Genomic DNA, 72089 nt, shown 5'->3' with positions numbered 1-72089 from the left:
ACGACATAAGGAATATATCTGATATCATCGGTGAAACGGATATTCCCTAACGGCCAACCAACTCGTGATGGCGTCCGTAAAATTTACGAATGGATGATTTCAACTTCACCATTTGAAACTCTTGGTTTAATTGCTTCCTTGTGAGCAGCAAACCTCTATCAAGAAAATCATGATAGGAAATACAAGCCCTGGAATGTTGCTATATAGAAATGGACAAATCACAACTGGGAAGCTAAACTAATCTCTTTGGTCGTAAAGTTTTGTTTTCAACCGACCCTCGTTGTCAATTTCTAGAAGATGGTCAAGATATGAGGCAGACTTAACTGTATCTGTTAACAAAACTCTGAATTGTTAGAATTCTAAGGCTGTTCTTTCTCAGGAATAGATTACCTTAGCTGCATTTGGCAAACTTTTAGGATTTGTTTTATGAGGACCATCAAACCTTGTATTAACTCTACCACTTGAGTAATAACTAACTTTTCAGTGGTCGCTATTTACTATTTATTTATGTTTGTCTTTTATGAAAGTTGATATATGAAAAAAAAAAAAACCTTTCTACTGTTGAAGACTGAATATTGACTTCCAAATGTTATTTAGTTTATTTTCTTTGCCTATCTCTTTGACGTTTACTACAAAATTGCCTGAATTCATACCAGAAATTATAACTATATAATTGATGTTTACTTTAAAATGAGTAAACAATAGTAAGACTTCTGAAACAAAAAATATGTATTTCTTCTTTCCCTATTGTAAAATGATAGATTACAAAGCACATTGTATCTCACTTTGTAAGTTAACATGGACAAGAAAGCCTCATGTGCAATTTTTATCCCCATTCTTTGCATTAGTAAAAAATCATTTTGCTTTCTTAAAAAAAGTCAATTAACTACCTTTAACCTAAAACTGAAATGTTCTGTACCATTTACAAATCCAATAAAAAGGAAGTTTGAATATTCTTTTAAACATTTATAATGATTGAGACAGCAGTTATGGTGGTTCCTAAAATAGAAAATAACCTGTAAGTTGTCACTCCACTACACAATTTGGGGAGTATATGACTCCCTGACATATGACCATGAATATAGGCATGCCCACAATGCCACACTGAGTCACTCCAATATCAATGTTGAATTCCTGACTGCAAAATGTTCCGTAGTAACTACATGTATATGTTACAGTTTATTGCTCTTTGTTATTCTACAGAGGTTGCTTGAACTTTATTTCAGTCTAATATATGTCACGATGTCATAACTTCAAATTTATCTTACAATAAGATATCAATTTCTCACTCAATGTGCATGATAGGACAACAATATTTGGTTTGATGGTTTAATGGGAGAAGCATTTTTCGATCGACAGATATCATATTGCCTTTACCTCATTTCTATGGGTCATTTAAGCATGTTTCTATTAAATTTAAAATACAATTAATGGGATCATGTCTCAGATTTTTAAAAGATTTTGCATACAACCTTGGTATGTTCAATAGTAATGTTTTTATTTTTTTGCAATTGGTGAAATATTGTTGAAGGATTGTTTTCAAAATCGATATACCTTTGCATAAAAGCATGTCAAATCTCTGAAAATGTTTAATATCTACGTTTCTAAAAACTGTCTGAAAATCATCAAATTTCTAAACAAAAACAAAGATTTAATAAAAATCTTATATATAAAGAAGAAGATGTTGTATGGGTATGAATGAGACAAATCCCCATCCAAGTCATCATGTGTAAAAGGTTTACAATTATAGGCCAAAGAACGGCCTTCGTTATTGAGCCTTTAGCAAGTCGGCTCACACCGAACAGCATATGTACATACTGCTACATTTATTTGTATTAGATATTCAATGTATGATCACTGACTCCGTTGTTAAAACATCTGTTTGAAGTATACCAATTCGGAATTGTTGCACTTATTTCGCAATGGTAATTTTTGTATGCTTCTTTTCCATTATTTTTTTCATGTACTTTTATCTTTGCAGTGTTTATATGCCATTTCTATACGACCACACATATATTTGATATTTGCAGTATTTTTATGATATGGAAGTTTCTGTGTCTGCATCTGAAGACAATAACTATTGCATTATTTAAATGAATCTTTATGAAATTTTAACACAAGGTTCCATATTATCAAATGAGGGCTTGGGTCGTTTTGGGGGCTATTTTACTTGCGGTTTTGTAATAAAGGGCCAAATGGAAAAATATATTGGTTCCGCAGACTAAACTTTAGTGTAAGTGTATGGATGTGTAAGAAATTTGAGTGCAAGATTTCATTGTACAGAAGGAGTGTTGGGATTGATTTCGAGGGTTATTGTCTACGCAGCTGTTTTGTAATTAGGTGGCAGAAAGGGTTCAAAAATCTTTTTGTCTGGTTTTCAGACAATTACTTGAGTAGAAAAGATATTTTTTGGTCAAATTTAAGCACAATGTTCCACATCACAATAGAAAGCTAAGGATTTAAAGGTGGGGGTTATTGTCATATCTGTAATGGAATTTATGGGTCAAAAAGGGTCTAGGAGAAACATTTATTTGTTTGGTTCACAGACTATAGCTTGTATATAAGTGTATGGGTCTCTATTGAATTTTAGCATAAGGTTCCATACCACAATAGGAAGATTAAAAAGGGAAGGGTTATTGGCGTAGCTGTTTAGGAATAAGGGACAAAAAATGGACAAAAAGAAGCATTTTTCATGTTTCATGACCCTTATTTGTGTATCAAATTATAAATTTCTATAAAATTTTACCACAAGGTTCCATACTTCAAAAGAATAATTTAGAATGATTTTTGAGGGTCATGGCTCTTATCGTTTAATAATTAGGGATCGAATAGGGACACAAAACAACTATTTTTCTGATTTTTGATTTGAAGTGTATGGATGTTTATTAAATTCTTATCACAAGATTCCATAACACAGTAGAAAGGTTTAAATTTATTTTTTGGAGTTATTATAGCGGCTGTTTGGGAGTTTTTTTTTAACTCGACCAGTCTGAATTGTTCTGAATTTAACTTGACATTACTCTACCCCCAGTCTTAACCATACTCGAGTGCACCGATTTGTACTTTACCCTTATCTTTGCTATTGAAAATAGTCTGAACTATTCCTCGACCAGTCTGAAACAGTCTTAACCCATTCTCGACCTGTACTCGACCTATTTTTTTTTCAGTTTAAACCACTCTCGACCAAAGGGCTGTATATTACTCGACCAGTCTGAACCATACTTGACCAAATAACCTCTACCTTTTTTAAATTTTAACTGTTCAAATAAATTTCTTTTTAAAGCTAGGTTCACACTGCCGATCAGATCAACTCGATGATCCCGATTGTCCAAATTTCCACGACCAAGCTCAACCAAATTCTTGATCGGGCCTATTTACGACTTCTACCCGACCGCCGTCCGATTGTACACGACATTAACTCGACCATTCACGACTCCTTAATGACTCCATTACTACTCTATCCCGACAACAAAATGAATACTTATTTGATAAATCCGATCAATTCACGATCTTTACACGATCTTTACTCGACTAGCTAGACCAAATCAACTATTCACGATATCGACCTGATCTCGACCAGACCTGATCGTATATGGGTCGCAGGGATAATCGGGAATTGGTCGGGTATGCACATTTTTAGTATAAACACGTCCGATTTTTTTATTCCCTGCATCTTCAAGTTCGGAGTAGGCATTTCAAAAAGTGTTACCCTTGTCCGTCTGTATCCACTTACGTCCCAACATGACCCTTTATAATGTTATATATGCTAACTGGGGTATTATTGGTGTCCCATGGACACATTTTCCGTTTATTTAGTTATATTCAGTAGAAGGTCCGAGTAAAATCATACATTAAAAATATCTACATAGAAATAAAGCAGGATTTGTGGGCAAGGTGGTAAGAGCTCAGACAAGTTAATAGCTGTGACTGAGCTTTTGGAGTGCAAAGGAGACGAAGAAGATGGTGAAGACATCAACAGGCGCCGTGAAATCTAGGTTAGACAGTGGCGGACACGACGACCACTGTGTGGGCAGTTTGGGATACTTGCAATAACTCAATAAAAAGGAACCCAATGCTTTTAAAAACTTCCTCATAGTGGACACTGATATGTTATGGTAGTTTTATTGTTTTTTTTGGAAATGACATTACAAAATTATAGATTTGTCATTGGATTGGTACTTATGTTAGATAGCAATATACATTAACTTTACCATCCCCATTTCATTGCTTTCTTACAAATAAAAGCGTACTGTTTGTCAAATATATGTGCATAAGTTAGTAATCAATATTTTTCATAGATTTGATATTCAGTAGTTGAATGGTTAAATATATTTACATTCTTTTTGCTGTACGGCAACTACCTGTATGTATTTGCCAAACAACATAACAAACCGAGGGCAAAGATGTCACATATTCCCCTAAAATTTGACCCAAAGTAGAATTTCAATCCCCTGGAGTGATACCTTTTCTAAAACAGTTTACAACTTTACATTTATCTATCGAGAGATCAAGAGTGCATTTCTTTCTAACCAAAGTTTGGTAAACGTTGTGTGCCGTTTGTTATAGTTTGTTAGACGTAACAGAAGTAGAAACAAATGCATCGTTTGGTTAGAGGGAATTGAAATTTTGAGTAATTTTAGACAATGTTTTGAGCAAGAACACGTTTATAGGCATAGATTACCTTAGCCGTATTTGGAATTTTGGATCCTCAATGCTCTTCAACTTTGTACTTGTTTGGCTTTATAAATATTTTGATATGAGCGTCACTGATGAGTCTTATGTAGATGAAACGCGCGTCTTGCGTACTAAATTATAATCCTGGTACCTTTGCTAACTATTATATAAATGATTTAATGTTAAGTTAGAAAGAAATGCATCGTTTGAACTAACAAACTACGAACGACAAACTGTAGACGCATTTGCAGCGAGTGTATAGTTTGCAAAGTTTATGCAAACTTGCAAAAGTATGTTAGAAACAAATGATCAAAACTTGTGCTCGCTGAACAGTTTGTATCGTTACTGTTAGAAAAAATTACGCAACAAATAAAAAATATTTGTCTTTCGTCTCATTTTGGTGTGAAAAATTTCGAATGAAAAACAAATTGACTGTAAGGTGACCTATAGTTGTTATTGATAATGTCTGTGTCATTTGGTGTTCTGTGAAGAGCTGTCTCATTGGCAATTGTACCACATCTTCTTTTTTTATGCTAAACACATTTCTGGACAAACGGAAAATACAGTCATACAAAACAGAAAATAGCCCATAAAACAGGTACAATATAATCTTGATGTTCTAATAAACCAACTTTGAAAGATAACTTAGTCATCAGCAGTCTAACAATGAATATTATTGCACAATCTATACTATTAAACGAGAAGACCTCATTTTTGGTGTCGCTTCTCTTCTTTCCACAATAAATTAATCAACACGCCTCTGTGTCCTATAGGTACAGTGCATAGTCGCATTTGTCATCCATTCATATGATTATTCAGATTGAGTTATTTTAGGAGAAAAACGAGAAAAAAGGCATCCGGGTATTGTCCCGTCATTGTACGAAATTTTAAGTCAGATTAGACTTCCGGTTTGCGTGTTTCTGTATACTTTGAACATACATATACTATGAATAAAGTGTATTTTCAGAATTTTATCTGCTATCATTTTCAAGTTTACTATCCACGGCAGTCACAGAGTTTATTAAATAGAGAGGGTCTGTATACTATATCAATGATCACCATGGATCGATTAGTAAACTTAGAATTGAAAGTAAATACGCTTTATTTATATAGTAATGAATCGGTTCATAATATACAGATAAGCGCTAAAATTATTCATGTGAATTTTTGATACTTTTTCTGAAATTCTCCAGTCTTTAAATCTTTTACAAAATTCATTGATTACAAAAAAAAAAAAAAGAAGATGTGGTATGATTGCCATGTTGAGACAACTCTCCACAAGAGACCAAAATGACACAGAAATTAACAATTATAGGTTACCGTACGGCCTTCAACAAAGAGCAAAGCCCATACCGCATACTCAGCTTCAAAAGGCCCCGAAATGACAATGTAAAACAATGCAAACGAGAAAACTAGCGGCCTTATTTATGTACAAAAAATGAACGAAAAACAAATATGTAACACATAAACAAACGACAACCACTGAATTACAGGCTCCTTACTTAAATAAATGTTCATAACATACTAAATGTATGTTCATATTGAAATTGATAGAAAACCAAAAATTGGGAACTTTGGAAATAAAGGTGGAGGGTAAAAAAAAATATTTTCCTGTCCCCAATAACCTATGACTTATGATACTTTTGCTGAAATTCTCCAGTCATTCTGTATTTAACAAAATTCTTCCAACAACACTTTACATACTGATACTTTAAACTACGCTCTGAATGCCCGCGATTTCGCGGGTGTGTTCTAGTTACTTTAATATTTGAAAAATCCGCCAGTGTCAAAATTGCAGAATTTTCTTCCCTTCCGGAACATCTGAGATCATCCTAAGTTTTGTTGGGTTACGTGTTGCTAAGTTTTAAGTTTTCTATGTTATGTGGACTGCTGTTTGTCTTCTCACCGGTTACCGTTTTTCGCAATGGCTGTGTCGGTTTGTTTTCGACCTCTGACTTTGATTGTTCATTTGGTGTCTTTTGTCTCTCTTTTAAAATGTTACCTCTCCTTGCAAAAGTAAAGACAGTACTATACATGGAGGAATTTTTGTACATTTAAAAACAATGTTGCCAATATATTTTTGCGTAAGCAGAGTTATGAGAGTTCACAGATCTGCACACACTTTTAGAGAATCGTGTAGCAGTAATGTGTTCTCGTGTATGGCCGAGTAGAGATCGTAGAGTGGGCGAAGGTATCGGGTATTGGTCGAGTTGGTCTGGGATAATATAAATATACAAGTCGCAGTGATCTGGAAGCGATCGGGCATTGGTCGAGTTTATTTGAAAATGATCGGACATTAGTCGAGCAATGGTCGAAATGATCGAGTACTGATTGGTAAAATTTTTGTATTCCGACAAAACTCGATCTCTACACGATCCTTTTCCGATCAATTCGACCGCTACTCGACGAATTCTCGATCTCTTCTCGAGTTACTTGCTTCTCGATCCTTACTCGAATGTTTTTGACATGTCTCTCGGGTAGAAAGTCAGATCGATGACGAGCAAGGTAGACTATCCCGAACATTCTTGTCCATTGAGTCAGACCAGTATCCCGAACACTTAATTTCTCTTCATCGGGCTTGATCGAGTTGATCTGATCCGCAGTGTGAACCTAGCTTTACTGACATGACAACAGCTCCATTAAAATAAAGATATACATAAAAATAGATTTTTACATCCTCACATGATTCTCAGATTTATCAAACAGAGATATTTAAATCCAATTACCTTATATAATAAATTAAATAAATTGATTTTAAAGTTTTAGAGTTTTGTTGAAATATAGGTTTTCTTTTACCTAAAAACCACACCTATACTGAGGGTAATTAAACCTAATTAAGGTGCGTTCGTGTTTTTCATGTGTTTTTCTTTTCCTAAATTCCTAAATAAAAACTACATAGGTTTCATGGTTACATACAATAGTTATATAATTATCTGTTTAATAAGGTAACAACAGCCAACGAAATCACTAAAATTGTTTAACCTTATATTAGAAATATATCTTTTATTATAATTTGGGATATATATATATATATATCTATAATACTAAAATAACGAGGTCCAATTGGCAACCGTTATGGGGTAAAAACGACAAATCAATCATTGTCACATTGTTCCTTTTTGTAATATTTAGGTCTTTCCACTTTTCTGTGGAAAGACCTATTGTATTTGTTCTGATTATTAGGTCTTTCCACTTTTCTTTGGAAAGACCTATTGTTTTTCTTCTGATTATTTTTTTTTTCTTCCGCCTAATTTTGTTCTTGCGATAAACATTTGTTTCGCAATATGTCGCTTTGGTATTTGGTATATGATATCGAATAGTATATGCGCTTTTGAAATTTACCCTGCGTAACTGAATACTTTTCTTTGTAGGAGTTATCTCCCCAAACACTGTTTTCCTTGTGCTCACAACTCCTTTGCAACCGTAAAAGATAACGACAAATTTATTTTACAAAATTGCTCGTTATATCCTTTGCATGATTTGTCCTATTTTGACCGAAGCAATATGACCGCTCCATATGAGAGATATTTCCCCTTATGCATCTGATATAAGTGATATGCATTTCTATCTTATAAACCATAAGTGATAGAGACCTAGGATCTTTTGATTTGAGGTCCTTGGTCCAAAAAAATGAAAATTAGGTCAAGGTCATATTCTAATATTTGAATTTGGCTTATTTTCACTTATATCCAAAAACCGTATAAGATATCAACAAATTATTTTTACTAAATTGTTAGTTGCGACATGTCGTAACACATAAATTTTTATTGCAAGGGCACGTTGAACGTAAAAGGGAGTTTTCTCCCCTCTTGTATTTAAAAATACGTGTTTGGTGATATAAGTCATTAACCAAATATAATTAAGACCTATGGTCTTTTGATTTGAGGTCCTTAGTTCATGACCTTGAAATTGATCTCAAGGTCATAGCTTAATTTGACGTTCTAGATTTTGACCTTTGCTTTTATTTTATATGTATACATGATAAAGCTATGAAACTTTTGGAAAAAGGTATCAAACCATTTAACCTTGAAAGAAACAACCGGAAGTGACCTTTTGTAAACCGGAAGTAGCTATTTTTTGTACTTTATTAATATAAAAGTATATAGAACCAGATATTTTTGGAATCAGTGTCAAGTAAATAATCAAATATAATCGTAAGTAACATTTTTCAAATCGGAAGTAACAAATTATATCCCTTATTTAAAAAAAATGTATGGAAACCAAAAAATTTTGGAATCAGCGTACTAGAAGCTATCATTTGACGATTGAAATGACATTTTAAACTTAGTTTCACAACTTTCATATCAAAATACATTGTTTTGATGGAAAGACCTTCAATTGTTCTCTGAACAATTGGTTTTTAATTATTATTATTTTTTTTTCTTCCGCCAAATTTTGTTCTTGCGCCAAATTTTGTTCTTGCGATAAATGTTTGTTTCGCAATATGTCCCTTAGATATTTCTCATATGGTATCGTATAATTAAGGCGCTTTTACATTTCACCCTTGCTAAGGCAAACCATTTTCTTTGTAAGAGTTATCTCCCCATTCACTGTTTACCATCAGAGTGCATCTCCTTCGCAACAAAAACAGATATCAAAATTCTTTTTACAAATTGTTCGTTACATTCTCATGAATTTTTGGCTAATTTGGATCAAAGTTATTGGATGAAATTTTATAGGAGTTATCTACCTTTACAAAATAAATTTGTCGGTATGTTTTTTAACTCATAAACCGTTAACCATATAACCCTGGAATGTTTTTATTTGAGTCCCCTGGGACCTAACTTAAAAAATTAGGTCAAGGTCAAAGGTCAAGGTCAAGTTCTTAATGTTGATTTTTCCTTTTTTCGGCATTTTCTCCAACACCTTTACAGATATGTATAAAAGAACAAGTGCAAAATGTTTGCTTAATTGTAATGTAGATTTGTTACATTTGGTCTGAAACAATCTTATGGCATCTTATACATTTTATAGGAGTTAGTGCCAATGAAATGTGTAATTATCATGTTTATTGATATTCACTTCAATTTGGTTCATTATATAGCCATATGACCTTTACCAAAATGTTAAGTGACATATGACCTTAAAAAATGTCAACCGGAAGTGACCTTGGAAAAACCGGAAGTAGCCATTTTTGCACATTTTTCATGAAAAAATACTCGGAATCCATATTTTTTTTCATATAGATACATAAACTGACTACTGAAGACTAAAAATGCCTTCCAACAAACCGGAAGTGGCCAATTATCTCCAATTCTACATACAAAAGTATATAGAAACTATATATTTTTGGAATCTATACTATTAAACGAGAAGACCTCATTTTTGGTGTCGCTTCTCTTCCTTCCAAAATAAATTAATCATCATGTCTTTGTGTCCTTTAGGTACAATATATTGTCGCATTTGTCATCCATTCTTTTGACTATTCAGTTTGGGTTATTTTGGGAGAAAAACGAAAAAAACTGCGTCCGGATATTTTTCCGTCATTGGACGAAATTTTAAGTCAGACTAGACATCCGGTTTGCGTTTTTCTGTACTTTGTACATACCAAAGACTATGAATAACGTGTATTTGCTATCTGCTATCATTTTCAAGTTAACTATCCAAGGCGGTCACTGAGTTTATTAAATAGAGAGGTTCTATATAATATGTCAATGGCCGCCGTGGATCGATTAGTAAATTGAGAGTTGATAGTAAAAAGCAAATAATACTTTATTTATAGTAAGGTATGTTCATAATATACAGATAAACGCTTACATTATTGAAATCAATAGAAAAGTAATTATAGGAGTTTCTGAGGAAAAAAATAGGAGCCGGGCTAGAAAAACAATTGTCATGTCCCAGAGTACCTAAATCATTTGATACCTTTCTGAAATTCTTCAGTCATAAAATCTCTTACAAAAATTCATCGGGTCACTATAAGTATATTAAATAGAGAGGGTCTATATAATATATCAATGACCAGTTAACTGAAAATTGATAGTTAAAAGCAAACACACTTTATTTATAGTAATGTATGCATGTTCATAACATACTAAACGTATGTTCATATTGAAATAAATAGAAAACCAAAAAAAATGGGAATTTGGGAAAAAGGAGGAAGGGGTTGAAAAACAATTGTCCTGTCCCCAAGTACCTATAACTTTTTATCAGCTTTCCTGAAATATTCTCCAGTCATTATTTTTTTTTACAAAAATTCTTCCTACAACACTTTACATACTTTCAACCAACCTTTGATGCCCGCGATTTCGCGGGTGTGTTCTAGCATTTATCATCCTTGCTTAAAGTATTTCAGTTTGGGTTTATATTGGGAGGAAAACGAAAATAAATACGACCATATATTGTTTCCATCATCGGACTGACTTTTTGAGAAATATAAAAGACTTCCGCTGCCCTTAGGCCTGTTTTGAAATTAAACATAATTTTGAATTAGTACTTGAGACAGAACAATTATTTTTTGCGTTTTTCTGTATATTATGATCATACATATACTATAGATACAGCGGTCACTGAAATATTTCTGTATCCTACATACACAGAGGCGGATATATGGGGGGGGGGCTAGGGGGAGCAGGGGTCCCGCCCCCTTTTTGAGAAAAATACTTGGTTGCTTATATAGGCAATCACTGAAGCGTGACTGGAGCGGCCCCCCTCTTAGGCAGTCAGTGGGCCTCCACTTATGACAATTTCTGGATCCGCCACTTATACATATATATTATGAATAAATTGTATAAATTTGCTATAATTTACTATAAATTCCAATAGTTTACTGGGGTGACTTAATATATCAGTGACCGTTTTATATAGTAACTATAGTATATATATATATGTATGTTTAAAGTATACAGAAAAACAGAAAGAACAAAAATCGGTATTTGGAAAAAAGGGGGAGGGCAAAAACAAATGTGCCCAGTCCCCAAGTACCTTTGACTTTTGATAGCTCTCCTGGAATTCTCCAGTTATAATTTTTTTTTACAGTTTTCATACGCTCTATTTCCCCGCGATTTTGCGGGTGTGTTCTAGTCAGTGTGAAAGAAGCTATCATATGAGACCTGAAGTGACATTCATTTCACCGGAAGTAGCATATTATCTCCCTTATATCACTCAAAAATACAATTAAACCATTATTTATTGCATCAGTATGAAGAAACTATCTTATCAAAGTTTCTTTGATGTGGAAAGACCTTCAATTGTTTTCTGAACAATTGGTTTTTAATTTAATCAGTATGACTGTCTAGGATGACAATACGAATACTAACAATCTGGAATTAAAATAGGTATAGTTTTCAATTTGTTAGCCGGAATGACGTAAAACAGAGAATCAAAGAATTCAACTTTATTTTTAACTCATATAGGACAATGCTGTCGATTAATAAATACTCCGTTTCAGGCCCTTTTGTTTTCCCAACAATTAATATTACCAATAATTGTTCCAGATCGACAGGTTCAAACAGAAAGATTTTGAAAGCAGAGAAAACTGTACATCTTATTATCGAATGACAATACTAATACTAAAATAAGGCTTACGCATAGTTATATACTTCCGTGTGGAAAGACCTATTGAATTTCTTCTGATTATTTTTAGGTCTTTACACTTTTCTGTGGAAAGACCTATTGTTTTTCTTCTGATTATTTGTTTTTTTCTTCCGCCAAATTTTTTTCTTGCGATAAACATTTGTTTCGCAATATGTCGCTTAGATATTTGGTATATGATTTGAACAGTTTATGCGCTTTTGAAATTTACCCTGCGTAACCGAATACTTTTCTTTGTAGGAGTTATCTCCCCAAACACTGTTTTCCTTGTGCTCACAACTCCTTCGCAACCGTAAAAGATTACGACAAATTTATTTTATAAAATTGCTCGTTATATCCTTCGCATGATTTGTTCAATTCGACCGAAGCAATATGAACACTCCATATGAGAGTTATTTCCCTTTTTGTATTTGAAATTTTAAAATGTATTTTAAACTGGAACACCATAAGTGATAGAGACCTAGGATCTTTTGATTTGAGGTCCTTGGTCCAAAAAAATGAAAATTAGGTCAAAGGTCAAGGTCATATTCTAATATTTGAATTTAGCTTATTTTCACTTATATCCAAAGACCGTATAAGATATCAACAAATTATTTTTACTAAATTGTTAGTTGCGACATGTCGTAACACATAAATTTTTATTGCAAGGGCACGTTGAACGTAAAAGGGAGTTTTCTCCCCTCTTGTATTTAAAAATACGCGTTTGGTGATATAAGTCATTAACCAAATATAATTAAGACCTATGGTCTTTTGATTTGAGGTCCTTAATTCATGACCTTGAAATTGATCTCAAGGTCATATCTTAATTTGACGTTCTAGATTTTGACCTTTGCTTTTATTTTATATGTATACATGATAAAGCTATGAAACTTTTGGAAAAAGGTATCAAACCATTTAACCTTGAAAGAAACAACCGGAAGTGACCTTTTGTAAACCGGAAGTAGCTATTTTTTGTACTTTATTAATATAAAAGTATATAGAACCAGATAATTTTGGAATCAGTGTCAAGTAAATATTCAAATATAATCGTAAGTAACATTTTTCAAACCGGAAGTAACAAATTATCTCCCTTATTTAAAAAAAAATGTATGGAAACCAAATATTTTTGGAATCAGCGTACTAGAAGCTATCATTTGACGATTGAAATGACATTTTAAACTTAGTTTCACAACTTTCATATCAAAATACATTGTTTTGATGGAAAGACCTTCAATTGTTCTCTGAACAATTGGTTTTTAATTTTTTCTTTTTTTCTTCCGCCTATTTTTTTTCTTACAGTGTAAAAATGTTTCAAAAGATGTCGCTTAGTTTTTTTGTATATGATATCATACAGTCTATACGCTTTTGAAACTGACCCTGTTTAACCGAACAACTTTCCTTGTAAGACTTACCTCCCTAAACACTGTTTTTCTTGTTATCAGATCTCCTCCGCAACCGTAAAAGAAGGCGACAAATTTATTTTTCCAAATTGCTCGTTATATCCTCAGGATGTTAGGTTTTATTTTGACCAAAGCTTTACGAAGACCACATATGAGAGTTATTTGCCCTTTTGTATTGAAATAAGTGAAATAAATTTGTAACTGGAAAACCATAAGTGAAAGAGGCCTAGGGTCTTTTGATTTGAGGTCCTTGGTCCAAAAAAATGAAAGTGAGGTCAATGTCAAAGGTCAAGTTCATGTTCAAAAGTTAGATTTTGGCTTGTTATACCTTATTTTTCAGAAATCATATAAGATATCGACAAAATATTTTCAAACAATTGTGAGTTGTGACATGTCGTAAAACGTAAATTTTAGTTAAAAGGGTATGTAAACATTTCATGCGAGTTTCCCCCCTTTTATATCTTATATTAGTTGTATGGTAACATTATTCATTAACAATATAAAGTAGAGGCCTATGGTCTTTTGATTTGAGGTCCTTGGTTGTTGACCTTGAAATTGAGCTCAAGGTCATAGGTAAAATTAATGTTCTAGATTTTGACCTTTGCTTTTACCTCAAATGTATACATAATAAAGACATGCGACTTTTTGCAATAGGTTGCAAGTAATGTGACCTTGAAAAAGCCAACCGGAAGTGACCTTTTGTTAACCGGAAGTAGCTATTTGTTTTAACTAAATTAATGTAAAAGTATATAAAACCATATATTTTTGGAATCAATGTCAATTAAACTATCAAAAATTACCGGGAGTAACATCTTTTAAACCGGAAGTAATAATTATCTCCCTTATATATACCTTTTTGTATAGAAACCATATATTTTTGGAATCAGCGTTTAAAAAGCTGTCATTTGACGCTAAAATTGACATTTTAAAACAAAATTTAATATTTTCATATAAAAAAAAATCTTTACTGGTGGAAAGACCATCAATAGTTCTCTGAACAATTTGTTTTTAATATTGTTATAACAATTCTTCTGGAAAAAAATTGACAATATTCTTGTGTCCACTACTGTAATAAAAATACATGTTCAATCAATCCAAAACTTTGCAGCCACCAGGGTATACATGTATTTCATCTTATTATTACAACGTTGTGCAGCTAACTCCCAAGAATTTTGGTAGAGAAAAGAAATTTCAATGCCGTGAAAATCGCTTGCTAAGTCCGTAAATCTCAGTGAAATCCTACAATAACATGTCTGTTCCTAAATAAAAATACAAATCTATGTTTCTATGTTACTAGCTGCTGCTGTAAAATGTACATTGTATGAAAATAATCGATAAACGTGTTTTAAAGATACACCGGATCAATTAAATCCAAAGCATGCACTGCTCGTGAACTGTGATCGAAACGTCGATTTCCTACAATGACAAAAGAAATACATTGTGTGTATTACGTCGTTATACATGTTGCCTCTTCAACGTCCCCACCTAAAAAGAAAGAAAAATACTAAGTTTTCGCTATTATAAACCCGCGTCACGTGGTGTCTTCTCAATCTGGCGCGAGAGTCGCGCGCGGGACCTGAAATAAAATAAAAACTTTCCAAACTAAATATGAAACTTTACCGTGTAACACAATAATATGGACTCTTTACAGAAAGAAAGAAAGAAAGAAAGAAAGAAAGAATCAAACAAACAAACAAACAAACAAACAAACAAACAAACAAACAAACAAACAAACAAACAAACTTACACACACACATCAATCAATCAATCATGTTTCAAAGGAGGAAAGACCGTTTACAATTGCTTTTCAAAGCAATTGATTTATATTTTATCAATATAACTTTTTTCCGTTAGCCAGTTGTTCATGTGTTATGAATTGTCAATTACAACATGTATATAACTGTTGTCCCCTGCAAATAGAGTGTTGCTGTTTTCATCTTGCTCAGAAATGGTAAGGAAAATCCACTCTTTTGGGCTAAGTGCAGAGTATAAATACAAATAAAGTGACACTGGTAAATGGCTTTCGCAATTTTTTGGCTACCATTCCTTCTCCTAGATGAAATCGAGGACTGCTTCACGTTTGTAAGAGGACGATTGTCAGTCCAGGATGGTTTCATTCGCATCACGCTTACAAATAATTGTATGGGTGTCATCAAGAAAATCCAGGCCGTTACTTATGTCAAAATGAGAACTATTGAAATATCTGCCTCTGTACGCAACAAATATAGTGTTGATGAATATGGTGTTGAAGTTAGCATGTTCATTGTGAAATTGTGGTTTCAATACTATAGTGAGTAGAGTACATTTTTAATTTCAAATTCTTGTTCAAATTTCTAGCCAGTGGAAAAAACTGTTGTTAAAAACAGTTTCTAAATTGATGAAATACAATAGATAGATACAAAAAATAGGTCTAGGTTGGCTAAGAATTGGTCGAGTATGGTTCAGACTAGGTCGAGCATTGTTCAGACGCATCTAAAAAGGTTAAGTACTGGTCAAGTAAAGTTCAGACTGTAAAGTATGGTTCAGACTACAGTTGAGTATTATCAAGTAAATTTCAGACCAATTCAGACTGGTTGGGTAACAAATTAGTACAGTCGAGTATAGGTATACGCCATTTCAGACTTATACTGGTTTGATGTGTAAGTAACACTTCATGTGTCCTAGAAAAGCTGGATCTGCTGTCCTTTAAGAAGCACTATATATCACTCTCGATTTGTGGCGGAGTTCCTTTTGTGCACAAGTACTTTTTTCATTAAATGTGTAGACTGTTGGTTTTTCTTTTCACTGCTCCTCCTTCATATTCATATCGTTTTGTTACGAAAAATTAGATGTATACTTCTCTGTCTATTTCAAAGATAAAATAAAATATAACCTTGGTAGAAACACCAATTGAAAAAAATCACCACAGAAACTGTCGATAATATAAAAAAAAAACTGACAATGGTAATATTTTATGGAATGTCTTTTAAATTTTAAATTGTTATTTGTGTTTTTCTTTTGACTTCACATTACTGCTTACTACTTCTATCCATCGCGTAAATATGGTGTAATAATTTTGATAGCATTCTTTAAAGATGATGCATAATAACTGAGATTTAATAATATATCATTAGTTATCTATTTTCATTGATGTTTTTTGAATGGATTGTCTAAAAAACCAAATATGAAATAATTTTTCATTTTTTTTTAATACAGCAAAAATTTAACGATTTTTGTTTTTTGTTACTAAAGAAGTTTTCAGAATGGTTAAACCTAAATTCTTCCATAAATATAAAGATTTGGTATTGAAGTTTAGTTGTACCTGTAGAAAACTTATTTATACAGGATAGCACATCCTCATTTTTACGGAACTGTTGTTTACCGTGCAAAAAAATTTAGAAACAATCCTGGTAAACTTATCTATCCTTTAAATAAACTTATTCCAAAAGATTACCAATTGAACACTGTAATTATATCATTGAATATTGTTTTATATTGGTATTATTATTGAATTTTGTTATCAGTGAATTAAAAGCAAACTAAATATCATTGGCATATACAAATCCACAGTCATGGATCTTCAATCGGTCGATACTAGTATCTTGTGTTGTATTTCTATTTATATCCATCTGATGAGTTAAGCCTTTTTCAACTGATTTTTATAGTTAGTTCTTATGTTGTAATGTTACACCACTGTCCCAGGTAAGGGGTTAGATGGGATCCCGTTAACATGTTTAATCCCGCCACATTCTGTATGTATGTGCCTGTCCCAAGTCAGGAGCCTGTAATTCAGTGGCTCTCTTTTTTTTGATGTGTTACGTATTTGTTTTTCGTTTATTTTTTATACATAAATTTGGCCGTTTGAATTGTTTTACATTTGTTATTTAGGACCCTTTTATAGCTGACTATACGGTATGGGCTTTGCTCATTGTTGAAGGCCGTAAGGTGACCCATAATTTTTAATTTCTGTCTCATTTTGTCGCTTGTGGAGAGTTGTCTCATTTGCAATTATACTACATCTTCTTTTTATATTTATCAAGAAACAAGAAATAAGATTATACAAGTAAGAATTACTATGCTGAACGCGAAAGACGTTCTTTAAAATTTTATGTCGTTGAAACCTTATATACCTAGATTAAAATACAATTGCATGACTGAAAGTTTTTTTAACTACAGGGTTTTAATTTAATTTGTTAAATTAACGACAGCAAAATTAGTTCTATAATTTTTTTTAATCATAACACAAATTGTAAATTTGTACATGTTGTATGTTGTTTTAAGGTGAGGAAACTACCAGTGAAAGTAATGCAGGATCAATTTATGAACAATCTGATAATCTCACGAATTCTACAGTATCTAAAAAGAAACAAGGTCATTACAAACTAAATACTTTGCATGTGATAATTAACATGCTCACCTGTTCTAATGATGGTGGTAATTGTTTCATTACATGGTAGTTTTAATTATTTAATACAACAACAGTTTTCTCTAAAAGTAAAAAAAAAACTGCATCACAAAATGCCATTTTGTCTGGCAATTTCAATTTTTTTAAATAGATTGATAAATAGGTATTGTATGCTAGTATAGAAGGCCATCTTTTTCATAATGAAAATGTTGCAACCATGTCATTACCATAATTTCCCCTTTCTTTGGCGTAATTCCTCACCCGAAAAGGCCAAGTAAGTTTCCTCACCACTTGACAATTGCAAGTTTGTGTCTCTTATTTTGAAAATAGTTATATATAGAAAAAAATATGACAAGGGTAAACATGTTCAGAAGCTTTACCAATTGTTCATCAAATTGGTCAAAACTGTATGGTAGCTTCTAATAGGAGTAATTGCCTTTTGTGATTTTTGTTTTCATTTTTGCCTGTTATTTTTAAAACTATAATAGATAGAGAGAAACTATAAATTGTAATTTTGATCAGCAAGACAACATTAACAAATAAGTATCATGATCGAAATTGTAAGTCGACTCCTAATTATAGTTATTGTTCTTTGATGACGATTTTTACCAATTTTTGCGTTTTTGCCATAAATCTTATAATCATTGAAGATAGATAGAAACATGGATAAGCCACAATGAACAACAAGACAAGATCTTCATTTCAGACAATATGGAATTAGAATTTTCTCGGACTTTATGCCCTTTTATGACAATTCTTAAATATTGTTTTGGGTTTCGTCTTATAAGATAGAAATAATGGTAGATAAATAGAAACTTTTACCGCAAATATTATCAGCAATGCAAGATCCACAAACAAGCCAAATTTTGTTAAAATTGTTAGTAGATTGCTACTCTTCATATCATATGAGTGAATGCCTTTAAGGCTTGAATGATAGTTTTTGTAACTCTTTTGTGTTTAAAGCAACAATTAAAGAAGATAGAGAAAAACTAAACTGACAAAATCAGCAGCTATTCACGATCTCAACAAAACAGATTTTTTTTTGTCATGAATACTATTATTGTCTTCAATATTGGAGAGAGTTCAATGTTTACAATGCACATCGACATAGGTGAGCGGCAAACCTCTTTATAGCTTCTTGCATAAAATTTCATGATTTTCACAGAAATGTTGCAAAAATGAATATTCTGAGTGAATTGAGTCTCCAAAACATGTTTGAATAAATACATTGATAGGCAGAGCAAGTCATTCTCAGTGTTTTTGCGTAAGGACTTATTGAAACCTCCATGATTTTTTAGATATTGATAGCTCATTCAGCTTGAACATAAATGTATGATAGTTACACCAAAAATGTTGATGTATTTGCCTAAACAGTTGAAATTTTGAGGGAATAAGAGGTATAAATGAACCGAAAGGGACCTTATTATGAAGACAAAGAGGTATATTAGTTGTGTTTATTATCCTAGAGTCATCATTTTTTAATTATTTTATGCACATGAGATGAATATTTGATATATTGCATCATGTTTTGGATTTTTTTAAAGATATTCTACATAAATCGCTTTATAAGTCGTGTTTCATTATACTTATTTTTTCTAAACCTGTTGATCTGATCATGACAAAACTTGGCAGTAATGCTTGAGATAATCAACATTTCAGAGAAAAATAATCACATGCAGTTTTTTCAACGAAACTGTCTTTTTTATTTGTATACTTTCAAAATAAAGTGAGGCGATCCAGTTTCATACGAAAAATGGTCGAAAAAACGTTCCTTTCAATATGACAGCTGTAGGAAACTAACCCTGTATTTCATTGCAGAAAATATTCTGAGTCATAAACATATATCTTGGGTGTTTCAATGTTCAAATATTGTATGGTCCCAACGACGTCAGACAATATAGTGTTACCCTTATCAGTCTATCTATTATTGGTCATTCCATCATTCTGTCATTCCGTCATTCCATCATTCTGTCATTCCGTCATTCCGAAATGAACAATTGTACGGATCTTCTTTTTCTAAAATCTTCACATACTGAGCTGATTTTTAGTATGTTAGTCTATTTGTGAAAAAAAAAACCTAGTCAATTATACTTTTTTCTAAACACCTTCATATTACAAGCTTATTTTTAGTATGTGAGTCTACTAAGATGAGTTGCAGATCGAGTTTACTTTTGGTTCACTTCACAGTGATTTTTGCTGAAGCTTGTTATAAAACATCAAGTTTTATTTGGTAGATTACAAAATGTACTTCCGGTGATGTTTATACATTATATATTTGCAATAAATCATTAAGTGAAATGTTCACTGTAGTAATGGACAGGATACTTTACTCATTCCAAGTCAGTATTAGTTGAAACAGAGATAAATTCTGAACAATGTTTCGAACAATGTCAATTAAATGTTACAAAGACTAAATAGGGAAACAATGGTGGTATTACTCCATAAGGGAACAATACCATTAATTGTCTTATACTTTGGAAATTAAATTAGCTTATGAAATCGTCTTATTTTTATATATATTATCTATTGTAACTCACCTTAAATTTTAATCAACCATTTGTTTGCAAAATAAATAAATGAATTTGTAAATAAATTACTCAACAGTATAAACAAAAATACCCGAGTGCAAGCTCAATAATTATATAAAAAAAGAAGATGATGTGGTTTGATTGCTAATGAGACAATTCTCCGCAAGAGACCAACTGACACAGAAATCAACAACTACATGCAACTTTACGGCCTTCAACAATAAGCAAAGCCCATACCGCATGGTAAGCTGTACAAGGCCCCGAAATGACAATGTAAAGCATTTTAAATGAGAAAACTAATGGCCCAATTCATGTACAAAAAATGATTAAAAACAAATATGTAATACATTAACAAATAACAATCACTAATTGAAGGCTCCTGGCTTGGGACAGGCACACACATACAGAATGTGGCGGGGTTAAACATGTAATCGGGATCACAACCCTCCCCTAACATGGAACAGTTGTATAACAGTACAACATAATAACGAACTATAAAAATCAGTTGAAAAAGGCCTAACTCATCAGATGGATACAAAAACTACACAGAGTGGACGTGGCCGGGAACTTGTATATGCCAACAACAAAAAGACACTAAGTTCATATTTGAGAATACTCGAAGTTACTGACAGCTAGTTCAAAGCCACTAACAACTAATAAAAAATCATGCATCTAAGACTAAATTAATTGTATATTTAATAGATACGTTATATTATAGTTCGTTTCTGTGTGTGTTACATTTTAACGTTGTGTTTCTGTTGTGTCGTTTGTTTCCTCTTATATATGAGTGTGAATTCACATTACTATAAGACGTGTCACGGTACGTTTCTATCCCAAATTCGTGTATTTAGTTTTGATGTTATATTTGTTATTTTCATCGGATTTTGTTTAATGCTTGGTTCGTTTCAGTGTGTGTTACATTTTGGTGTTGTGTCGTTGTTCTCTCATACATTGTATTTAATGCGTTTCCCTCAGATTTAGTTTGTAACCCGCATTGGTTTTTTGTATCGATTAATCATTTATGAGTTTCGAACAGCGGTATACTACTGTTGCCTTTATTTAAATATTAATAAATGCAATTTATGCACAAGTTATGATTTAGAAACATTTTGACAAAAATGCTGTATAACACAAAACTCAAATCCGGGTAACATATTAATGTGAAAGAAAACAAAATGGTCAAAACTTGATAATATTTCAACATCTTCATTGTCTAGTTAAAATATATGATAAAGGAATAAATATTATCTTGAGTATTTCTCCCTTTACAGATCGAAATACAAATCCGGATTTAGATACTGATACAGTGCCAGAAGACGAACCCGGGATTCAAGGTAAGATAAATTTTTGTTTTTGGAGTTATTAAATCTGTACACGTTGGTTTTTTTTTTTAGTGCAGATCGGATTTTTATCAAGTGCAATACATATGATCAAATCAATTTACTTTTATTTCCCAATATTATCAGTTTTGTGAAATGTAGCACAATTCATTTTTAAATAATATAGAGATTTGCATAATCACGTGGATATATTAAAGATTGTCTGTCACTCTTTTTTGTTACTTTTTCTTTCTGTTGTCTAATTCTTTTTCTCGTTGACGTTTATTACATCTCATTTTATTCATAGACACAAAAAATCATCGTATATTATTAAAAAAGCATTAGGGACATCATCTTCTTATATCTTGCATTTATCTTTTTAATTTTCATAAGCTGGTATGGGAAAGATGGGGAAATGCAGTTTCCGTGAAGTTTATTTTCATATATGCATTGTAAAATAAAAAAAAAGGAACGATCTAAGCAAATAAGCATGACCTGTTGTTACTGCACGACCAATCGTTACATATGCTAAATCGGAATCATCTTCACGATAATTACATTTGTACAGTATTTTTCATTTATATTGCTTGATAGAAGAGAGGGACAGTCAAACTTGTAGATTGGAAACAAACTGCCATGGCAATGTCATGGCTAAAAAAAAAAAAAAAAAAAAAAAAAAAAAAAAAACAGACAGACAGACAAATAAAAGTACACAAGACACAACATAGAAACTTAAGACTAAGCAACGCGAAGCCTATCCTAAACTAGGGGTGATATCAGTTTCTCCAGAGGTGTAAGGAGATCCTGCTCCACATGTGGCACCCGTCTTGTTGCTCATATTATTACAAACCCGGTAAATAGTCTAATTCGGTAGTATATATTCGTGAAAGGGGAACGGGATCGTAGTTACAATATAAGGAACATGTCCGATATCAAATTCCGTAACGGTCAGCCAACACGTGATGACGTCCGTAAAATTTACGAAGGGATGATTTCAACTTCATAATTTGGAACTCTTGGTGTAAAAGCTTCCTATGAGCAGCAGCCCTCTATCAAAGACATCATGATAGGAAAACAATCCCCTGAAATATCGTATCAATTGGGAGATATATACTCCGTATGCAGGTGCTGCTGGATAAGTCAAAATGAGGCAGATGTAGCTATAGCCTTGCCTGTTGTTTCTCTAATTTCTTGATGTTGAGGGTAGATCCATTTGAAAACATCATCATTAAATTTATATGAGCAATTGATCTTCTAGTTTTTACAAGTGTAAAACACCTACTCATATATAAATGCAAATATAAATACTGACAACCTCAGGAATTCCAACAAATATGTTGCCAATGAGAAACTCCAGCTTACTGATCTCTTATTCTACGGTATAGCATGTTTTATATTCGGGTTCATGTTTAATAAAACATGAAGATTCATATCTCAAAACTGTAGCGTATGATATAATTATTATGGTGGAAAGCATTGCGGATTTTTTTTCTTTCAGATGGGGTTTTGATCTCTAATATTGCATGACGGTGTAAAGGGTTGAAATTGAAGGAGAATTAAACGATTTCTTAAGAATCTCAATATGGATATGCCATTACGCGAGTAAATAGTGTCAGTATTTCTGTAAAAACTCTTTATTATCGTACATGAACCTCTGGTATTGACAAACACAAGAAGAATGGTCTTTTTTTTTTTTTTTTTTTAAGCAAACGAACTCAATTGTGCAAAAAACATAACCTGAATGCAGCGACAATAAATGCATAGCAAATGGATACACTACATATCTATTATACACTCCAGTCAAATTTTTAAGCAAAAGTTTTAATTTAGAAATATTTTGACACTAACGTTGTCAATTACAAAACACAAATCAAGATTAAAATAGTATGATCAGAACTTATTACTGTTTAATATTTGCATAATTTCGTTTTAAAATTTTTAAATATATGGTTCATAAATATTTTTTATGTTACAGATCGAATGACAAATTCAGATTTAGATTATGATGCAGAGCCTTATTTGGCAGAAGAAGAACCTCGGAATCAAGGTAAAATAAGTTACAATGATGACATCAATATAACCTATTTCTAAAAAAAGAATTAACTAATACAAGGCTGAATGGAAACATGTGTAAACAATGTAATTATGTTATATTTTGTTTGTATTGCAATTAATTGATATTTGTTATTTTAATGTCAAAATCTGCCAGGAAATACTTTAAAAAGAAGATGCATTTTGGTGTCTTCCCGATTGTCACACTTTTTGATCAATTCTTTTATAATCCTGGTACCTTTGATAACTACTTTTAATAGTGGCTCATCTATTTAAAAATGGATTTTAAGGGGTACTAGATATATAAAGAAATCATGGTTTGTCCGGTTTTCTCCTCCTATAGTAACATCATCATACCAGTCTATACTAACTATATAGAATACAAAGTCCCTGATCTGACATACATTGAGATTCTGATAAATATTATAATTCCCTATGGTAATTTTCCATGATTTGTGTCTTACATACAAAGTAATTCTTTCAAGTTATATGCCACTGTTTCTAAATCTAAAATATGTGGAACTATACTAATGCATATATGGCAGAGTAGATAAGGGGGGAATTGTCCATATCTAGTTTTTCTTATGTGATATATTTTGTGAAAAAAGTCTTGGTTCTTGTTACTTTTTAGAGATGACCAATAGGTTATTGAATATTTCATATTTAACTGAAAAAATAAAGAAAAATATCATAAACTCAAAACAAAGTTAATTTCTGAATCAGCACTGATTACAAGCACAATATTAAATAAGCGTACTTACATTATATATAACTAGAACATTATTTTTTAAAACAAAAATAACAACTCAAGAGAAAGAAATCCCGAATAAGTTGTTGTTTAAATTGTTATAAAAACACAGCGGTTTAATTCGTTTAATTTTTTTTTTATCAAAACTCACAGTTTGCCTTAGTTCAATTCCCATCTCGCCTTAGTATTTGTTTTACCTTTTTTTCCTGGAATTCACAGCTAAGGTGAAATGAGAACACACCTAGTATATAATTATATCTGAACAAAATTTTCAATTGAAACGCAGTAAGCGTCAATCTTAAACTTTGTCTTAATCAATTGCTGATAAAATTAATGAAAATAGCACGTTTGTGTACGACGCGCTTTTGTGGGGTTTCTCTAATCAGGAGCAATCAAATCCAAATATGTGAAAAGTCAATGAAGTATCAGAACTTAAACACGTGAAGATTTTTTACTAAAAGGGGCTAAAAATGATATCCGATCCTATATAATGTATACACTGCCTGAAGGAGTTTGAACCTCGGTATCTTAATAATTTATAACTTTATAAATGGACAAATTAAGAAAGATGTGTTACAACTAGTTTTCATCTTGTTAATATAAAACATATTGTAAAAAAAAACCGTTTCATTATAAGTTTAGTCTATCATTAACTGTAGTATTTCGATTTCATGTACCAAATCAGGAAAATGGTAGTTGTTATCTTATAATTCGTTTCTGTGTGTGTTGCATTGTCAATTGTTTTTATTCACTTCAGTTTTTCAATTGTTTCGTTGTTTTTATAGTTGATGTGTTTTCGCAGTATTAGTATGTAATCCGATTTTTTTTTCTCAATCGATTTATGACTTTCGAACAGCAGTATACTACTGTTGCCTTAATTCATATGGCTTCTAAAATGATTGAATGTAGAAGGTATCAATTTGACTGGGTTTATTTAACCTTTACTTCATTTGTATGATTTATTGATCAACGTTAAGATCAGATATCCTCAAAAACTATAAATACGAAAATTTCCCAGGGGTATTTTCTCTTAGATTGCGATCGTGTTTAATGCAGTGAATTTTGTTTATATACAGGCAATTGTATAAATAACAAATACGAATTTATCATATATGTGCGAAGTTAAGCCCTTGTCGAATGGAATAGTCATCTAAATAGTAAAACAAATCCACGTTAACAGTACTTTCTTATATAAAAAGAAAATGATGTATGATGTATGATTGCCAATGAGACAATTCTCCACAAGAGGCAAAATAACACAGAAATACAGGTCCCCGTATGGCCTTTAACAACGACCAAAGCCCATACCACATAGTCAGCTATGAAAGGGTTCGAAATGACAAATGTAAAACAAATCAAACTAGAAAACTAACGGCATAATTTGTGTAACAAAATGAACGAAAAACAAATATGTAACTTGTATTCTGTGCAGTAATCCGTAACACAGAGTTGATCTGAGCTCAACCCTTTTGTTCAAATGTATGTCATTTTGAAAGTGAATAGTCTTTACTAAATATACAGTAAAGAAACGTTAATTGCAATTCTTATGAAGTGGCAGAATGTCTTTTATTGCTGGGGAAGTTTATTCAGTTATATTGTTATGTTTATTTTGTAAAGTGTATATATTTTTTAATTTGAACTAGGCTTATATTCTATACCTCAAGGAAATTAAATTATGTATCGAAATTTCAGGTGCAGAAGCTGTCGAAAGAAGAGATGAAAGATCAGTCGATCGTAAAGAGCAAACGTATATTAAAACAGGTGTTACAGGATCTGAACAGATATTCAGACAAGGTGATTATAATATTACTTAATCATGCAAACTAATATAAAAAAAAACAATAAAAAAACAATATACACCTCAAATAAATGATTTTTTAATACAAAAATATTTGCGTCAATTGACTGGATTTGTTGTGAGGTTGTTCAACCATGTCAACAGCACCAGGAAAATTATAGTAGAATAAATAAACAGAAAGAGTAATAAATAACTGTAATGTCCATAAATAGTTTTTATATTGTATATATAACTATGTATACTTCTGAATAGGATTGTGTTTTTATCAGCACTATATTCGTCTGTTCCAAATAAAAATATGTTTTATGGAAAAAGCAAAAAAGTGTTGGATATTTAAAAAAAAGCTGATCTCTAAAATGAATATAGAGTAGACATTCAAAGACAAAAAATGATCGAATCGTCTTACGAACACCCATAAGCACAACTTGTGTCGTTTGCTATGATAGCATCTCTGTAAAAATCTGAATTTAAGAAACTACATCTGTGTCGTACGTAACAGTGTATGCAATATGCTTCTCTCCTATTTCCAGTAAGGTAATATTTAGCTACTAAACTAAAGAAAATGTCATTTTTCTTGATAGTATTTTTAAATTTGAAAAAAAATTTAAATCACAAAAATACTGAACTCTGAGGAAATTTCAAAACGGAGAGTCCTTATTCAAATGGCAAATTCAAAAGCCCAAACACATCAAACGAAAGGACAACAACTGTCATATTCCTGACTTGGTGCAGGCATTTTCTTATGTATGAAATGATTGAACCGATTTTATATAAGTAACAGTAGTTAATGCATTCTATTTCAGATCGATATGCATACGATATATTAGTTCTGCATTCAGAACATGATGAAGAACATGTAAATGAAATGATAGACATGATTAAAGAAAAAGTAGCTCTGCCTGACATAACGATTGCGTCTGTTGGAGAAAATATACCCCCAGGAGCAAATATATTTGACGCATTTCATAACCTGATGGACGCTAGTTGCTCGTTATTGCTTTTTATCACTCCAAATTTTCATACTGACTGCTGGAACAAATATAGATTGCAAACTCAATTAGCACATAAAATGGGAGAGGAACCATGCATAATCCCTGTTCTGTTTGGTCAGAAAACAATAGGACCAGAACTTAGAGAAGTCGGACATTTGAAACCAACTATATTTTTTAAAGAAAAAGATGACGATCAATATAAATCGTTTATTCGCAAAATTACTTACGCAATACAACAAAGAAGAGACAAAGGAAATAAGTAAGGGTGAATAAAGTAAACAAATCAAGATCATCTGACTACAGACAATGATGTTCTAAAACATAGGTTATGCCGAAGTTACTACTACTTTCAGAGTTCTAATCAACTATATTTGTTGCTGGATAGTCGAGTATTTTTGTTGGCAGACAAATGCGCATTACTACCACCAGTGGTATCCATTACTTTCGGAAGGGTGCGAAACAACTAGTTCTTGGATCCTGACACGATGTTCTTAATACCGCAATTGGACTTCAGGACCGAATACATTTTCTATTACAAATTTAAAAAATTATATTCTTGACAATTTTCAAAATGATTTTCCATCATTTTCATGCTCCTGGCATAAAGTTTTACCCTTGTCCGTCTGTCCGTCCGTAAATACGTCCCAACATTGGTTTCTGTTCATAAACTTAAGTTTACCTCAACCAAATGTTATGAAACTTATTAACAATGCTTGTTACCACAAAACACAGATCATGTACAACTTTGGGTAGTTTCACTTCTACCATTCTTGAGTTATAACTCTATAACGTTATAAGCAAGCCGGAGAGAGAGAGACGGATTGATAACAGTTTTTCCAAACTTGTTTCCGAATCCCATATTTGAACTTTATGTAACATTGCAATATTTATCTTGACATTTTTCATTAATAAATACTGTTTAAACTAAGCAAACCGGAGCATCACCTGTTTCCCATGGACACATCTCCATGTTATTATATGATAAATATTGTCAATTCATCATATTACTAATTCTGTGTCATTTGGTTTCTTGTGAAGAGTTGTCTCATTGGCAATCATACCACATCTTCTTTTTAATATACTTAATATGATTTGAAACTATTCAATCTACTCTTCCAATATTTCCATGAGTGATCTCCATGATTTATTCCTTGAATGCCAACATCCTTTGATCTACAGACAATTTACCTGAAAAATTATGTTGGCGTTCAAGGAATAGGTGCAAGTAGTTATCACAACAAAAGTGCATGCTTATCAAAACAATCATACTAATTAAACAGATAGATAAATACAGGTAGCTAAATCTAGTTCATGTTTGTTAAGTTGTTAAAAATCATATTTTGCTGATCCTGCTTAAACGGGCGTATGACATTTGCGCCGATTTTGAAAATATTCATTCTTTCATTTGCGCCGATTTCATATTTTCATCTGCGCCGATTTTATAATTGCTCCTAATTAGATTTACAGGTAAGTTAATACTTGTACATGTACTGTACTATATACCAGTGGTAAAATCTGGTTATAAATGTTGTTCAGTTATGTTAATTTTGATTCATATTGTTCTTGAACTTCTTATTAACATGATGGACATATTGCACACTGAAACGGGCCGAGGAGTCAAGTCTTTAATCATCGAGGGCCATGCATATCGGAATCTCAGTGTCCTGAAACATAACAATATATCTTACTAATGTACCATAAAATCGTGTAAAGCCAGAGTCACCATGGATTCTATTGTCAAAACACAGAACGAGCATAACCATGTGGCTGATGTCCGACAGACAGAGGCTAAAGAACTACGGGTACGGTCAAGGAAAAGTCTGGAGATACATCTTGTCGGTCTTCTTCTACCTCCCCGTGGTGAACAGGGTAGATCAGTTATATACATGTTATGATTGATAATTCATTAAATTTGAACAAGTGGCTAACGGAAGAGGTCTATATAATGAATGAAAAATAACATGACTTGGATGGAGAGTTCTCTCATTAGCACTCACTACCACATCTTCTTGTATCTGTTCACCTGTAATTTACCTGTAAAAAAATCGGCGCAAATGAAAATAAAAATCGGCGCAAATGAAAGAAAAAATCGGCGCAAATGAAAGAAAAAATCGGCGCAAATGCAAAACGCCGGCTTAAACAAATGTGGATTCTCTTAAAACGAAACTGTCAAAAGTGTTGCATCACAAAGTCAATATGTGCATATTGTCAGGACTGTAAGGAATTCCAGTTTGCAAAAATTTTACAATAGACTCTTTATAAACGTTGAGGTTTTTTTTTTTTCAATATTTCTATAATTGTGTGTGCTGTAATATCCTACCATATTACTGATTAAATTTCTTGAAACTGTGTATCTCGTGTTTGATTACTATTTTGTTTATTTCAGTTTGTTCAGGATATTTTTCTTGGTTATACAATTACACCCTTTTTAGCTCACCTGGCCCGAAGGGCCAAGTGAGCTTTTCCTGTCACTTGGCGTCCGTCGTCCGTCGTCGTCGTCCGTCGTCCGTCGTCCGTCGTCCGTCGTCCGTCGTCCGTCGTCGTCGTCCGTCGTCCGTCGTCGTCGTCCATCGTCCGTCGTCCGTCGTCGTTAACTTTTACAAAAATCTTCTCCTCTGAAACTACTGGGCCAAATTTAACCAAACTTGGCCACAATCAACATTTGGGTATCTAGTTTAAAAAATGTGTCCGGTAACCCGGCCAACCAACCAAGATGGCCGCCATGGCTAAAAATAGAACATAGGAGTAAAATGCAGTTTTTGGCTTATTACTCAAAAACCAAAGCATTTAGAGCAAATCTGACATGAATAATATTGTTCATCAGGTCAAGATCTATCTGCCCTGAAATTTTCAGATGAATCGGACATTTCGTTGTTGGGTTGCTGCCCCTGAAATGGTAATTTTAAGGAAATTTTGCTGTTTTTGGTTATTATCTTGAATATTATTATAGATAGAGATAAACTGCAAACAGCAATAATGTTCAGCAAAGAAAGATCTACAAATAAGTCAACATGACCAAAATGGTCAGTTGACCGCTTTAGGAGTTATTGCCCTTTATGGTCAATTTTTAACCATTTTTCGTAAATCTTAGTAATCTTTTAGAAAAATCTTCTCCTCTAAAACTGGTGGGCCAAATTTAACCAAACTTGGCCATAATCATCATTGGGGTATCTAGTTTAAAAAATGTGTCCGGTGACCCGGCCAACCAACCAAGATGGACGCCATGGCTAAAAATAGAACATAGGGGTAAAATGCAGTTTTTACCATATTTCATGAATTTTCTTGAAACTTTTGTAGAGTTTCTAGCTAAGAAGGTATCAGATTAACTTAATTATTTTTTAAATTTAATTAATTGTACAACTGAAATCTTCATTTAGTTTATATTAACTATAAATAAAATATTTAAATTGATATGGAACTAACCAAATCACTTATATCCTTTATATAGTTTGAAATAATTGTATTAAACTAAAATTTCATTAAAATTTTTAACATTTCTTATGTTATTAACTTATTCACTCCAAACATATTTTTTTGATAAAAAGTAATAAGACGTTTTAATATTCTTTATTTCTTTAAAATTCATAATATTTGTACCCCTAAAATCTACTATTTTTCTTTACGAAAAAGTGATAAATTTTCAATAATACATATTACTTTAACATATACAATGAGAATAAAATAGTGTATACTTGTTTTCAGTCTTTCTTGTAGTGAAATATAAAATAGTGTTTGGTGAAGGCTTAATATACAGCACCAACTATTAAAGGCATATTATAGGAAAAGCTTACACATTAAATGTTTTTCCTATACTGATGTTTTTGTTTGTTTCAACTTAATTGGTTGCGAGATATTAACATTGGAAATATACTGGCACCTTAACTGATAGCGTCTACTTTTTCAATCATATGAATAATACTTTCATAACAGAACCAGAAAACCTAGTAAAGATTCATTACAAAAATGCATTAGAGATAGTATATATTCGTAGGTTGAAAAAAGTAAAATCACAAATATACCGAGCTCTGAGGAAAATTCAAAACGGGAAGTCCATTATCAAATGGCAAAATCAAAAGCTCAAACACACCAAACGAATGGATAACAACTGTCATATTCCTGACTTGGTATAGGCATTTTCTTATGTAGAAAATTGTGGATAAACCCTGGTGTTATAGCTAGCTTATTGAATAACCTCTCACTTGTATAACAGTCGCATACAATTCCATTGTATTGACAACGATTTGGGAACAAAACGAACAAACATAATCGGTAAAAATATCAGAATAGGGATACATTTGAAGCACAATTATATGTGCACTTATATAGTATATGTTTTATAACCTTTTCTTAATTGACTGATATTCAGTTGAACTTGAACAAAAGAAATGGAACTCCTTATTATAGAAGGTAAAACAGATCAAGTTAGTATTTTGAAATTGTTTCAGCTGTTTCTAAGGGCTTTAAATCTGTTAAAATGGTGCACAAGTTAGGACTTTGTGCATCTTATATATTTGTTTTACTTGCATTATAGTGTGGAGCTTCTAGATATTCTAGATATTTATACACTGTTGAATTCAAGACAAATTTTCAAAAAACTATCGATTGTGGTACCGAAAAATGGGTATAATTTCATCAAAAAAGAAAACTATTTTGTCTTAAAAAATAGTATAAAGAAAAATATTTGATACATCTTCTCGCTTCAAATTATATTATTTTTAAATATTAGCTACAGGTTGATATGATTAGGTTAAAAATCACAGTTCTTAAAAATGAAATATATATGAGTCAAGTGAAATATCCTTCACTGGCCGTCAAACGACCAACAATTAATCATTGAAATACCTTTTACAACGGAGTAGGTGTGTTTGAATAACAAACTTTTGATTGACGACGTACATAATTCACAAGTAGATTTTGAAAGTGCAGAACTTGTGAATTAGAAAATGAATTCAACACATCATAAATTGTATGTGTCTGTAGCACTTTTCTGGATTTACCTTAAATTCTTCAGGAACGCTTGATAAATGATTAAGGTTCATCATAACAAACGGACAAATATGGCTGTATTTACATGCCAACAATTACTCTGAGTACAGACTTACCTGTAAAGTTTGAAAAGTTTTAATGCCTAGCATCCACTAGATATAATAAAGTTAAATGCATTTTGTGTTTCAGAAAGATAAAATCTCTCTTGGGTTTTGATGGGCATTTTTTTTCCTTCATGCAAAAGGTGTGAAAATTGACTAAGTTGTGATACAACTAGGAGATGCTCCCTCAGGTAAAAAACCGGTTTGTATTGTTTTCATTGTCCTTAATTGACATGGACACCAGGTATCTTCACAACTATAGGTGAGTTAAAGAGTTTATCTGAGTCAGTGAGTGGACAGTATCAAAGTAATTCAGGTGTTTGTTTATTTTTGCACCTTCTGAAGAAAGGAAAAAAATTGCCCATCAAAAACCAAGAAAGATTTTATCTTTCTTAAACACAAAATGCTTATAACTTTTATATATCTAGTGGATGCTAGGCATTAAAACTTTTCATATAGCACAGGGAAGTCTGTACACAGAGTAGTTTTTGAGGTGAAAATACGGCCATATTTATCCATTTGTTATGATGAACCTTAACCGACCGTGCAAGGGCTGTATAGCCAGTCAAGGTCGTTAAAAACTATCATTTGTTTGTTGTAAATGATTCTCAAAAACTACTAAATTAGTTATATCCAAACTTCCAGCCTGACTGATAACTCAATAGAGCCATAGTATTAAGTGCTTTTTTGTGGTGTCTCACAACTAATATGATCATCATGATTAAAACAGAAAACAGAAGTGTGACACCAGAGAATCTGAAAATCTGACTACGTATTAATGCGCAGAATGTTTCGATTAACATATTGTCTATTTTATTCAAGGTAATCAGACGATTCTTTAATGAGATATTGTCCCCTATAATGATTTTTGACAAATTTCAGCGTTTTTGGTCTATAATCTTGGAAAACCATCAAAGATGCCCGTGTAAGATAAGATACAAATATGTCGTTTACAAAGATGATCAGCAATACGTGGTCTACAAAAATGACTAACTTTGACCTATTTTATAATAGCATGTTGCCTATTATCTTCAAAACTGTAGCAGACACCAGAAAATGCAAAAAGTAGCAAAATAGGCAATTAAACAAGATTTAAAAAACGGGTATACGATTTAAATAATAAATTTAGAGTTATTGTCTTTAAACAACAGTTTTTTACAATTTGTTTTTTAATTTTCACATTTTTCTACCTACAACCTAGCTATATGAATGAATGAATAGATAATTTATTAAAGCGCAACCTGAATTTACATAACATAATACATATGTTATGATCATTGATATTTTCAGCCAGCCTGATAGGCTTACGAAGCACTGTCATTTTAAAATACTATTGTACATGTATAGTTACATTTGATTTGATATGAAATATTAAGTTTTACAGTTTTTACGTCGTGTAGTCTTGGTAAAGTAAAAGTGTTTATATTATACCTTTATTTCCTGTGCCTGAGGAACAAATCTTCATATTTCCCTTAGCAAAGGGGAATGAATGTTTTATTCCACTGGCTTTCCTTTTCTTTTTTACTTCTGAACACAAGATATTAATTTACATAATTGTTTTCTTATTCGTTTTTTTTCTAAACACAACATATACACAATGATAATCAGTACCGATTAAAATTTAATTATTTATTCATTTCTGTTTGTTTTTGGATCTGAAATAATTTTTAAAAATTAAATTACTATACTTTTTTTTTTAACAAAAAAACGATAAAAACGTTTTAAAACATTAACCGCGGGTAACGTCACGCAAGGCAATCCCGGGCGACGTTCAGAGGGGAATATGATACTCAGAGTGGAATATGAAGTTTTGTTCAACGTCACGTGGGATAGTTTTAAACAATCAAATGTTTATTTCGCTATCAAAATCAACATGCAGTGGAATAAAACATCTTGTCTCATCCTTAAACAGTCTATGACAAAGTTTGCCACCGTTTTCGGGTTGCTCGGTAACAGTTCTTTTAGTGCTTCTTCTGGGGCGACAAAGTTTAAGTTCTCGCCTGAGTTCGTTTCTTCTAGCAGAGTAACGGTCAAACAAAAGTAAAAAGTAGATTTCACCTTCAGTCATATTCGATTTGCATACTTTACAAATTCTCCGGTCGGCTGGAATATTTCGATATCGACCTCGTTCTATTTCTAAAGGTAGTGTACCGCATCGAATTCTAGCTATAATCGATCGCTGTTTTGTGGTCAAGAACTTTTTAACATACGGTTACTATATAATATATATATATATAAAGTGCCTAGAAAATCAACCTAACGATGTTAGAGTAGATTTGATTCGTAACTTCCTCCCCGGCGCCGGGGCTGGAACCTGTACTTTTTATTTCTAACTTCTACGACAACACCGCCTAGCATTGCGCAGAGACCTTATCCCCTCCTCTAACTCTAGCTTATTAAAATAAGCTTTCGTTTCGGGAGGTGTTACCTTGTCGTAGGAATTAAATAAGGATCTCTGATACAATAAACGAAGTATTCTTTTTAGTGTACAGAAATGATCATCTACTCATCACTTCAGTATAATTACAGGATGCTAATCTATTTTTAGAAGCATACAATCACTGTAAATTTATATATGTATATCTCTGCCTATGTGTAGTGACAACTGCAAATTATACCTCGTCCATCGGATTTCTTATGATTAAGAAATACCAGGCTTTATAATATGTATAAAGTGCCTAGAAAATCAACCTAACGATGTTAGAGTAGATTTAATTCGTAACTTCCTCCCCGGCGCCGGGGCTGGAACCTGTACTTTTTATGTCTAACTTCTACGACAACACCGCCTAGCATTGCGCAGAGACCTTATCCCCTCCTCTAACTCTTAGCTTATTAAAATAAGCTTTCGTTTCGGGAGGTGTTACCTTGTCGTAGGAATTAAACAAGGATCTCTCAAACAAAACACGAAGTATTCTTTTTAGTGTACAGAAATGATCATCTACTCATCTCTTCAGTATAATTACAGGATGCTAATCTATTTTTAGAAGCATACAATCACTGTAAATTTATATATGTATATCTCTGCCTATGTGTAGTGACAACTGCAAATTATACCTTGTCATCGGATTTGTCCATCTAGGCACTTTATACATATTCTAACGCCTGGTATTTCTTAATCATAAGAAATCCGATGGACAAGGTATAATTTGCAGTTGTCACTACACATAGGCAGATATATATATATATATACTAGAACACACCCGTGATATCGCGGGTCCATGAATGAATTAAAGTATATAACTATGCGCAAGCTATATTTTAGTATTAGTATTGTCATCTGATGAAGTCATGCCGATTATAAGCTACACAGTTTTCTTTTCTTTCAAATCTTTCTGTTTGAACCCGTCGAACAGGAACTTATCAATTATAAGATACATAGTTTTCTTTTCTTTCAAATCTTTCTGTTTGAACCCGTCGAACTGGAACTTATCAATTATTGGTAATATTAATTATTTGGAAAACAAAAGGTCCTGGAGTGGAGTATTTTTTAATCAACAGCATTGTCCTATATTAGTTATAAATAAAGTTGAATTCTTTAATTCGCTGTTTTACGTCATGCCCGCTTACAAATTGAAAACTACCTATACGCCTTATTTTTAGTCACAGATTTTTAGTATTCGTTTTGTTATCTTAGAAAGTCTTGCTGATTAAAATACTACAATAGGTAACAATTTGACAATTTAGTAGTGTCAACCCTGTGATTATGACCCGTGTATATAGCATATTAATCCTGAATACACCGTTTGGTGGTGCGCCTGTCAGATGCGGAACGTACAGATAAGGTTATAGGTAACAGGTGAATATACTATTGGTATCGGTGTCGGACTCGATCCGGAACTTCTTAATTATTGGCAATATTAATTACGTGGAAAACAAAAGGGTCTAGAGTGGTGTAATTTTTAATCTACACCTTTGTACTATATTAGTTATATATAAAGTTGAATTCTTTGATTCGTCGTTTTTACGTGATGACGGCTGACAAATTGGACCTCGTAATTTTAGTATTATAGATATATTTTCTCAATTTTATTTTTTACAGAGTTTGTCTTTAGTGCCGTGTGGAGGCAGTAGAGTGCCTCCCCGTGCTTCAGGTTTATGCTCTTATAATATACTAGATTATGGAGTGTGTGTCCGAGCGAGAACTGCTCTAGTTCATTACTTTAGGAATATTTTTATGCGGGAATTTCTCGCTAAATTGAAGACCTGTTGGTGACCCTCTGCTGTTGTTTTTTATTTGGTCGGGTTGTTGTCTCTTTGACACATTCCCCATTTCCATTCTCAATTTTATATATATATATATATATATAGCCTATATGTATATAGTGCCTATAACTCATATATATGTTGTAAGTACGTCTGAGCCAGTGACAACTCTACAATTTTATGTTTAGACGATTGTATATGTATATGTTGTATATACAAGATGTAAGTTTGTACATATCATATTTTGTACTGGGTTTTTGTACAAGTTGTAAGTTTTTTGACACATACCTTCTTGCACCAGGTGATAAAAGTTTATCTTTTAAAATTTATGATTTTAATGTCTTTTTTTTTAAAATTCAATTGTATATACTTTAAAAGAGGGACGAAAGATACCAAAGGGACAGTCAAACTCATAAATCTAAATCAAACTGACAACGCCATGGCTAAAAATGAAAAAAGACAAACAGAAAAACAATAGTACACATGACACAACATAGAAAACTAAAGAATAAACAACACGAACCCCAACAAAAACTAGGGATGATCTCAGGTGCTCCGGAAGGGTAAGCAGATCCTGCTCCACATGTGGCACCCGTCGTGTTGCTTATGTGATTACAAATCCGGTAAATAGTCTAATTCGGTAGGTCACATTCATGAAAGGGAAGGGGATTGTAGTTACGACGTAAGGAACATATTCGATATCATTTGTGAAACGGTTATTCCATAACGGTCAACCAACTCGTGATGGCGTCCGTAAAATTTACGAAGGGATGATTTCAACTTCACCACTTGGAACTCTTGGTTTAATAGCTTCCTTGTGAGCAGTAACCCTCTATCAAGAAAATCATGATAGGAAATGCAAGCACGGGAATATCGTATCATATACCCCGTATGCAGGTGCTGCTGGAATGTTGCTACTTAGAAATGGAAAGTTCACAATTGGAAAGCTGAAATCATCCCTTTTGTCGTAAAGTTTTGTTTTCAACCGACCCTCATTGTCAATTTCTAGATGTAAGTCAAGATATGAAGCCGACTTAACTGTATCTGTAGTATCCTTTATCTCCAATTCGATGGGATAGATGCGTTCCACATAGTCACCAAATTTTGAATTGTTTAGTGAAAGAACGTCATCTATATAGCGGAAAGTAGAGTTAAAGGATATTGCTAACTTCTTATCTTTCTTCCTAAGAAGTTCCTGCATGAAGTCAGCCTCATAATAATAAAGAAACAAGTCGGCAAGTAGAGGGGCACAGTTTGTTCCCATTGGGATGCCGACAGTCTGTTGAAAAACATGTCCCCCGAACGTTACAAATATGTTGTCAATCAAGAAATCAAGTATCTTGATAATATCGGTTTCAGAGAATTGTTTGTTTGAATCAGAGTGATTCTTTACAAAGTATGATTTATCCCTCCCTAAGACAAGATACTTGTATTTACGTTGGCCATTCTTTTTTATGAAGCAAAGTAATACCAACTCTTTCAATTTGTCTTTTATTTTGGAATGTGGAATACTTGTGTATAGAGTAGAAAAGTCAAATGTTTTAATACTGTTACAAGATGAAAGAGAGTTAGATTGTATGTACTCTAAAAGATCTTTGGAATTTTTAAGTATCCACATCTGATTCACGCCACCTCTAGAATAGGCAGTTTCACAATAACTTTGAAGCCCGTCTTTGATTGCTGATAAAATAGATGTTAATAATTTAGAAAGAGGTTTCGTGGAGCACTTGGAAGACCCAGCAATAAACCGTTGTTTGTAAGGACACTTATGTAGTTTAGGTATCCAATACAGTGATGGAAGATCCAGTTCTTCATCTTTGGTTGAAATACCAAAGGAACAAAGAACAGACCTATGATTATCCAGGATTTCCTCTTTGGTAAGTGTCGCGAGGGTATATGTTGAGTTTCCAAGTGAATTGTCTATACCTAATTCGTTTATCAAGCAATTAATGTAGTGACTTTTACAGACAAAAACGATGTTATTTGGGGCTTTGTCTGCGGGGACAACAACATATTTATCATGGAGGTCGGATAAGTGTTTAGCAACATTTGGGTCTTTAAAGATTGACGTAGCATGGGCATTGATGGACCCATTCAGTTTCTTAATTCTGATTTGTATTAACGACCTCACTGCCTTAATCCATTCGGATAGAGTGTCTACGTCTTCCTTTTCACGTTTAGCCCATTGCCTGGCATAATCCTCGACTGAATCCATCAATATTTTAAAGTTGTATTTCCAATTGATGGATTAAGGCTCACGATATTTCGGACCTTTCGATAACATATTTCGTAGAGAAGTGTTATTAACAATGTTAAGGTCACCGGTAATAACGTGGCCAGCAGGATTATATTTGAATTGGGAACTAGCACAAGTGCAATCAGGAGGTTTAGACTTGAAGTCGTCAATATCGAGATTCTGCAAAACGCGTTTGTAATTGAAAATTTTAGTTGCAATAGGTTTGGTATAGGTATAAGAAATTATTGGTACAGACTGGTCTTTGAAATAAGGAGGTATTTTCGATTGAACTAATTTATGATGAAGGATATTGCCTAGGTTGACGCCATCGAGACCTTTGTTGGCAAAGGAAAGATTTAGAAAAGATCTGTTCTCTTTTTCATCTTTTCCAATGCGAACTGGCTTGAAAAGTCTGTGACTTGCAATATCCGAAATTATAGCTTGAAGTTTGTATTGGTTTGAAAGAGGGTTTGTAACAATGGATTCCAAACATAAATTGAACAGAGAATGAAGTTTTGAAAGGGGTAATGAATAAAGTTTCGTGCGAATGTGATGAATACCTAACGGCTTTTGTATGAATGGCAGCAAGTCATTAATAGAGACATCATGCAGAGAAGGTGATGTATAATGACGATGACCATGACTGCGTCTACGTCGAGGAGTCGAGTTGAAAATATTCTTCACATTCACCGAGTTACATGAAGGACCAGATAGAATACCTATACCATCAATTTTGTCATTGCAGCCATACGGTGTTGCAGTTTCTAATTGTCTAATCCATTAGTCTTCTTTTTGTCTACGGAGAGTCGTTGAAAGATTAGGATTGTTAGAGCTATGGTATATCTTTTCGATAATGCGAACTGTCATAGAAACGATGGAATGATCGGGCTGATTGAAATGCTGGTATAGAATGTCGTTAGCATTGAGGTTAATGTCTGATCTATGACCGCACATACGTTTGTTTAGCCTTCCTTTCGTTTCACCGACGTATACCAATCCGCAAAGGTTGCACTATAATCCGTAGGCTACATTTATCGATTTACAATTCAGATCATCGTAACTTCTGGTAAAATATGACTTCTTGGTCAAATTGCTAGTGAATTCAGCATCTGTAATTAAAATAGCACAAGTTTTGCAGCCTTTGGTCTCACATTTTGAAATGCGACAGTGTTGTACTGTGTCATCAAAAACCAAAATGTCTTTAAGAAGAACTGAACATGGCTGTATATGTGTAATATTGCTATTGTCACTAGGACGATGATCTGAATGAGTCGTGTTTGAGATATTTGTCATGTCTGGTGATGAGGGGACACCTGCCATATCAGACGACACCGTGTCCATGGTGACGTCTGTTTCGGACCTTTTTATACTGGGCGACGTCCGAGCAACATTAAGTGCGTTCCTAAAACTGGGAATGAGGATACCTGAATGGTTTAAATTCTAATTATATGTACTCCTTTCACCAAAATCATATCCATAAATAGTCTTTTTGTGTTCTAATAATGTCTTTTGTATCAATGCTCAGTATTCTACTGTATCGTGTAGTTGTAGAAATATGTCAGAAATATGTGATACAAAAGACTGTGTGTTTACATCATCCATTTGTGTTCAGCGGTTCATAAAACATTGATAACTTGTACAAAAAAACTATACAAATTAATGTGCAACATTACAACTTGTACACAACATATATATAGATAGCAGAATAGGGAATGGAAATGGGAAATGTGTCAAAGAGTAAACAACCCGACCAAAGAGTGAAAAAACCCAGCCGAATGCCACCAATGGGTCGATCTTCAACAAAGCGAGAAAATCCTGCACCCGGAGTCGAACTTCAGCTGGCCCCTCAACAAAAATGTGTACTAGTTCAGTGAAAATGGACGTCATACTAAAATCCTCAACATTTATATATATATCTATGAACAAAATTTTAAAAGAAACATACATTACTAACAGAGGCCAGAGTCTCCTGACTTGGGGCAGGTGCAATGATCTATAATTACTGTAAGACAGCAGAATTGATTAGCAATGTACAAGATCACCACCGAACACAATTGTATCATCGATACCATTTTGGCATATTTTTTATATCCCACCAAAAAATAATGGATATAAAGTACACTATCACAAAACAGCAAGAAAAACAAACTAATTGAGATATTTAAAAAAAATGTATTGGTCTTTTTTATTGTAATAACCCTGGAGGTCTGTTTACCAGAGTTCATGCAGCCTCACCGGCGCTATTAATTCAAAGGGATCGATGACTCTTTTAACTTGATATTTGTTTTTTCTTATCTCCTTTTCCAATAAAAAAATAATGTGATCTGGATTCCATAGAAATTAAATTTTAGCTAGTCGGTTAAACTGGAACGCAATCAACACGTTTTTAAAGACTGAATCGAAGATCCATAATTAATCAAAAACGAAACACGGATTGAATCTCTGTCTGGTCCGGTTTAGTTTTTTCCATTAGAACACACAATACATTTCCGCTTTTTTATTTGTAAGTTTGATAAGTTTTTAATATTTTAATAATTGTTTTAAAGTGTAAAACATCTAAACTGATTGCTTATTTTTACTCTGATAAAAAAGTACTATTTAAAATTTGCATATATAACCTTAATTTAAAGATGTTTTCATACAGTTCATTTTGAAACACAGACACACGAAGGGTTTTATTTAAGAGTTGAGCATCATATGCACAATTTAAATTAACACAGTAAACATTAGTCCGAGATTACTCTGACATCCACTAGCTGTTTTGTCAGACAAGCTGGGTCCGTGGGACGTCAGAGCTCTTCCCATATCAAAAAGTGGATATTTGCCCACCCAAAATAGATGCGCTGCTTCATCGCTTCTGGTGCAGATAACGGCCTTGGAATTATATAAATCGGGTATCAATTTGTTCATTTTTCATTTATCTCTTCATTTCTGTAAGTTTCACCTACCTGTCACCCTTTATTTTCTCATATTTAGGCAGTTTTTAATTATCTCTTCATCTATCTATCTTCCCGTCAAGGAGTGGACTCATATTTGAGTGTATATACTCCAGCGTGAGCGAACAGCTAAAAACCTTCAAGTATGTACAGTTAAAAGAGATCTGTATGTACAGTTAAAAACGGTGCTGTAATTTAGATGTGGAGTAGTGTCGACACGCTGACATCTTGGATGGCATGTCGAAAGTTTTACACAGACGGGGAAGCTCGGATATCTGGTGGTATGTTGTTCCAGGATATGATGACAGCTTGGATGAATGAATATTTAAAGCAGTCCAGTCTGGTTCTTATCTGTCTGATGTTATTTGACACGGAACCACGGGTTCTGGTATCATGATGGCTGAGCAGGTGGTGAACAGGAACTTCTACAATATGGTTTATTATCTTGTAGAACATGATGACTCTGCTCCTGGCTCTCCTAAATTCATTTCTGTAAGTTTCACCTACCTGCAATTTTCACAGTGACCCATCGATTCTGGCATTTTAACTTTCATTTTGAAAGATTGTCATGTGATCACGAGAAAAAATAGTAAAGCACATGGGACTTAAGAAGATGATGTATGCATATGACCCTAGGTCAATATGAATACATAATCTAATACCTCGTTCATTGAGGATGCAAGTAACTTAATGTCTGAGACCTCCCGGACGTTATCGTGGTTGGCACTTAATGCTTAATACCGATCTCCTGTAAAGGAGGTGAAAAATTGTGGTTGGCTCCTTAATGTTAAATATCTATCTCCTATAAAGGAGGTGAAAAAAGTATAAATATTTGCATATTTGAGTCTCCAGGTTGCAAAATCTCTTGTTACCTGACGTCACTTTGAAAATAAAAGTTAAAACGTCTGAATCGATGGGTCACTGTTGGACGTCAGAGTAATCTCGGACGAAGTAAACATGAGCTCTGTAGAACTAGTATATATTTGTTTAGGGGCCAGCTGAAGGACGCCTCCGGGTGCGGGAATGTCTCGCTACATTGAAGACCTGTTAGTGACCTTCTGCTGTTGTTTTTTCTATGGTCAGGTTGTTGTCTCTTTGACACATTCCCCATTTCCATTCTCAATTTTATGAGCTCTGTAGAGATCTTTACCGACTTGAAATTTGATCTTTAGCACCTGGAAAAGATTGTAGACATGACAGGACCAAAGTACTCTTAGAAGCTTAAATTAAAAGTGTTTTATTGGTTAGAAAATTTGACTTACCTGTATTTTGATATATTTATATATTAAGTCTGTAGAAGATGGAAAAATAAACTATAGTAGAGTCCCCGGTGTCCGCGCAGCCAGTTATATTGTGCATCAGCTGATTTTGTTATACCAGCGCAGTAACACAAATAAAATTGTTCTTGTTATTAGTCCCCTACTGACAAAGTGGAAGGGGACTTTGGATTTGCACTCTGTCTGTCTGTCTGTCTGTTCGTCCATCAGTCAGGCAAATCAGCTTTCCACACTTTTTTTCTTTAATGATTTAATATTTGTTATATATGGTTTAATTTTATCATGACAAGTTAAAGAACAAGTTCGAATTTTGTTCTATTCTGATGATTAAGGAGTAAATGATTTATTCCAGACTTGTGGTCCATTAAAAAAATTCCATAATGTTAGAGTACTATGTTAAACCATATTTCCATACAACATGTCCAAAGAGAGATGACTCATTTTTTTAAAGAAATTCTTTAGTAAATTGTTTGAAAAATTTGTGCCAGTTTGTTTGTTATTTTGTATTAACTAGTTTTCTGAATGCTATTATAGTATATATATAAAAAAATTATTATTAAGCATGTGTTAAGTGAAATCCTTTAATTAGATAATAATCTATTTTTATTAAGGTATATATTTCATTACACATGTACACTACATTGTGTAGATAAAAGTTGTTGACACTTTATAGATAAGTTACAAATCTATCATTGTCTATATCATGTATATTAGTTTTTATATTAAAGAAAATATATTTGGAAATATTAATTATATTTAATGAATGGCTATTATCTATTTTGAATTTATTGAACCATAAAACTAATTTTTGACTCTTCACATTGAATAATCCGCGAAGCGGATTATGTAAAATGTGAAGAGTCAAAAATTAGTTTTATGGTTCAACAAAATCAAAATAAATTATTGCCATTCATTATAAATAAATTTCTATCAAAACTAAGGCTCAAAGAACTTTTTATATTATTTATATTAGCAATAACAACGTACACACATGTTGGCGTATGAATACACAACGTCAAAGTGGGCGTGTCGCCATCAAAATTGACAACATTGAAAATAAAACTAATAATTTTAACCAATCAGAAGACAGTAAAAACACAAAATTTATTAATTTTATATAATTTGAAAATAGATATACATTGTATTACATCATATCTAATTTTAGAGAACTATTAATCATATCCAATGTTATAAAGAGTGTTTTCCACACTTTTTTTCATCATGTTTGACGATATTGATTGATAATTGGTATATAGTTTTATCATGACAAGTTCCAGATCAAGTTCAAATTTTTGTTTTGGTCTGATAATTTTCTGCATGTTATGGTCCTTAGACTTGAAAAATTCACTCAAATAATCAGTTATTCACACTGTTTTGAGTCATGCTTAAATATAATGACTTGATATTTACATTTTGTTTACACCATGACAAGTTATAGAACAAGTTAGCATTTTGTTCCAGTATAATGTCATTTTTACCTGGTAGGGGACTATGTATTGCCATGCAATACTCTCAGAATGCTTGTTGTTTTAGCCTTCAGAAGTGATGCAAAAAGAAATAATATTGATAAGTTCAAGAGTTAATTAATAACTGCAATCCAGTGATATACAATATTTGGCCAATTTCCATTAAAAAAATTACATCATCAAATAACATTTGTTTTATTTAAGTCAAATTTATATCAGATTGAAATAATAATTTTGGTTAAAATTCAACTATATTTGGTAGTATTAAATCTTTCCTTCATTCGAAATGAGGTATTTTTATACGAGCGCAAAAATTGTTTGGGTTCGTATAATCAAATGCTATTGTGTTGTCGTCATCTGCGTCATAATGTCTGCTTCGTCATTTGAAGACACATTTGAATTGGTTTCCAGACAACAACTTAAGTTTTAAGTGGATGGATCTCTATGAAATTATTTTAGAAGGTTCTAAACCACTAAAGGAAGGTTGGGTTTGATTTTGAGGATGATGGTCCCAACCATTTAGGAATTAGAGGCACAAAAGGGGCACAAAACAAGCATTTTTCTAGTTTCAGGATAATAACTTGTGTAGAAGTATTTCTATTGCTCTGAAATTGTACCACAATGTTCAATACCACAAGTAGAAGGTTAGGATTCATTTTGGAGGTTATGACACCAGTTAAGGAATAAAGGGCCAAAAACAAGCATTTTTGTAGTTTCTGGACAATAACTTGTGTGTAATCATATGGATCTCTTTGACATTGTATGACAAGGTTCCATATCACACACGGAAGGCTGGGATTGAGTTTGGGGGGTAATTGCATCAAACATGCAGGAATTAGGGCCAAAAAAGTGTCTAAAACATGTATTTTTCTAGTTTCCAGACATAAACATGTGTTTAAATGAATGGATCTCTCTAAAATCATACTGCAAGGTTCCATACTATAGAGAAAAGGCTGGGATTGAGTTTGGGGGTTATTGCAAGGGGTGGGGGGGGGGGGCAAAAAGTTGGGGGGATTTTGTTTTTTAAAGTTTTTGAAAATTTTCATGAAGAAATCTTCAATTGCACAGTATTGCACAATACATTAGTAAGATCTTTGAACAAATTTATTTTGTGTCAGAAACCTAGATATTATGTCAAAAATTTGATCACAATCCAAATTCAGACAGTTTCAAGCATGAATATTGTGTCCAAATTGGCCCCAATTGTTCAGGATTCAACCTCTACAATCAGGCTGCGCTCAGCAAAGCATTTTACAGGAAGGCATGCACGAAATCACCAGACATTGGAGGAACTCCCAGAACAGGGGTTTCTGTACTTTTTGGATACAAATTACACAAAATCTTGATGGTGAGACCATATAAACAGAAGATTTTATGAAATAAAAGAATGTTATGAATGTGTTCACACAGTATTATCCAATTATTGGTTCTATCAGTTGGATGAAGTGACATCATAAGTCTTAGGTGCGCGGAACGCCAGACTGCACCATAATGTAAAAGTCTAATTTTCTGCAAGAGATAATGATATTTAGCATAAGTGCATATATAGGATTTAATCAATGCGTCCAGTATAAATGGTAAAAACGCCACTCTATCACATCCTCCCCATGGTTGAAAATGATGTCCTCCTCAACCTAAAACATAAACTATAGAACTCTTTCCCCCTGGTCTTAACAGAAAGATATTCTTGTCAAATAAATAAATAAATATAAAAACAAGAAAATTATAAAAGGGAATGTCAGTCTGTATTAGTAACAATCCTAAGTAAGGCATCTTTAACTCTTGTCTTCAGATCCACGGAATGCTCCACTGGATACAGCATCCTTGAAAAAATGTTCTCTTATCAACCAATATGTCTTAGGCTGAGTCCATTTGCACACAAAGTCCTTATATCTAGTCGTTGTTTTATTGCAAACAGATCTTTGTGGAATGTCTGATATTACATCTTGATCATCACCTTGCCTAGGTTCATCTACATCTGTATTGGTAGCTGCTTCCTCAAATTGTTCTGGAACTGAATCTTCTGTCTCATTAGAAGAAGGAGCGTCCTCTGTATCTCCAGTTTCCTCTTATCCTATGGCACCCTGCTGATCTCCATCAGTCTGTTTTTCATGGAGTCAATAACTGTAATGTTTTTAAAGAACCATTTATAATAATTAGCTCTTGTAAAAGAAATTAATCTCATTGGGCTACTTGCTTCTTCCTACTGATTCCAGGGTTTATATCTACACACATTATGATAATCATCTGCCAAGGCAATAGTGCCAAGTATGCTGGCACATATCTCCTGTTATTATTTGCACAGTTTTGTTGTACATGCATGAGTAAGATTTTGGGACTGCTCAAACCAGTGATGTAAACCTGCTCAAATCTGTGATATAAAGATGTACATTTTGTAAACTAGCTCATTTAGAAAGTTATATAGTTATATACAGATATACATCTGCTGTTGTTTTTTATTTGGTCGGGTTGTTGTCTCTTTGACACATCCCCCATTTCCATTCTCAATTTTATGTAAAGCTAATTTTAACATTATCTTTTTTTTAGTGGGAAGATGGATAAAAAAAGAAAATGGGGAGAATTACCATCTGTGCCTGATGTAGATGCAGGTATAGCTGCAGTAGAACGTGAACAGCTGACAAAACTACGTCCTATAGAAGTGGAGGGGCCTAGACTACACCAGCCATCTTCTAGACATTGTCCTCCTACTAATGAGTAACTTTCTAATACACTTTTAAAATATTTTATGTATGGAAAATGACTTTTGGCCTTTTGGACAATGTTAAATATGGTAGACACAACTGCTTGAAGCTTAATATACATGTATTTCTTCTCCTTCTTCCTCTTCTATTTTGTTGTTATTTTTTTTGTTTATGTCACAAGTATCATTTTACTTCTTTGACAATAAAGAATTACATGTATTTCCTTCAAATTATGGAACACCTTCTCAATGGATATTATCCAAGTCGGGAGTTAATTAAAACTTAAAAATCGCACACCACTAAAAGTTTTCTAAAATAACTTTTTTAAATTATTAAATTCACTAAATATAATAAGCACAATGGATGAAAAATTCTTATGCATAAAAATGTATTGTCACTCCTATTTATGCGAAGTAAAGTAAAGACAAAGTAAGGGGTAAATTAAACAATTCACTCTTTGCTTTTTGAAAAATAATGCTTTTTTTTTTACTGAAAAGAAATCAATCAATATCACATTCTAGTTTACATTTTATTACATCAGTATTGTGGTTATCATAAGGAATCAAAGACCAATCATGAATATATCATATCTGCAGTTTAATGTTTTAATTTAACTGCTTTCCCTGATGACAACTTTGTAAGTTTTTGGAAAACAATTGACATATACACAAAGATAATTAAAAAAAGAAAAAAGTTGTAAGCATTGCCTCACCTGTCAGTTTTTTCTCCAGAATAAATTTTGCAGTCATTAAATTTGCAGTCCACTTCCTGCAGAAAGATTTGAACTAGATCCTCTAACAGCTTATACTATCAGATTGGTTCAACATGCAAAGAAAGTACGACTGTTGATCAGTAATTTACAAACGGCAAATCAAGAAAATGTAAGGATATATTTATACTATACATAATGAATATAACCTGAGGTAACAAAGTCCATGCAATAAATATCTGGGTCAACAATACTATTACCTTACAACAAAAATAACCAAAAGACATATAAAGGACAACAAACATTAGACAAGTGTCTATATAATGTGCTGAGTTTTCATTTATCTTCTGTCGATAAATATTATAATTACTTTTAATTCATGAATGTACCATTAGGTTGATAAGTAAAGTCTATGCAAACTAAGGCAGAATTTCCTTCATTTTATACATTAATCATTCTGATTTAGGTTGAGACCCAATTAACTTTATGTATATTAAATCAAAGATAAATGGAATTTTGTCAATATTCACATCTTAGATAGTCATGAAAGTGAATGGGGTTATTCAAAAACTGGGTCACCTCAACCTATATGTAAGAATGACTTGAGTTAGCTTAAACTAAAGATATCTTATATCTAAAGCATGTTAAGAAATTACCTGGCAAGGTGATGACTGCTTGGGATTGGTAATGGTTTCTGTTCTGTATTATACAATAAAATGTGATTCCTTTCTAGAAAACGATTTTTGTTTGATGCTATTTTTATTCCAAAAATGAACAGTTAAAGATGAATAAATGATGCATTTTATTTTTGCCAATAAGGCCAACTAAAATTAATTAGTAGATTTTCATCCAAATTTTTGAAAAAAATGGGGCGGGTGGGAGGATTTAATTTTTTAAGGTTCATCATAAGGAATTGAAAAATATGGCCGTGTTTACACCTCCAAAATTACTATGAGTACAGACAAACTGGTACATCCAGGAAAGTTTTAAGGCATGGCAGGAACTAGATATATAAAAGTTATATGAAGTCTACGTTTCAGAAAATTATAAACTTACCTTGATTTTGATGTTCATTTTTTTCCAGTCTGCAGAAGATAGCAAAATAAACAAACACCCGAGTTTCATTTGATACGGTCCACTCAGTTACACAGTTTAAACCTGTTAAATCACCTATTGTTTGCAGGTGTCTATTGTCCATCTATTGTCCATTTAAATCAATACTACTCACAACATTGATTATATGAGGGGAGCTTCTCAATCGTTTTCACTACTTAGTTAATTTTTGCACCTTCTGCAGGAACGAAAAAAAATGGATAGCAAAATCTAGAAAAGTTTATAATTTTCTGAAACACAAAATGCATTTAAAATTTATATATCTAGTTCCTGCCATCCCTTAAAACTGTTGCAGGTGTATAGGTTAGTCTGTACTCAGAGTAAAATTTGGGGTGTAAATACGGCCATTTTAGCCAAAAGGTTATGATGAACCTTAAATCTTATTTCATATGAAACCTTCTTGTCACATGTTATTCATATATGCAAGTGTAATAATAAGCTTATATCGTGTAGATTCACCCATAAGGTATCGTGTATAAGACAATAACAATCAAAACCAAGGAGTAAACAAAGACTCATAAAACCAAAAGACATTTACATCAACAGTTACAAATAATAAGTAGGAAACAACACGAACTCCACTAAAAACCAGGAGTGAAATTAAATCAGGTGCTCCGCAAGGGTAAGCATTTCTTGCACTGTATACAACACCCGTCATGTTATTTCTTTTTTCAGTTCGGTAATGATGGAAGGTTGTTATGACTGAGGAAGAATATCACTGATATATGATTTCTGACACACTTTTGTCATAATGGCCAATCAGCTCATGATGGTGACCACAAAAAAATGCTTGGCCTTGAGTGATGACCTTAATTTGATTGATTCATAGCCCTGTCTTAGCAAATTTTGAGAAAGCAGTATTCCTCGTTCAACAAAATCAACGTACTTTGAGCTAGCTCTAGAGTAACGTATCAATTGAAACACATATACTCCATATGCTGGTGCCGCTTTTCAAATTCGTAAATATATATCTCTGATTGGCAACCACTGTTCTACATGTAATTGCAGCTTTAGAAACCTATTTTATAGTAAACAGCAGAAATGTGGAGAAATGCTCTCTTCAGTTGGACTACCTAAATCAAATGTATTTTGATTTCTAAGCAATGTTTTGTTGTCCTAATAAAATGAAACAAATGCATTGGTATGCAACACGAGTACGATAAGTACAGAAATAAATGAAAACTCAAACAGTGTTGAAATAATAGGGTTGGTCCTTAATCATGGTAACATGCAAGATGCAAATATAGTTACAATGTAGAACATACAGTTATTTAATGACTCTATCGTGGGTATTTGGACAGGATGTTTGCTGTTTTTTTTCTACAAAAAACGAAAGGCATGGCTATATCTAAATCTAAGAGCTTGCTATAAATTAATAAATTAAAAATGCGTATGTTTGTCGATTTTCTGAACTCAATATACGGTTACCAATCTAAAAAGTTCATGCTTGTGTTAATTTCTTTATTCCAGTCAAATGTGTTCCACGATTCTTACGCTTTTGGGTTTCATTCACAGTCCAATTTTCTTGACACAAAGTCATAATGTATAAATAGAGGAGCGAAGGCCTCATGATTTCACGAGCAAGAGTCATTTATACACTCAAGAAGAATCCAACTCTGTACTGAAAGAAGGAGAAGAAGAAGAAATAAAATAGATCCATGGTGTTTCACTCACAAACATTGTGTCATTTGTGACATACGACTATTTGCGTTCTTGAACACAGCGTATTACTCTTAACCCGAATATTTCACGCCCTTCTCGTAATCAATCTCTATTTTCGGTAAATGATGTTGTCATCATAGATCAGCAGAATATATCGACTTAATCATTTAGTAAGAATACTCTAAAGAAATACGAAAACCGAAATTTGAAACAGGAAGTTTTACATGAAACGAAATTATCAACGGTTACCGGTAACGGAAATGAACAAAATCCAGAAATCGTAATTTTTCCAAAAATAAAAAAAATCGGGGCGGGAAGATTTCAGAGGGGCGGGCGGGGATGAAAATCTATCAATTAATTTTAATTGTCCTAATCATTTACAAATGTATTTCAGAGAAATGGAGATACAGATATCCAGTACCCTACAGCTCCCCCTATACCAGAATATTCTGGTCCTCAATTAAAACATAACAAATTTGGACATTTACCATTTGTTCCTAAAGATTATGAAAGGTATGAAAAAACAAATATTACTGGCAATGTACTGTGGAATCAATTTTATTTGTGGTATACCAAATTCAATAATCAATGATTTTTTGTAGGAACAGGTGAACCAAGAATTTGAATGTTCTACCAAGTACTAATATTCTATAGCCTTCAAAAAGCTCGTATGCAGACTTTTGTAAAATCATGATATCAATTATCCAAGAAAAGATATTTTTTCTAAAACCATGAAATTTGGTTATCACAAGCCAAACTGCAATTTTTCTCATGTTACATAAATAAGTCAGATACAGGATGTTTGCTGTTGAAAATTCATTAAAAGAAGAGATCATTTTCCCATAGTGAATGAATAATAAGATGCTACATAAATAGCTTTGTTTGCTTGTTTTAAAAATTAATACAAACATTGAAGAAAAATAGGATAATTTGTTAGGAACAAAATTTCTCTTGATCATGTTGATGGTATAGGTATGAAATTTTGTAATAATATGAAAATAACTAGAAAATAAATATATTTGTCAGAAAAATGCATAAAATTTTATTAAGATACCAAACATATTGGACAGTACTACAAACTACACCAAGCACCAACTCCTGACTCCTTCTGATAATATAGACCATAAACAAAGACAATAGCACATGATCCACATAACTTCTCCTTATGATAATATAGACCATAAACAAAGACAATAGCACATGATCCACATAACTTCTCCTTCTGATAATATAGACCATAAACAAAGACAATAGCACATGATCCACATAACTTCTCCCTCTGATAATATAGACCATAAACAAAGACAATAGCACATGATCCACATAACTTCTCCTTCTGATAATATAGACCATAAACAAAGACAATAGCACATGATCCACATAACTTCTCCTTCTGATAATATAGACCATAAACAAAGACAATAGCACATGATCCACATAACTTCTCCATCTGATAATATAGACCATAAACAAAGACAATAGCACATGATCCACATAACTTCTCCATCTGATAATATAGACCATAAACAAAGACAATAGCACATGATCCACATAACTTCTCCTTCTGATAATATAGACCATAAACAAAGACAATAGCACATGATCCACATAACTTCTCCTTCTGATAATATAGACCATAAACAAAGACAATAGCACATGATCCACATAACTTCTCCTTCTGATAATATAGACCATAAACAGACAATACCACATGATCCACATAACTTCTCCTTCTGATAATATAGACCATAAACAAAGACAATAGCACATGATCCACATAACTTCTCCTTCTGATAATATAGACCATAAACAAAGACAATAGCACATGATTGTCATAACTTATCAGAATATAAGAATAAGGAGATGTGGTAGAATAGCCAATGATACAACTATACACCAGAGACAGATTGAAAATGATTTATGCAGGTCTATTTGGAATGATACTGAAAAAAGTAAAATGTTACATGTAAAATAGTACCATATTGAGGAAATGTGCATTTTTGGAGGTTTTTAAATTGGCGGGAAAAAATATCTTACTTTAACCGAATAAATTAGTACATGTATAACTATTAATCAAGGACATTATTATGGAATAATGTTCATGAACATGATGAATAAAAACTTTTTTCTTACTTTTTAGTGATTTTGTAAGAGGAAAAGGAGAGCCTCCCCCTGTGTTAGATGATATAACTTGTAGACGTCTTGTTCAAAGATCTGTAGCAGCCATATTTGCTCATTTAGGATTTGATAGTAAGATCTATTATTGGTTTTTTAAGTTTTTTTTACAAGCACCTTTTTGCTACCTTTATATTTTCTACTGATTGAGCTAATGAAATATCGTGTAATTTACTATAGTCAGATAGAAAAAGTAAAGTACATACTCAAAAAGTTTGAAAGTTTTAGAAAAAAGAAATAGTTCCATTGTGCTGAAATGAAGTAAGATAGATTCTGTAAAATTTTAGTTCAGTTTTATTTTTTGTTTCAGATTGCAATGAATCAGTATTAGATACATTATCTTGTGTTTTACATGAGTTTTACCTCCAGTTCACCACTCATCTTAGATCAGCAGTTGACAGTAAATTATTACATGGACATGCTGGTTTTCCTGTAAGTTGTAAAGAATCTCTAAACAGTGTCAAATTTTAGAAAGAATGAAGTAAAATAATTACAGAGATCATCCCTGAAAAACAAATATACACATAATATAAAAAAACAGTGGTTTTAAAGGAATTTATTCAATCCGGTACAATTGGCAAATCATAATATTACGGCAGGCTATTTTTTAGAAGTACATGTACATAAATAACTTATAAACTAACCAAAACAGTTGAACAGTACTAGGAAAACTATCATTCCATAAAAGAAAAAGACATACCAATATTATAAATTATAGCAGACCATACAGCAGGATTTTACTGTAAAAGTAGAAATTATAACATGCATTTATTATTGTGATTTTTGAAGTATGAACAATAATGCAAATTTTATTATTACAATTTTAGGGAAAACCAAAATGGATATATGTACAAGATATGAGAATGCAAGTTCTTATTATTGTGATACCCAGGGAGTTGCATTATTCCCATTAATAAAATCCTCAGAATAACTTCTGAACTGACAATATTGCTGTTCTTCAGTACATTAACCTATTGCTATTGACTTCTTCACACTTCCACATCATTTGAAATAATACCACTTCACCAAATTTTTATGCCCCACCTACGATAGTAGAGGGGCATTATGTTTTCTGGTCTGTGCCTCCGTTCGTTCATTCGTCCGTCCGTCTGTGCGTCCGTTCGCCTCAGGTTAAAGTTTTTGGTCAAGGTAGTTTTTGAAGAAGTTGAAGTCCAATTAACTTGAAACTTAGTACACATGTTCCCCATGATATGATCTTTGTAATTATAATTCCAAATTATAAGTTTGACCCAAATTTCACGGTCCACTGAACATAGAAAATGATAGTGCGAGTGGGGCATCCATGTACCATGGACACATTCTTGTTATATTGTATTTTCAGGATCTTATAGAACAAGTTTTTCATGAAATGAAATTAGGCAGTGTTACAAATTTAAATGACTATTATCAATCACGAATTATAAACTACAGCAAAAATATGGAACATACATGTCAACAATTAATGCAAGAGTACGAGAAATTAATGCAACCAGCTGTGACACAGAAAACACCGGACACAGTACCTGTTATAAGGTATACAATTTATATACATGAGTTTTATTTATTTATCAGAGATAATATTCTTGAGGGCTATTCCGTTAGAATTTATGTGGAAGGAAAGGAAGGGACTTTCAAAATATCCCTACAACAAATAACCACTGGGGTAAAGCTGATGACCGTAACTGCATTCATGGTCATCCCAAGATGTCGGATGAGAAATTAGGTCAGTATCTGTATTGTCTGTTATAGTGTTTCTATATCATTTTCTTTACAAAGTATACATTGATACGATGTAAGTTTATAAAAGATTCACACGGATATCACAAATTACTACCGAAAAATGTTCAGGAAACGCTCAATGATGACCCTCAATTCTAAGAATATCCGTCTTTGTATTCATAGCTTTTTGTTGTGTTTGTCTCAATAGGGGCTTAGTTAGCAGATATAAACATGTTTCATCAATTTATGTTCATGACAATGATAGTAAATTGCAAATTAAAAATATTTATTGATAACAACTTTAAAATTTTAATACAAATTGACAGAGTCACGACGAAAAGTTGAAGAAACAAGAATGTGTCCCTCTGAGGTGTCTCTAATACATGCCTCATCTACACTATAATTTTCTATGTTCAGTGGCCCGTTAAAATGGGAAAAAAACTGTAAATTGGCATTATGATTAGAAAGATCATATCATAGAAAACATGTGTACTAAGTTTCAAGTTGATTGGACTTCAACGTCATCAAAAACCTCCTCGACCAAAAACTTTAACCTGAGGTGGGACAGACGGACGAACGAACAGACGCACAGACCAGAAAACATAATGCCCATGAATGGAGCATAAAAAACACTAATCAAACATATGAATATCCGGTAATCGAGCCAATGTGTATGGTTCCAGAGGAAGCAGATTAAAATCTTAGTTTGTCTTTATATATGAATAACATTGCTGTATATACAAATTGACAAGGTTCCCCTCAGTGGTGGATCCAAGGGGGGGGGGGGTCTCCGGGGGTCCCTTTTTATTTGCCGATCAATGCATTTGAATGGGGACACATAGTTTGAACCCCCTTTACCCTGGGTTGGGACCCCCCTTTTTTAAAAATGGCTTAATCCTCCCCTGCCCCTTGTGATACGCTCTACGCACAAGACTATTTTAGGGATCTATTTTGCTGGAGCTCGCCTTCACTAGTTTGGTCGTAGTATTTTAAAAACAGGTTTTGTTATTTTACTTGCAAGACAAAATAGAAGACAAATCAAAGACGATATAAAATCAATGGGTGTACATCCATTGGCGTTTTTAAAAAAGTGCATTTATTATATGTCATTACAAGGAATTCCAGAAATAAAAAAAAATCTTTTGGCCTTTAGTTGGAAGTTGTGCAGCACACTTTTTTTTTTATTATACTTGTAAAGGTGTCATTTAATCGCGCTTTTGTAGCATGTTTTCCCCACTTTTTCATGTTCATGTCTTGTTGTATGTTCATTTTAAAAATTATACCCTCTACCGTTAAAAAAGATATATATGGTGAACTTTGTATTTAAAGCACGTCTTTTTTCTCCTACCTATAGGATAATACTCTCATATAAATACGTTTTATATCAACACCATTAATCATTTGATACAAAAAAAGTAGTTATACAAATACGGATATTTCTTAGAATTGACGATCATTCTTAAAAGTTACGGTCATCATTTAGAAATTATGGTCGTCCTTTGTAAATTACGGTCATCTTTTAACCAATTACGGTCACCCTTGTTATGAATTGCTGATTCTGTTACGGTCATCTCGATTGTGATTTACGGTCATCTTAGGGATTTTTTAAATCCGAATTTCCTGTTTCATGCATATTTCTCGGAAGTAATTTGTGATTTCCGTGTGAATCTTTTATAAATTTACATCGTATCAATGTATACTTTGTAAAGAAAATGATATAGAAACACTGTAACAGACAATACAGATACTGACCTATTTTTTCATCCGACATATTGGGATGACCGTGAATGCAGTTACGGTCTTCAGCTTTACCCCAGTGAATAACCATTTTTTAGATAATTTGCATAATGGTAATAGATGCATACTGAAAAAGACTCATGACCCACATTCAATAATAATACTTCCCTTCCTTCCCTCCCACATACATATTAATGGAAGAATATTATCTTTGATATGAGATATTCAAACAATATATACATAGGTATAAGAGGATGTGGTATGAGTGCCAATGAGACAACTCTCCATCCAAGTCACAATTTTTAAAAGTAAACCAGTATAGGTCAAAGTGCAGTCTTTAACACAGAGCCTTTGCCCACACCAAACAGCAAACAATACAATACTCCAAAATGACTAATGTAAAACCATTCAAATGGGAAAACCAACAGCCTTATCTATATAAAATGAGAAGCATTTATGAACCACATCAACAAACGACAAATACTGAACATCAGGTTCCTGATAAATATGTATGTTTTGTTTATTATTTATTTGCCATTTTTAAGGAAGTATCCTGTACTCAGTGGTTGTTGTTGGTTACTATTTTGTCATATTTGTTTGCCATTCAACGCTGTAGTTTTCTATGGATTGGTGCCTTATCAAAATTCATATTTTTTTTCCTTTAATTTATAAATAAAAGGATATGCAGTATAAACTCTACACATCTATGAGACAGCAATCATCCCACACAGTTTTATCAAAACTAGACGTTCTTGCTTCAAGATGTATTGTGAAACCATTACAGCTATTGCTTTTATCTGTTTGTTTCTCCAGGATAAAAGAAGAACCAAGTTCAGAGATTCAGTTTCCTGTGTTTGATGAGAATGATGATATTACAGATGAACATTTATTACAATTGGAAGGTTAGGCAACATAACATTTTTTATCTTTTGTGCATCAATTTTATACAAATAAATATTTAATAAATGGAAAAAGTTTCCACTTAACCTAAGCTATTGTATCAAAGAATATTTTTTTTTATGCATGATGGGCAGGTGGTTTAAGTAATAATTATATTATTTTATTTCGTTTAGCAATAAGAGATGATTGAATTTACACAATATAAATATTCTATAGACAATATACAGCATAAAAAACATGCCAGTATACACAAATTATAAAATAATTAATGAATGATGCAGAGAATGTCATACAACTATAATAAACAAATATATGATTTCTTTACCATTACATTTTTTTTAAGCTGCAGAGAAAAAAACTGTAAGGTTATTCGCAAGCTCTTTAGTGTTCTAACTTAGATATTATTTTAGGTCATTAAGCTCGATGATATTTTTTCACACATTAAGCTTATTTGAAGTAATAGTAACAAATCTTTCTACATTTATATCTCAATTTGTTGCAGTTTTCACAATTTAAAATGAAATGATACTCATCTTCAATGATAATTTTGTTACACATACAAGACATAGAAATCTGACATTCTGTCTATGACGCCTTCAATAAAAACAATTTATCTTTCAGGTTTAAGTGGATTTGAGATAACAGTAGAACATGAGCCTACAGTTGGACTCACTACTGAATCAGATTCAAAATGGACGGTCATTAAAATTGAACCACCAGAAAACAAGCAAGTAAAACATTGTGGTTTTTATAGGCAGACAATCATGAAGATGCATTAAATGAGCATGAAAAACACTCAAGAAAAATGTTTTTTTTATATAAATTAGTTACTCTTTATATATACATAAAGCATTACAATTTAATTTTTGAAGTTGTAAATTCATGCTTATATCATATCTACATTTGAACATCGTTGTGTCGAAATCAGTTGTGTGGAAAACTCGAATGAGTCAAAGTATTTCTCAGTCCTGCTAAAATTCCAATTTGATTAAGGCATAATTACCCCTGATGAGTCAAACTCATTTGATTCCAATACTCGGTGACGTCGAATAAATTTTATAATCCTGGCATCTGTACTTGTGTGTTTAGTTATTAGGAAGGGCCAAACAATGAAGATTGAATACACAATCATAAAGTGTCATATTGAAAAAGTCAAACTGTTCAAAGTATCTAGTTTATGCAAATCTCATACTGTACTTAATGCATTCTCAATTTTAAACGACACATACGACCTTGGATGAGTTAAATACATTGGTCCGGTCGGTTCAACTTCGACACAACAACTTTTGACTGTAAATAAAGATTCTACTTTTGATATATACCGGTAGTAATAGATATGTAATTTGTATTATGTGTATATGTTACTTTAATTCTTGTGACTAAATTGTTAAACAGTTTCTGTTTTTTTTTCAGACTTATATCTTTAGATTCATATGATGAGCAAGGCAGTATAAAAAGTCAGCCTCCACAAACGCCGTCACACAGTGATGGTGGTGACAGTATAGCAGATCCTGCATCCGTACCTGTGTCAGATATCATGTCCCCTCCGTCAGAACCCCCTAAACTCAAGAAAAGGTACATAATGTCAATATACTGTGGATTTATTAATATTCGTTGGATACCAATTATAGTGGAATTTGTTGGTACAGAAAAACCTTTTAAATTTAAAAAAATTACACATTTTCTATAAGGAATCTTTGCAGACTTTGCCAAAAACCACGAATTAAATATCTGCAAATATGCAAATTTTCATCAAACAACTAAAATAAATGATTCCACAGTATAACATATGAAATCAGGCCATTTACCTCATTCTACATATAGAGAAGTTTGGAAAAGCAAACTCAAATAAACTGACACAGATGCAAATTATAATATTATATAGTACGCCCATCTTCATATCACCTCTTGACATACACCAAAACACAAAGAAAATGTAGACTTCTGATACTTTGAATAAGCATGGTGTTCCTTTCTGCTAACCTTTATCACATCAGTTTACCCCATTGCACCTAAAACTAGTAAAAGTTTCATAACAATCTAGAATATTGCCTTATTACATATACTTTACCTTATTACGTATACTGAAAATAATGATTTTATTGCAAGCAGTCAATATTGCGATTTTAAAGGACAGACGAAAATGCAAGTTTTATTATTGCAATTTCAAGAATATTTACCTCACAAAAATGTATTAGGTAACAGTGTTCTCCCCAGGCCGTTTTAGCGTCGCGGTACCGCGACGCTATATTTTTTCACCGTGATGCTATAATAATTCCAGCGACTCTATAATTATTCCCACGACGCTATAATTATTTTGAAGATGCTATTTTACCTGTCCTTAATTTCGAACTTTCATCTATTATCGATTATGATCATAAAAATTATATCACCTTTAATTGTAATCACTTTAAGTTGGACACTAGAGGCAATTAAGAGATTAAATAGCTAGGTGTTAATTGCCCTCAGGGTGATAACTGTTTAGATGCGAATATCCCAAGCTGACACTTGTGACATAACTTATACCACGTGTCTGCAATCACCAATTTCGACATGGAAAAATGCAATCATAAAACAATTTAAAATCTACGTTTTGTATTAAGAAATTTCAAAGCTTGAAACGATTATTATTTTTTTTAAAAGATCGTTTATTTGTGCAACTCTCCAAAAATTACTTTCTTTCTCTTCCGGTAATACGAGAGCGAGAATTTTGGTTTACAGCTAAAATAAGTTTAATACTTCTTAAAAAAGTTATCATAATTGGCTTAAGTTTATGTTTAATCCATTTAATGTATTAAAAGCGTCTTATTAATTCACAATCTCTTGTCAAACAATGTTTATTCTCGGACTCATTTTCGTAAATTTTTCTACGGCCGCCATTGCACATTTTAGTGTAAACTACGGATAGGAACCGGACGAGATATGACAAAAATCCGCATTTTCACGATAATGACAACAGATGGACAGTAGACAGAAAAAAATATACCAAGAGGGAAAACTACGCATTAACAGACTATTTGTTAAATAACTTTGTTAAAAATACATATCATTTTAATGTAAAGATAAGAAACTACTGGGACTAATTCATTGAGTGCCATGAAACAATGAATTTCATAACCATGATAAAAAAAAGTTTTTAAATTGATTTTTTTTCCCTACTTTATCTTTACTAAATATAATATAAAAAATAGTTAATTTTGTGTACTAGATATTTAGTTTTGTATATAAACAGGTTGCACTATAGGTATAATGAACCATTCATTCATTTGACTTATTGTTGGGTAACTGAAACAACATATTTATTTTTGTTTGGCACAAAAGAAAAAAAATAATTCTGTAACTATAAATGAGTAAAGAAAACATAAACTGAAACAACTGTTTTTGTGGTTATAGTTTAATTGTATTCTCAGTTATGAATTGAACAATATAAACTAAAACATATAAAGGAAATAGAGCATCAACGCGACGCGTTAAATGACATTAAAAAAAATACAGTTATTTTTTTTTACGCAAAATGTGATGCTATCCAAAATTTCTGGGGAGAACACTGAGGTAAGTAAGTAAGTAAGTAAATAGTTTATTATAGGTATCAGAATGTAAGTTCTTATTGTGAATCTCACCCAGTCACATTTTTCACATCAATAAAAACCTCTGAATTATTTCTGGTTTTGTAGTACTTTGTCTTAACAGACACTATCAAAGATCTTTAATTAACTCCAAAACCTTAATCAACAAAACGAAAAGATACTGTATTGATATTGAGTAGCTGTGACCTACATTTAGTACTTGGGCATTCTGAAAAATATTTATAAAATTGAGAATGGAAATGGGGAATGTGTATAAGAGACAGGCGGGCTTCAGCTAGCCCTTAAACTAAAATGGGTTTACATCCATTGTTAAGAAACTCCAGATATATAAATATATTTGAATAATACAACTGTGTGTGTTATACAATGCATTGCAGTTCAGCAATAGTTGGTTCACAATAGCCCATGCTATGAATTATGCATTGACATCTTTTCTTTAAAAAAAAAACCTACCCAGAATATAAATTAATTAACCAATGCAAAAGAAATATTATGGTGAAATGATTAATGACACAAATTCACAACAAACACTTGATATAACCGAGTGCAAAGGATCAAGGCTTTTATTGCTGTTCTTCATCTTAAATGTTTCCGTGAGATTGAAACCTCCTTTAAATTTGTAATTGATCATATTTATACAAATAGAGATGTTTAATATGCATCAAGTAGACAGCAACCTAACTACACAGTAAAAAAACAAAAGTCATCTCAAGGTCAACACATGATCCTCCATTATAGGCAAGTGCTTAGAAAGTGTTATCGAAAAAAGACAACAGACAATAAATGGCCGTGATAAATCAACTATCGTAATATATTCAGTAGAAACCAAACCATAATGTTTGATTCATAAATATTCTGAAATGCTAAGGCTACGTCAATCCTAGATACAATAAGGTAAAAAGCTATGTTGTTACTCCTGTGGTATTTTCAAAATCCTCCAATCTCATAGCAGCATGATGCGAAATTTGATGATACATGTGGTCAAGTAGTTCCATTGAGGTCCAATAGTTGGAAATGCTTGCAATTTGAAATAATAATATTGTGTATTTATTTCATATAGTAAATAATACATGTAATATGATAAATAGAAAAAACTATATTTATTTCTGAATTTATAGAAAAAATGAAATTGATACTGTTTATCTGTCACTCTCAAATAACATACACTCTCTTTTTTAATTTTAGGAAGAAATGAAGCTATGCTGGGATTTTTTCTGGAAGACTGTATATACAAAATATTTTAAATAGTATGAAGGATCAATGGTGACAAGAAAACACTGTTCATGATAATCTTGATCAGCTGTAAAGTGCAATAGAGAGATAAATAAAGTCTGACATCTTGAAGTGGAAATGAATATTGTTAGTGTAGTATTGATGCATATATTTTATTCAAAATATCAATGTTTTTATAGCTATAACTGTGTTGTCTTCAGTGAATGTCCAAAAGGCAAGACATAGAGGTTACTTATTTGGTAGAAACGTAGTAGTCTTCAATGCCTAATATTTAGAATTTTAAAGGTTAATTTTATTATTAGTGATAACCAAATGTTATGAAACTTATACACAATGCTTATTTCTACAAAACACTGATCATGTTTGAATTTTGGTGGTGTCACTTTAACCTCTCTAGAGTTATGCCCTTTTATAAATGAAAAAAAAATGCTGAATTTTTTCGTTTCTGTTCTCTTTCTTTAGTTTGCCCCAACCAAATGTTATGAAACTTTGACACAATGTTTATTACCACATAATACAGATCAAGTTAGAATTTCGTTGGTGTCACGCAAACCATTTTAGAGTTATGCCTCTTTGCAAATATATAATTTTTCATTTTTAATTTGTTCTTTGATAAATTGTAGAACTTACGTTTCTGTTCTGCAAAATGTATAACTATAGTTTGCCTCAACCAAATGTTATGGAACTTATACACAATGCTTATTACCACAATATATCCATCAAGTTGGATTAGGTGGTGTTACTTTTACTGTTCTAGAGTTATGACTCTTTACAAATGGGGAAAATTGAGGAATTTTAATTTCTGTTCTATAACTTAAGTTTACCTCAATCAAATGTTATGAAATTTATTCATAATGCTTATTACCACAAAATACAGATCAAGTTTTAATTTTGGTGGTGTCATTTAAACTATTCTAGAGTTATACTTCTTTACAAATAGAAAAATTGTAGAACTTTCGTTTCTGTTCTACAAAATGTATAACTATAGTTTGCCTCAACCAAATGTTATGAAACTTATACACAATACTTGTTTCTACAAAACCCAGATCATTGAAAAATTTTGGTAGTGTCACTTATGTCATTCTTCAGATATGTCCCTTTATAACTTTATATGATATGCAAGCAGGGGCATCATCTGTGTCGCATGAACACATTCCCCATTTATTTATTACTATTCTAAACAGACATGACATAATACTGTGTTGACAGTCTTATTGTATGATTAGTGCAGTTTATGTTGAATGTATTCAGCTGTATAACTTCATGATGGCTTGTTGAAATCTGAAACTAAAATGCATATATTCATGAAGACACAGACTAACCTTTATAACATAATCACAAATTTTAAAATTAAATGCCAAATTAATGTTTTGACCCCTTTTCATAGTTCTGTTAGCAGATGCAGATCCAAGATTCTAAAAAATGGGAAAGGGAGGAAACCCTGCCTCCCTTTATATGCAAAATGGTAACCTGTGTTAAAGTACTTTTTTGGTTATGGTAATTTTCCATAAAGTTGTGGTCACTTCAACTTCAAACTTGGTATGAATGCTCATATTTATGTGACTGCTCTAATTTATATAGAAAATTGGGGTTATAACCCAAATTTCTTGGATCCTTTGCCATAGAAATAGAGAGGGCGTGAAGCATGTTGTCTCAGGGACACTTTTTTTCTTCGAATTGCATCCTTTTATAGAAGAGCTGTAACATAATCCACATACGTTCCTTGTAATATATTTATCCCAATCATAGACCCTCGTAGGGTTTCAAAATTCTATACACTGCTATTTTAGCATAAGTAATCCAACTGTGAACAGAAAATGTTTAATTATATTTAAAATATTTCTCTTGTACTAAGTGGTATCATACTAAATTATATTTACAACCTTTTGTTTGCTTTTATGCAAAGATTTAAGGAACACACGATTTAACTTAGTTATTACAAGAAATGTAGCGTGACATAATAAATAAAACAATACAAACCTATTTCAAACATCAATGTTTACTGGTATTACACTTTCAAGGGAGATAATCTATTTTTATACGACCGCAAATTTTGAAAAAATTTTCGTCGTATATTGCTATCACGTTGGCGTCTGCGTCGTCGTCGTCGTCGTCGTCGTCGTCGTCCGAATACTTTTAGTTTTCGCACTCTAACTTTAGTAAAAGTGAATGGAAATCTATGAAATTTTAACACAAGGTTTATGACCACAAAAGGAAGGTTGGTATTGATTTTGGGAGTTTTGGTCCCAACATTTTAGGAATTAGGGGCCAAAAAGGGCCCAAATAAGCATTTTCTTGGTTTTCGCACTATAACTTTAGTTTAAGTTAATAGAAATCTATGAAATTTTGACACAAGGTTTATGACCACAAAAGAACGGTTGGGATTGATTTTGGGAGTTTTGGTCTCAACAGTTTAGGAATTAGGGGCCAAAAAAGGGCCCAAATAAGCATTATTCTTGGTTTTCGCACAATAACATTAGTTTAAGTAAATAGAAATCAATGAAATTTAAACACAATGTTAATGACTACAAAAGGAAGGTTGGTATTGATTTTGGGAGTTTAGGTCCCAACAGTTTAGGAATTAGGGGCCAAAAAGGGACCCAAATAAGCATTTTTCTTGGTTTTCGCACCATAACGTTAGTATAAGTAAATAGAAATCTATGAAATTTAAACACAAGGTTTATGACCATAAAAGAAAGGTTAGGTTTGATTTTGGGAGTTTTGGTCCCAACAGAATAAGGGGCCCAAAGGGTCCAAAATTAAACTTTGTTTGATTTCATCAAAATTGAATAATTGGGGTTCTTTGATATGCCGAATCTAACTGTCATGACTGTGTATGTAGATTCTTAACTTTTGGTCTGTTTTCAAATTGGTCTACATTAAGGTCCAAAGGGTCCAAAATTAAACTTAGTTTGATTTTGACAAAAAATCAATCAGTTAGGTTCTTTGATATGCTGAATCTAAAAATGTACTTAGATTCTTGATTATTGGCCCAGTTTTCAAGTTGGTCCAAATCGGGGTCCAAAATTAAACTTTGTTTGATTTCATCAAAAATTGAATAAATGGGGTTCTTTGATATACCAAATCTAACTGTGTATGTAGATTCTTCATTTTTGGTACTGTTTTCAAATTGGTCTACACTAAAGTCCAAAGGGTCCAAAATTAAACTTAGTCTGATTTTAACAAAAATTGAAATCTTGGGGTTCTTTGATATGCTGAATCCAAAAATGTACTTAGATTTTTTATTATGGGCCCAGTTTTCAAGTTGGTCCAAATCAGGATCTAAAATTATTATAATAAGTATTGTGCAATAGCAAGTCTTTTCAATTGCACAGTATTGCGCAATGGCAAGAAATATCTAATTGCACAATATTGTGAAATAGCAAATTTTTTTTTAATTAGAGTTATCTTTCTTTGTCCAGAATAGTAAGCAAGAAATATCTAATTGCAAAATATTGTGCAATAGCAAGATTTTTTTTTAATTGGAGTTATCTTTCTTTGTCCGGAATCAACTTAAATCTTTGTTATATACAATATACAATGTATATTCACTTTTTACTACCAACTGATAAATTAAAATAATCTTTACCATTCAGTGATAACAAGCAGTTTTTTTACATCTTATTTCCTTAGCTTATCTAAAATGTTTTTAGATAATGTATGTTGGACATTTGCCAGACATGACTATGATGTCATTTTCTATTTTTATTTGCCCATTACTTTATGTAAATAACTTCATTGGAAATTTGCCAATATAAAATGTTGCTGATGAAGTTTTTTTTATTGTTTTATACAATAAACAATGTATATTCACTTTTACTACCAACCAATCTTTACCATTCAGTGATAACAAGCACTTTATTTTACATTTTAATATTTTATGATGTATTTAAAAGAGTAGTTATTGTTGCAAACTCCATTATAAATTTGAATTGATATCAGTCTTGGAAAAAAGGAAACGGGGATGTGAAAAAAGGGGGGGGGGGGTTAAATTTTTCTCATTTCAGATTTCATAAATAAAAAGAAAATTTCTTCAAACATTTTTTTGAGAGGATTAATATTCAACAGCATAGTGAATTGCTAAAAGGCAAAAACAAACTTTTAAGTTCATTAGACCACATTCATTCTGTGTCAGAAACCTATGCTGTGCCAACTATTTAATTTTAGATTTAAAAAGTTTGAAGAAGAAATCTTTAATTGTAAAATTTGTAAAATCTTGACATTTGTTTTGTGTAAAAAAAAACCCATGTAATGTCAAAAATTTGATCACAATCCAAATTCAGAGCTGTATCACGCTAGAATGTTTTGTCCATACTTGCCCCAACTGTTCAGGGTTCGACCTCTGCGGTCGTATAAAGCTTCGCCCTGCGGAGCACCTGGTTCAAGGTTGTCAATCAATATTAATAATTTTTATTGTCGAGCCTGCAACTTTAGTTGTAGAAAGCTTGACAGAGATAGTGATCCGGCGGCAGCTTCGGCGGCGGCCACGGTGGTGTTAGCTTACTTCTGAAAAGCTTTATATTTTAGAAGGTAGAAGACCTGGATGCTTCATACTTTGTATATGGAGGCCTCATGTTACAAAGTTTCCGTCAGTCACAAGTTCAATGTCCTTGACCTCATTTTCATGGTTCAGTGACTACTTGAAAAAAAAAGTTAAAATTTTTTGAAATGTTAAGTTCTCTCTTATTATAAGTAGTAGGATAACTATATTTGGTATGTGCGTACCTTGCAAGGTCCTCATGCCCATTATACATATTTCACTTGACCTCGACCTCATTTCATGGATCAGTGAATAAGGTTAAGTTTTGGTGGTCAAGTCCATATCTCAGAAACTATAAGTAATAGGTCTAGTATATTGGGTGTATGGAAGGACTGTAAGGTGTACATGTCCAACTGGCAGGTGTCATCTGACCTTGACCTCATTTTCATGGTTCAATGGTTATAGTTAAGTGTTTTGTTTTGGTCTGTTTTGCTTATACTGTATGCAATTGTTCTACTATATTTGGTGTATGGAATGATTGTAAGGTGTACATTTCTAGCTGGTAGGTGTCATCTGACTTTGACCTCATTTTCATGGTTCAGTGGTCAAAGTTAAGTTTTTGAGTTTTGGTCTATTTTTCTAATACAATAAGCAATAGGCCAACTATATTTGGTGTATGTAAATATTTTATGATCTATATGTCAGTCGCGCAGATTTTATTTGACCGTGACCTCATTCTCACAGTTCATTGCTCAGTGTTAAGTTTTTGTGTTTTGGTCTGTTTTTCTTAAACTATAAGCTATTATAGGTCAACTATATTTGTTGTATGGAAGAATTGTTAGCTGTACATGTCTGCCTGGTATGGTTAATCATATTTATCTGACCTTGACATCATTTTCATGGTTCATTGATCAATGTTTGGTTTTCTTGGTTAATGTTTAGTTTATGTGACAGTTGTAATAAAGCTTTACATTTAGGACTATCAACATAAAATCAATGATAAGAAAAGAAGGCGAGACATTTCAGTTTGTGCACTCTTGTCATACTTCACATTAAAATGCCAGATTTTGATTGGCTTAAACGAGGGAGACAATTTTTTTGAGTGTCACCCTCTGGCGAAGAGCAGTCAAAATTCAGTAATATAAAGAACAATTTACATCAAGTAATTAAAGACCATGATTCGTTCTACGTTTGACACAAAACTTTTTCATTGGCTGTAAAAAATCTCTTTTCACTTATGTCATCTGCTTGACCACAATATCCCCCTCCCGGAATCAGATTGGGGATCAGAATATATTTTTGATCACAAAATACATAACTGTCCTTTAGAATGTAATGACCGTTCCCTTCATATGCTGATATTTTAGAAATAACTGCACAATGTTACCTAGTCCAAAAAATTATGACCACTTGAAAGGCTATTATAATTTTTTTTTGGCCTTACATCGACAAGAGGTGTCGAAGCAAAAATTTAAAATAGCTTTCCAAAACGTCATAATTATTTGGACTAAATGTTACCCTGTATATGGGTGTCAAAACTCTTTTATTGGCGACTGCCAATTCAACTGATAACAACTGTAAAACTTGCTCTCGAAGAAATGTCTTGTTATCAATATTCCCTTAATTTTAGAAACGATGTTATATTTCTTTTATTGATAAAGTCTACATGTTTTTTTTTTAAATCATTAGTGCACGACCTTTTAAACATTCCAAAATACTATTTTTTGTTTATTTCAAAAATTATAATTATTTGTTAAGGTTCACTTTTATTTAAACTTTTTCTTAAATTGTGAATGATTAATACCTGCAAATTAAGAAGGAAATAACTCAAAGGTTGTCAGATTACCAAGAAAATCAACATTTTTTTGTTGTTTGACTTTAGATTATAAAATATATTCTAATGGGTATAAATGATACAAAGCTGACTGTTATGTGCAGTGCTATCCATGGGAAGTTGGGTGGGGTGTCTTAATTTCATGAGCACTCTATCTGACAATCAGAAACCGTGGCAACCATTGAACATGTTGATAGACCTGATCAAATAAAGACAATGTATAAATCAACTTAATGGTAACATTCTGGCTGCAGTTAACAAAGATTAAGCATGTAGGAAAATTTGGCTAAAGGAACCGACATTGAAGGTTAGTTCATCACTAAGACAAGGCAATTTGTTCATGACTATCAGCAAGGACGTATAGTTATACGTCCTTGCTATCAGTAAAACACTTAGTTTCATATAGAGCTTATTCGACAAAAAGGTCAAGAGAGTGGTCATGCCTCTTCAATTATTATGCTTGCTAAAATTGAATATGCTATTCCGAAACACGATAATAATTAACCAAGCGATTAAATTGGAATTTGTCCTGAACGTCTTAAAACTCGAAAGTCCTACTATGTTCAGTGTAGTGTCCGTCCCATTTAATGCCACTATTGAACATTATTGACGTGTTGTTTTCATATGTTATACCAGAAAAAGAGAAGAGGGAACAAAACAGGGTTCTGTCTTCAAGCACCATGCTTTAAACACCAGGAAACAGTAATTAAATCAATGAAATAATCATTGTAGTTATATTTGGTGTTTGTATACAGATACCGCTTTTTTCCTAACTTTAACCTTATTTTCAAGAAATGATGCCCTTTCACAATATATGACGAACTTTAAATGTATATATACCCTCAACGGGTGTCAAAATTGGATAAGTTTGCGATTCTCGCAAGTGCAAATTTGGAACCTTATATAATGTGAGTAAGAGCAAAACAAAATTATTATTTACACGCTTAATTTGCGATTTTGGAATCGGTATCATATATTTTTTTAATCTGTAGAATTATTTGTTAAAAGTATCTGTTTTACCCAAATTGAGTTTTAATTAACTTCAAATTTTCTATCTTATAAAAATTTATCATTTAAATATTTATTCCTCAAAAACTTTTATTTTTAATTATAACAATTTACAGAATACAAAATAAGGGGACATAATTCAAATCAGATTCGCAGTCTACACTTTTATTAGCCGTGTTGAATCACTTCATCGCCTTCATCGGGACAAGTTACTTGTTATATACTGTTACATACACGTCCTACTATCAGTTTAATTATGGGTAAAGTAACATTGTAAAAAAAAAAAAATCCTTGTTAAAATTAGTAATCTTGAGAATACAGTAATATATATGTATTTAGACAATATACGTATAGTGTCTTGAAATACCGAGCATTTTACCGTTTCGTGCCGAATACAAATAAATTTCATATTTCAAGACATTATACGTATATTGTTTTTATACTGAAATCGATAAAAAAAAAAAAAAAATATGAAACAAATATTATTAAAAAAAAAGTGTTAGGAATTTCCCCCTTGGGATACCATTTAAGGGTATTCCCCTATGAGCATAGTCTTGGCGGTAAGCATAGACAATTTAAGGAATTAGAAAGGTAAAATTAATTTAATTAATAACATTTGATAAACATGGTATATAATTACCAATTTGAAGATATAACAGGTTTAAATTCATAAAAGTTTGACCATTGTTACTACACTTTGTCATGGTTGTGACGTGACGTTGTAAGTAGGCGGGGCTTATAGGTGAGTTGAGGTCATTGACGTATAAAGCTAACGTTTATACGTATAGCTTTATCTGTATAGTAAAATAGCTGATTGCAGTATAAAATCTAAGTCATGCATTGGTTGTCAGTTGATGATGTGGTATAGATTCTCGTATTCTTGTCTTTCATTTTAGCTGGTATGCTTTGTCTAAATATCTTTTCAGTGGTGTTAATTAGATACATATAACGTGGGTCTTTACTAATACATCCCGTCATTGTGCTTTTGTAAAACTTGTTTTTTGCTTTGTCCCTGTGTCTGTTTATGTTTATTTGTGACATATATGACATGTATGACGTGGCTCTGTACTTATACATCTCGTCATTGTATGATAGTAAATTTGTGTATTCTTGTCATTAATTTTTGCTATTATGCTTGGTCAATATGCCGGCCATTATGTGCTTCTTAATGGTTACATATTTGTTTGGTTGTTTTTACTTAATCAGATCAAGATTATAACACAATTTTGACTGCTGTATATTTGACATATTTACCCTAATATGTCTATTTTGTTCATGCATCGTTGTCAATATAATGGAATTTGATGTGACTGGTATACAAGTGAGAGGTTTAGCTAGCTTTAAAACCAGGTTCAATCCACCATTCTACATTAGAAAATGCCTGTACCAATTCAGGAATATGACAGTTGTTCATGGTTGTTATCCATTCGTTTTATATGTTTAAGCTTTTGATTTTGCCATTAAATAGTGACTTTCCGTTTTGAATTTTCCTCGGAGTTCCTTATTTTTGTGATTTCACTTTATATACGTGTTTCACATGTTTCACGCGTCTCATTTAATTATATAGATTAGACCGTTGTTTTTTTTCTGTTAGCAGGATTTTACACTAGTCATTTTTGGGAGCCCTTTATCGCTTGCTGTTCGGAGTGAGCCAAGGCTCCATATTGAAGGCCGTATTTAGACTGATCATTAATTATTTACTATTACTTAAAACAAATTATGACTTGGATGGAGAGTTGATTTAAGAGCACTCATACCACATCTTCTTATACTCGGCTGGTAATCTACACACGCAGAACAATTGGTTCTGCAGGATTTTCCGGTTATGCTTGAGTGGAATAATTGTCATCACTTCAAAAAGTATTATACATTTCTAAATCGCAATTTTCTATTTCAACTGATCAAAATATTGAAAATCGGAGAAACCTTTATAGATTCTTTATATGCTATGGTGAATATTTTTGTCTTAATTTAACGAAGAGACACATGTAATATTTACTGTACGTTGTGCATGGAGTAAAACACCTACAAAATCAATCGTCTCACAAGTAATTGCCGAAAAAAGTGATATTTAAATTTTGAGATGGTTCTATTAACAGACCTACAAGTTCAGATTTCTTCTGTCAACGGGATTGACTGTCGTTTTGTACGCTGTCCGAAGTTGATAGACGTTTTAATAAATCTAAAATTAAGCTCTCAATTTTCATGCACGAGAGCATCGGTTCTGATTGAGGACATCGTCGATGCGTGAGGGGAAGTGCAATCATCTTTAATATAGTTTATTTATATATCGAAAAATGCAACAATCACTTCAAAGAAAGGCAAGTAACTTGCATAGTTTTATTGAAGTTCATATTAAATATAAATTGACAATTGAAATGGAAATGGCTGTAACGTAAATATAAATGGTTTATGTTTCTGATTGACTATGATTTATTTCTCGTGCGCAAGTATCTATGTTTAAGACGAATAGAACACGCCACCATTGCCTGCGATGTGAAAAGTCGTATACTGACTAAACGTGACTACTATGTAAAGTTGGTAGATGAAAACATACTAGACTTAAAATACAGATTCTGTGACAAGACATTTTCCTTTAACGATAGTAAAAGAAGGCA

At 32.4% G+C, this 72089-nt stretch overlaps 2 protein-coding genes across 2 annotated transcripts; both read left to right on the top strand.

Moving 5' to 3' along the window:
- The first annotated feature begins 21685 nt into the window (after positions 1–21685).
- LOC143043319 (toll/interleukin-1 receptor domain-containing adapter protein-like) lies at positions 21686–29752 on the top strand. The gene is made up of 4 exons (XM_076215691.1): positions 21686–21832; positions 23793–23864; positions 26310–26411; positions 27219–29752. The coding sequence occupies exons 2-4, from the start codon at positions 23798–23800 to the stop codon at positions 27668–27670; spliced, it is 621 nt and encodes a 206-aa protein (XP_076071806.1). The 5' UTR covers positions 21686–21832; positions 23793–23797; the 3' UTR covers positions 27671–29752.
- Positions 29753–47165: 17413 nt separating this feature from the next.
- LOC143042032 (STAGA complex 65 subunit gamma-like) lies at positions 47166–62334 on the top strand. Its single transcript, XM_076214254.1, has 10 exons — positions 47166–47327; positions 48075–48195; positions 51193–51311; positions 52939–53048; positions 53284–53405; positions 54316–54506; positions 57243–57331; positions 57951–58056; positions 58743–58904; positions 62102–62334. Exons 1-10 carry the CDS (start codon positions 47167–47169, stop codon positions 62109–62111), a joined length of 1191 nt encoding a protein of 396 aa, XP_076070369.1. The 5' UTR covers position 47166; the 3' UTR covers positions 62112–62334.
- Positions 62335–72089: the final 9755 nt, after the last annotated feature.

This window comes from Mytilus galloprovincialis, chromosome 8 (genome assembly GCF_965363235.1).
Source record: "Mytilus galloprovincialis chromosome 8, xbMytGall1.hap1.1, whole genome shotgun sequence".
Taxonomy (NCBI): Eukaryota; Metazoa; Mollusca; class Bivalvia; order Mytilida; family Mytilidae; genus Mytilus; species Mytilus galloprovincialis.
The sequence above is the reverse complement of the archived record's forward strand: the minus strand, read 5'-3'. Positions and strand labels throughout refer to the sequence as shown.

Excerpts from the sequence above, each read along its gene's own strand:
- LOC143042032 (XM_076214254.1), top strand. The coding sequence starts at position 47,167 with ATGGATAAAAAAAGAAAATGGGGAGAATTACCATCTGTGCCTGATGTA. Across the intron at positions 53,049-53,283 it reads TGCTCATTTAGGATTTGATA|ATTGCAATGAATCAGTATTA; the intron begins GTAAGATCTATT and ends TTTTTGTTTCAG. Across the intron at positions 54,507-57,242 it reads GACACAGTACCTGTTATAAG|GATAAAAGAAGAACCAAGTT; the intron begins GTATACAATTTA and ends TTGTTTCTCCAG.
- LOC143043319 (XM_076215691.1), top strand. The coding sequence starts at position 23,798 with ATGACAAATTCAGATTTAGATTATGATGCAGAGCCTTATTTGGCAGAA. Across the intron at positions 23,865-26,309 it reads AGAAGAACCTCGGAATCAAG|GTGCAGAAGCTGTCGAAAGA; the intron begins GTAAAATAAGTT and ends TCGAAATTTCAG. Across the intron at positions 26,412-27,218 it reads TGAACAGATATTCAGACAAG|ATCGATATGCATACGATATA; the intron begins GTGATTATAATA and ends ATTCTATTTCAG.